This window comes from Schistocerca nitens, chromosome 7 (assembly GCF_023898315.1).
Source record: "Schistocerca nitens isolate TAMUIC-IGC-003100 chromosome 7, iqSchNite1.1, whole genome shotgun sequence".
In the NCBI taxonomy this organism is placed as follows: Eukaryota; Metazoa; Arthropoda; class Insecta; order Orthoptera; family Acrididae; genus Schistocerca; species Schistocerca nitens.
Window position 1 is genome coordinate 501816723 of NC_064620.1, and position 72089 is coordinate 501888811.

Genomic DNA, 72089 nt, shown 5'->3' on the forward strand with positions numbered 1-72089 from the left:
GCGGAGGACAGCTGGTCACGGGTAGCGAGCGGCGGCGCGTGACCCAGGGAGGCGCTAGGCGGCTGCAGCGAAGCGTCCACTGCGGGCGGCGCCGGCGGCGGCTGCGGCGGCTGCGGCGGCGGCGCGACGCCATGAGGCAAAATGGAAGGCATCGTCGGCAACACCTGGGGATGAGGCGAGCCAGTAGATGGGTCCCCAGGGCGCCGACCAGAGGGCACCGTCGCTGAAAGCAGACGGGGAGCGGCAGAACCCAGGCGACGACAGAGGCGCAGCTGATTGAGATGCCGACGCACCTCACCAGAGGCCCCCAAAACCAAATACATCGCGCGGCCGAGGCAGCGAAGAATGCGCCCTGCGAGCCAACACCGTGAACCTCGATAGTTGCGATAAAATACAACGTCGCCAGGAGCAAAAGCAGGAGTCTGCCGCTGCACAGGAACCTGATGCGGCGGATGCAGCAAAGACAGCAAGGTTCGATGAGGACGACCGTGGAGCAACTCAGCCGGCGAGCGACCATCGCGGGGCTGAGAGCGATACGAGGACAAAAAGAGCAATAACGCGTCCTCCCGTGAATGCGACTCTTTCAATTTCAACATCTGTGACTTGAAAGTCCGGACCAATCGTTCAGCTGCACCGTTTGACTGTGGCGAAAACGGCGCGGATGTCAGATGTTGAATACCATTGGCCTTGCAGAATGACTGAAATTCGGCAGACATGAATTGTGGGCCATTGTCGGAAACAATAGTCTGTGGAAGACCTTCAATGCAAAAAATAGCAGACAACGCTTGGATTGTGGCAGAAGACGTTGTGGAAGACATCCGGACAACAAATGGAAAATTACTGAAGGAATCGACCACAACCAACCATCGAGCATTCCAGAAGGGACCAGCAAAATCGATATGTAAGCGTTGCCAAGGGGAAGTGGCTTGTGGCCAGGCAAAGAATTTCCGCGGCGGTGCGGATAGTTGTTCGGCACACGCCATGCAAGAAGAGCACATATTCGTAATCGCAGCATCGATTCCGAACCAAGTACAGTGCTGGCGAGCAAGTTGTTTCGTACGCACTATACCCCAATGTCCTTGGTGAAGAAGCCGTAAGACAGAGGACTGTAACGAACGTGGGACCACGACCCTGGACTGATCATTATCAGAACGCAACAACAAAACACCACGTCGTACAAAACGTCTCTCCTTGTGAGCAAAAAATCGGCGAACCAACGGATCCTCGATCCGTGACTTCGACAAGGCCCATTGCGTAGCAACAAAACGCAAAACAGTAGCAAGGACAGGGTCAGCAGCTGTGGCCGCAGCTACACGACGAAAATCAATCGGAAACGATGCGGCCACGTTATCGGTTTCCGCATCAATGAACATGCAAGGAAGTTCGGAAGAATCGAAAGCTTTATCCTCAGCAACAGGCAAACGGGACAACGCATCGGCGTTGCCGTGCTTAGCAGTGGACTGATACAAGATATCGTAGCGGTTGGCGACCTCATCATGCAATGCGTGGGGAACATTGCGCGCTCTGAAAAATTTCGGTTGCGCGTTTACTTTCAGTTCCACATGTGCTGCATAGTTCTTAGCGCAACCAAGGCCCGGTGCAAAAATGTCTGCAAACTCGTCACACAGACGCGGAACACTGTCTGCAGGCACAGTCTCGTTCACTGATAGGACCTGATTTACTATAGACATGTTAAACAACTGAAATAAATCTAAACCAAACAAGTTCACTGCAGTAGAAGAACGAAGTACGTAAAAAGACACAAGTTTTGTTTGTCCCTTGTATGTGGCAAGAAGGCTGCACTGTCCTAACACAGGGACATTCTGTCCTGAATAACTCGTGAGCTGAACATTTGCGGCACAAAACGGAGGTGCGCCCAGTTGTTTGTACGTGGCGTGATTGAGCAATGAAACTGCAGCTCCGTTATCGAGCTGGAACGGTATCACTTGTCCAGCAAAGTCCAAATCTACAAAAAGTTTATTGTCCTGCTGACGACAAGATCGACTGTTTTGTGCAACGTGAACAGACACTGGTACAGAATCACGTGCGACGTGACGGGAGTTGCGTCGACGGCGACGCACACTTTTTGTGGGACGAACACAGTCACTGTTAGCGAGAGGAACACTGGGCGGAGTGGCACTAACTACATGAATGTCCATGGGCGAAGGTTCCCAAGCCTGTGTGTCCTTGATTCGATTCCGGCGCGAAGCAAAGGGCCTGGAATGGTTGTGATTGTCTGATCTGAGCTTTTTCTGGCAAACACTTTGAACATGCCCTTTCTTATTACAGAAAAAGCAAATAGCTTGGCGTGACGGGCAATTCTCACGCGAATGTCTAGTTGCACACCGCGGGCATGATTTCACTGCATTTGCTTGCTTTCGCGGGACACGTGGCGGTGCGGACGTGCGCGAAGGCTGTTTACAGGTCCGCGCAGCGCGCCCGGCAGGCCGGTTAATGCGACACACTGCTGGCAAAGTTTCAAATGATTCCTCAGCAAAGTCAAGTGTGTCTTGCCTATCTAAAATGTCTATCACTTGTTGAAGGGAGGGATTGACGAGTTTCAAAATCTGTTCCCATATGCGAACATCAGAAACGTTCTGTGCTATTGCATCACGCACCATAGTATCCGAATAAGGGAGTCCACAGTCACATTCAAAAGCACACTCCCTAGTAAGTCCTTGCAAAGTTGCAACCCACTCCCTATTAGTCTGACCGGCCGTACGTTTTGTACGAAAGAACGTATACCTTTTTGCAACTACATTAACTGTGTCTTTGAAATAGGCATCTAAAGCAGACAAAATTTTTTCGTATGACAGAGTTGTTACGTCGCGCCGGGGAAACAATTTCACTATCACACGGTAGGTGGACACACCTACACACGAAAGCAAAAACGGCTGCTGCTCATTACCTTGAATTCTGTAGGCGGCGAGATGAAATCCAAATTGTCGGGACCATTCCGGCCACGTCTCGTTGGCCGCCTCGTAGGGCCTAAATTGAGGTGCAACAGCATGGTGTGGCTGCGGTAGCGATGAAGCGGCGGCGGCCGCATCGTTTTGCAGCGCACGTTGACCCTGGACGAGCTGTCCAAGGGCATCCAATAACGCCTGCGTCTGCTGATTCTGCAAGCGATAAAATTCCGACAGTACATCTGGAGAATGTGGCGAAGCCATGACACAAGCAAATTAGTGCAATACGAACGCTAAAGTCCCTTTTGAGACTCGTCGCCAATGTAGTGGACTGACAAGGCAGCCAGTCCACAGAGACGGGTAGCCGAGAGGGCACACGTACACACACGCCGACTGGCACGAAGTCTGGAACAGGATACGTGATGAATGTGATAAAGAAAAGAACGTAGCTACTAGAATACTTAACTTTTATATCGTCCTTTGGTATACAGCATTCTTGATGATACAAGAGACTCTTTAGATTCATGAAGTAACTAATGGCGCCTTGTTAGGTCGTAGCCATGGACTTAGCTGAAGGCTATTCTAACTGTCTCTCGGCAAATGAGAGAAAGACTTCGTCAGTGTAGTCGCTAGCAACGTCGTCGTACAACTGGGCCGAATGCTAGTCAGTCTCTCGAGACCTGCCGTGTGGTGGCGCTCGATCTGATAGTGGCGACACGCGGGTCCGACATGTACTAATGGACCGCGGCCGATTTAAGCTACCACCTAGCAAGTGTGGTGTCTGGCGGTGACACCACAGCAGCCATCGGGAGAACGTGTGTGTAATGATTAGCTTTCGGAGCGAGGTAGACGTTAACAAAATGTACCCGCATGATCAAGTCAAGTGTTCGAAAGTTATGGAGACGAACTTGCGTGCGGATCACATTAAGTAGTCTGCGATACGTATCTGCTGCTATACGCTGCACGTTCCCATGGAGGGTCACTCCCAAACACTTCATCGCCGGAACTTTGGTAATGGGCACTGGCGTACTCATTTGCAATCCTCTGCCCACATGCATGTAGTACGACTTTCGCAGGCTGATACGGCTCCCGGCCACCTCTCCGTATTGCTGAAGCCACGCGATCGCCGTACATATGTCTTCTGTCGACCGCACCAAGAATACTACATCGTCCGCATAGGCACAACATTTAAAATGCACATCGTGGAGGCGAATTCCCTCCAAACGCTGTCGTAGACCGTGAAGTGCAGGCTCGAGGGCGACGGCGAAGAGAAAGGCTGACATGGGACATCCTTGTCGCACTGAGCGCTCTATAGTGAACGGTGGCGAGCGGTAGCCATTGACCAGAACTGTGGAAGGAGCTCCGGGGATGAGACGGAGAACCACACCTGCCGATATTGCGGACAGTCCCATATTCTCTAAGACAGCCTGCAAAAAATAGTGTTCAACTCGGTCAAATGCGTGGTCCAGGTCAATTTTCACGGGGGCGCCTTCTAAGCGGCATGCAAAAAAATGGCTCTGAGCACTATGGGACTCAACTGCTGAGGTCATTAGTCCCCTAGAACTTAGAACTAGTTAAACCTAACTAACCTAAGGACATCACAAACATCCATGCCCGAGGCAGGATTCGAACCTGCGACCGTAGCGGTCTTGCGGTTCCAGACTGCAGCGCCTTTAACCGCACGGCCACTTCGGCCGGCAAGCGGCATGCAGACATGAGCGCCACCACATCTCTATAATAGCTTAAAGCCGTGTGTATATTACTGCCACCTCCCAGACATGTTTGGTCGGCACGAATGGCATCTATGACAATAGCGAGGAGGCGAGCACGAAGAATGCGGGCGAACAGCTTGTAGTCCGAATTCAATAATGTCAACGGCCTGAGGCCTTGCGGTCTCCACCCCCCGCTTGGTTTTGGCACAGGTATGATCATGCCCTCCAAAAATTCTGGGGGGAAGCATAAGTCCGGATCCAGGAGTTCGCAGCAGATCTGCCGCCAAACTTCCCCCATCAAGTCAGAGAAGGTACTATAAAATTCAAGCGGAAGACCATCAGGTACAGGTTATTTGTTTCTCGCCCCCCTCCCCCCCCCCAAGCACGAGAGAGGGCCATGCGCATTTCTTCCCACGTGATGGCCTCCAAGAATGTGGCGTCGCCTTGCGCACTACCCGAAGTTGTCAGGTCGTACAGGACGTCCACAACGTCATTGCCACGCCGTTGATGTGCTAGATAGAGAGTGTGGCACGGGATATGGTGTTGTGTGTCCCTGCGCCTTGCCCCTCCGCAGAAATAACTGCCGTGATGAGTCGTCTCTTACAGTGTCTCCGTTCTCTGACGTTGTGATACAGAGAGGCACGTTCCGCTGGGATGGAATCTTGCAGTCTCGATCGAACCCGCGTGCCGTCCAATCTGTCAGCCTTGATCTGCAGAAGCCGTGCCTGCCTCCGGTGGACGGCCATTTGGCGCTCTGGCGAAGGTGGTTGTGACACTAGTTCCCGCAAGACCGTGTAGTAAAACTCAGAGGTGGATTGGAGTCAAAGCGCCCTGTCTCGTCCATATGCCATGAGCGTGCGGCGAAGAGCTGGTTGGGCGCAGTATGTCCACCATCGTGTCGTGGAATGATAGGTATGACGCCGTCGCTCACATTTGTGGCAGGTTTCAGTGAGGGCTACACGGCAAGCCTCTTCCCGGAGAATGTTAACGTTAAGAGTCCAGGGTCCTCTACTACGGGTCGTCTGTTGTCGTGGGAGAGTCATGGCGCAGATGAAGGCCTGATGGTCTGTGAATGCAGTGGGCCACAGCTCAGCACAGACAGTTACTGCCCGAAGACCTCCGGAGACATAAATCCTGTCCAACCTGCTGGCTGAGTGGCTGGTGAAGTGTGTATATCCGCGTCGGTTACCGTGGATTAGCTTCCATGTAACATGCTAAGCGAGATCTCTGACCATAGCATGTAGGGCTGGACATGGGACATGGTGAGGGATCTGATCCTCAGGACGTAAGACGCTGTTAAAGTCGCCGCCCACCACCATATGTTCTGTAGCGCCTTGAAACATTGGAGCTACCTTAGTGGAGTAATAGAAGTTCGCTCTCGACGCTTCGCAGTACCAGACGGGGCATACAGATTCACAAGACAGACTGCGCCGATGGTGAGCGCAATGCCTCTCGCTGATGGCAAAAACTGAATATCCGTTGGTTCGATGGCATCGCGTGGTACTATGGCCGTACCACCACCAACACCACCACTGTCGGAAGATGGGTTGACGTAAGACGCGTATCCATAAACATCCAGGCGCAGATCAGGCCGTACCTCTTGAAGAAACACGATATCAATGTCCGCCGCTCGAATCATGTCCTTTAACAACTGAGTTTTGATCTTGGAGCTAATGCCGTTGACACTGACTGTACCTGCCCGATACCCCTTGGTCGTCTGGTAGTACGATGACGTATCCTGCAGTCTTTTAAGCCAGTATGCGCCACATCGTCCGTCCGACCTTCCTTGTCACCCACACCGTATATATTATTGATCAGCTGAGACAAGATGTCCGTCCGACGATACGCCGGCCGCAGGCATCTGGTTGTCGCTAGAGTCTGATATCGTTCTTTCCACCTCCATCTCGGACGCCCCATCACCAAGCTGGAGATGTGGTACGTTAGGGGACGCATGACGTTCTTCCGATGTTTCAGCCACAAAATCGCCAAGGGGCTCGTCGGTGAGCTGAGCATCGTCAACTGGGCTTTGTCCTTGGGCGGACGTTGCCAGCAGCGAACCAGGAACCGTTGGTGTGAGGTCCACAGCCCTGGTTACAGGTGGACTTTCCTCATCCTCCTGCAACGTGTCTCCATTTTGAGAATCATTTCCTGTAGACAGCCTCCTCCTCTTTCGTCGCTTGGGCGATTTCTGCTTGCGGGAACGTGTGTCCGTGTCCTGTGGATCACAACAAACAGTAGGCACCTCCCGCATCTCCGTGTCCAAGCTCGAATCGATTTGCTGATGCTCCCCTTCTTCACACGGCTGGGGTGCAGACATGATCACTGCTGTCGAGCACGGCGAGGGTTCCGATGGAGGCTGCGTTGTCTCTGGCGCGGAAACCGCCCCCGCGGTTGTCGGTAACTGGTACGAAACAACGTACGGATGATGTTCAGATGTGTGTGAAATCTTACGGGACTTAACTGCTAACGTCATCAGTCCCAAAGCTTACACACTACGTAACCTAAATTATCCTAAGGACAAACACACACACCCATTCCCGAGGGAGGACTCGAACCTCCGCCGGGACCAGCCGCACATTCGATGACTGCAGCGCCTGAGACCACTCGGCTAATCCCGCGCGGCAACAACGTACGCATCCGACATGTTCCTACCTGCCTGAAAGTATTTAATAGGCAGCGTTGTCGGTTGCGATGTAGGCGTCGTGTGTGCACTTAGTATCTGGACGAGGCGTCGCTGCCGGCATTCAGAGCGCACATGCCCTTCCTGCCAGCACCCTGATCAAGCCCGCGGTTGACCGTCAAAAATGTCGATCGCTCGACAGCCACCTACGGTCACGTACAATGTGATGTGTTTACGCAGTTCGATTCGCACCTGACGCACTCCCTTCAGTACAGGATACGTCTCGAACGTATACCAGTTTTCTTCCACGTGACTTAGTACTTCCCCGTAAGGCCGCAGCGCCTTCAAGACAAGCGTGTCCGGAACTTCAAACGGCAGTTCGAAGATTCGTATGTTCCGAACACCGAGTCCAGCATGGTCGACACTCGCCACACCCACGTTGCCGTGGTGGAAGCGATATCCATCGGTGGAACGCCAAAGAAGTCGTTGGCAAGCTGCTTCATCGAGACGTTTCAGGTAAACTGTACTGGAGATAATCGAAAGATGTATACCGATGAGTTCCTGTGGATCGACGAGCATTACGTCACGCAGGAAACGCACTACTTCGACTGCCTCCGGTCGTGCATATTGGGCATCGAATATTACTGTAATTGTGGCCTTTCTAAGAGAAAGCGCCATCGTCGTTCGAGGTGATCTGTTTACACCGCAATACCACTACCCGCGCAAGTAAACAACGGCCAGTTTGCGGAGCGCCGCACAGAGCCCCGCGCGCGTCCGCTTCAGAACACGGCTGAGAGCCGACTGTGAACCCTGGACCACGGGTGCACCCTCTCCTGTACAATGTTGAATCCAGCTCGATGCGAAACGTCACCGTCGCAATTAGCTGCTGCATTCACCGTGTTCGTATGTTGTCTCTTCCGACGTATGCAAAGAAGGCTTCTTAGCCTGACACACGCGCCGCCATGTGTAAGCATCTTCTAATCTGCACTGATAATGCTTCACCTATGAAATGGGCAACCTTGTATCTAAGATGATTTGATATTATGTCTGCCGACTGTGATGCCATACTTAGTTCACCAGTAATATTAATTATAATGAATTACATCTAGCGCACCAGTCACGGCATAAAAGTAAAACACGATTTCTTCGTAGACAATCACTTTCAATCTAATTCCCAGTTAACGTTACTTCTTAATTCGCGATACTATGTGCCAAAACCGTGAACCGCCTTGCTACGCCACGGATAGCTCACCACTACTCTCCGGCCAGCTCGTAACTTACCTATAACTGCTCTTTGTTTGTTGCACGCTCCACTGGGCATTGTTGGCATCACCGGTGTTATACACCAACATGAAAGGGTACCGCTCCATTACACCCAAAACTGTCCGTGTGATGGTTCCGATTTCAGTTGTTCGCCGTTGTAGTTCCCAGCTGCATTGAACGGCCTTCACATTTCCATGGTTTATCATGTAACCGAAATTTAACGAATGCCTTATAGTTCTCATATACACTCCTGGAAATTGAAATAAGAACACCGTGAATTCATTGTCCCAGGAAGGGGAAACTTTATTGACACATTCCTGGGGTCAGATGCATCACATGATCACACTGACAGAACCACAGGCACATAGACACAGGCAACAGAGCATGCACAATGTCGGCACTAGTACAGTGTATATCCACCTTTCGCAGCAATGCAGGCTGCTCTTCTCCCATGGAGACGATCGTAGAGATGCTGGATGTAGACCTGTGGAACGGCTTGCCATGCCATTTCCACCTGGCGCCTCAGTTGGACCAGCGTTCGTGCTGGACGTGCAGACCGCGTGAGACGACGCTTCATCCAGTCCCAAACATGCTCAATGGGGGACAGATCCGGAGATCTTGCTGGCCAGGGTAGTTGACTTACACCTTCTAGAGCACGTTGGGTGGCACGGGATACATGCGGACATGCATTGTCCTGTTGGAACAGCAAGTTCCCTTGCCGGTCTAGGAATGGTAGAACGATGGGTTCGATGACGGTTTGGATGTACCGTGCACTATTCAGTGTCCCCTCGACGATCACCAGTGGTGTACGGCCAGTGTAGGAGATCGCTCCCCACACCGTGATGCCGGGTGTTGGCCCTGTGTGCCTCGGTCGTATGCAGTCCTGATTGTGGCGCTCACCTGCACGGCGCCAAACACGCATACGACCATCATTGGCACCAAGGCAGAAGCGACTCTCATCGCTGAAGACGACACGTCTCCATTCGTCCCTCCATTCACGCCTGTCGCGACACCACTGGAGGCGGGCTGCACGATGTTGGGGCGTGAGCGGAAGACGGCCTAACGGTGTGCGGGACCGTAGCCCAGCTTCATGGAGACGGTTGCGAATGGTCCTCGCCGATACCCCAGGAGCAACAGTGTCCCTAATTTGCTGGGAAGTGGCGGTGCGGTCCCCTACGGCACTGCGTAGGATCCTACGGTCTTGGCGTGCATCCGTGCGTCGCTGCGGTCCGGTCCCAGGTCGACGGGCACGTGCACCTTCCGCCGACCACTGGCGACAACATCGATGTACCGTGGAGACCTCACGCCCCACGTGTTGAGCAATTCGGCGGTACGTCCACCCGGCCTCCCGCATGCCCACTATACGCCCTCGCTCAAAGTCCGTCATCTGCACATACGGTTCACGTCCACGCTGTCGCGGCATGCTACCAGTGTTAAAGACTGCGATGGAGCTCCGTACGCCACGGCAAACTGGCTGACACTGACGGCGGCGGTGCACAAATGCTGCGCAGCTAGCGCCATTCGACGGCCAACACCGCGGTTCCTGGTGTGTCCGCTGTGCCGTGCGTGTGATCATTGCTTGTACAGCCCTCTCGCAGTGTCCGGAGCAAGTATGGTGGGTCTGACACACCGGTGTCAATGTGTTCTTTTTTCCATTTCCAGGAGTGTAGATGACCTCACACTATTTCTTATTCGTAGCCAGTTTCCCTTTTTCACATCACACTAATATCGTGTGTAAGTCATCTTGCATTCGGTTGCGATTTTCGGATGACTTTACTTCACGGTAAATGACAAAATCATCTGCAAACATGTTACACGGCTGCTCAGATTGCTTCCTAAATTGTTAACATGGATTAGGAACAAGAGAGGGCTTATAACCCTTCGGCTGGTCCTGGCGAAGGTTCGAGTCCCCCCTCGGGCATGGGTGTGTATGTTTGTCCTTAGGATAATTTATGTTAAGTAGTGAGTAAGCTTAGGGACTGATGACCTTAGCAGTTAAGTCCCATAAGATTTCACACACATTTTAACATTTTTATACCCTTCCTTTGGGAACTCCAGTTATCACTTCTGTTTAACTTTGAAGACTTTCCATCGATTAAAAAGTACTGTGTGTCCTTCTGACAGAAAATCGTGAATCCAGCTGCATAACTGCGACGGTACCCTGAAGTCACGCAATTTTATTAGGAAGGGTGTCAAAAGCCATCTGGAAATGTAGAAATATGGAATCAATCTGAGATCCCCTGTGGATAGTACTCAATGCTTCATGCAAATAAAGAGGAGTCGTGTTTCACAAGAACGATATTTTCTGAATCCGGGCTATATGTCAACAGATCGTTTCTTTCAAAGTACTTCATAATGTTCCAATATCCTACAGTAAATTCACATGAGTGATATTGGTCTGTAATTCATCGGCTTACTCCTTTTTCCTTTCTTGGGTACTGGTGTGATCCGTGCAACTTTCCAGCGTTTAGGAACGGGTCTTTGGTCAAGAGAGCGATTGTATATGATCGGCAAGTATGAGGCTATGGCGTCAACAAACTCTGAAACGAACCTAATTTGTGTACTATCTGGACCGGATGACTTGCCTTCACTGAGTGATTTAAGCTGCTTCAGTACACTGAGGATATCGACTCGTATGCTACTCCTGTTGACAGCTGTTCTTGATTCTAATTCCGATATCGTGCCTTGGAGGCACTGATTATGTCTTGCCGCTGATGTTATTTACATACGAACACAATCTTCCTGATCTTATGGCAGATTTCGAGACATATTTTCGGTGTTTTATTTGGATCTAATTTGAAATGACTCTCATTAAGTTATTAATGAAGATGTTGCCTGAATATTTTTGCATAGTCCTCAAATTGGTACCATTCACCTGCATACCATACTGTTGCTCGTCCGACTCTGGGACTCCTTTTCTCTAATAGTCCACGAACAACAATGTCATCTGCGATGGTGCAGTTCAGGAGATAGGGAACTCCTGTATATGTTTTTAATACATTGTTTCGTGAGATTTTAAGTGAGCTCCACGACTCCACAGCTCTCTCTACGGATGGGTCGAAACAGGGGGACACTGTTGTTACTCTGTTGCTTTCGCATATTGCGTCCTCAAAATTCAGTTGCACTCAGAGTTCACTATATTTTACGCCGAACTATCCGCGGACTTTGGAGCTCTGGAGCAGATGAGATGTGTCATGCCTTATCTGTTCCGACTCCCTGAGTGCCCTTCTGTCCCTGCAACGCTTTTATCAAGTTGATAAAGTAGTTCAGGCTGTCCAAGATGCCCTCCTCTGACTGCAAAGGCTGGGGAAGGTGATGTCCTTCTGCTGAATGCCAGGGCATATGGGTATTCCAAGGAAAGTAGGCAGGCAAGGAGGTGTGTCGTCATCCTCGGTTAGTTCCATGTGTCACTCTCCTGCATGCGGTCATCTCGATGTTGAGGTACAAAGTCACGCTTTGATGGGAAGATGAGTGGCTAAAACTGACATAATAAGCTGCGTCTAGTAAAGCCCAGTACACCGCTGTGGCGTATCTCCTTTCGGCCACTAAGACGGGATGTTCTTCGCATTGGTCACACTCCTATGAATCACCCTGAAGACGGGATGTCTAGCTTACTGTTCTTCGCGTAGGTCACAGTCCTATGATGCATGGCTGCTAGCTCTGGCGAGAGGACCCTCTAATGTGTGGTGCTTGTGGCGTACGAATGTTTGCCTCGTATTAGTGGACTTTATTTTATTTTCGGTTCAGAGGGCAGCCCTCTCATTTGAGTGATATTGAAACGAATGTGGCTAGAATTTTAAGATTTTTTGATGTGTCCAACTTGTCTCCAAACTTTTTACTGAGATGTTCTTACTGTGTTAACAGGATGCTGGCGCTCACCCATCTTTTTTGCAACTGGTTAACCAGTCACATTTTCCGTTTCTTTTTTTTTTACCTCTGCTGTGGTTTTACTTCTGTTTTAATCGCAGGCATAAAACCTTTTAGCCTTGTCCATTGTATTAAGGCCTGTTAGATAGTGACTGTGTGGGTCAAAGTCAGTTTGGTGGGAGTGCGTGAATGACTGTCATTTTATAGAATTCCTTTTCACCGTGTGATAAATTTTACACGTTTTATCCATACTCGTTTCTTTTAACACATGTAAGGGCGCTGATAACCGCGGCGTTGCGCGCCCGTGAGCTCCGAACACATACACACTCAAACTGGCACCACCGCACCTACCTACCTACATCACAGAAAATATTGGTACGGTAGTTAGATACTTAACGTAAACAATGTCTGCAAAGAGTGGAACCAAACGGCTGTGGGCCAGGAGTTCAACTCCATCAATGAAATAATCTTGTAATGTGTCATGAAAACTGGTAAGTTTCCAGATTCGGACTAGCATAGTAAATAGCTTTAGTGTGCTAAGACATTCCCTGAAGCAATTAGTTTATGTCAATAAAAACTGAAATTATATTTGGACCGTGGTCGGCTCATGTCAATGCAGTTTTTCCTTTTGGGCATTTTTGTCACCATCGAGTGGCGTCTTATTCCTCTCTCAGTTACTATCTGAATGAGTTGCTCACTTGCCTCCATCAGTGGCAGCAGCATCTTTTATTGATACTAGTAGCCGGCCGCTGTGGCCGTGCGGTTAAAGGCGCTTCAGTCTGGAACAACGTGACCGCTACGGTCGCAGGTTCGTATCCTGCCTCGGGCATGGATGTGTGTGATGTCCTTAGGTTAGTTAGGTTTAATTAGTTCTAAGTTCTAGGCGAGTGATGACCTCAGAAGTTAAGTCGCATAGTGCTCAGAGCCATTGATACTAGTACGGCTGTAACTTCTTTGGTGTGGCAGTTATATTTCCGTCTCATGGTGTGTGCGGGCAGTTGGTCAGTTGAGGCGGAGCAGCGAGGAAGTCTCTGCGGCGTGTGATCAGGCACGCGCGGTCGGAGTTCAAAAAAATGGCTCTGAGCACTATGGGACTCAACTGCTGTGGTCATCAGTCCCCTAGAACTTAGAACTACTTAAACCTAACTAACCTAAGGACATCACACACATCCATGCCCGAGGCAGGATTCGAACCTGCGACCGTAGCAGTCGCACGGTTCCGGACTGCGCGCCTAGAACCGCGAGTGGTCGGAGTTGTGAGGCACTAGCTGCGACAACTGCCAAGTTCGTCGCCCACCGCACCTGCATACTGGAGTTGAGTAATCAGTGAACCTGTCGTGAAAGCTCAACCGCGGTGACATCTCTTCGTTGACTGCTGGTTGTTGCATCCTGGGCTGTCCCCGCAAGCAGCAACGTGATGGCGTGTTGGAGTCGGCAAAATTTTGCAGCTGTCTGCCTATATGGTGTTTAACCTTTGAAATGATTAAAATATTTTTATTAGCGAAGTGCACCAACGGTATCTTCTGCCTTGTGGCCGTTAACATTCCAGTAACCTGCAATGGTCGTTAGCGTAGTTTTGTAGCAGTGTGTTTTCCTCACCTTGTTGATGCTGTCCATCACAGCGTGTAGTTCGACAGCTTGGTGTTGTTCTCTTTTTCTCCTTTGAGTGTTTATTGTGCCTTGAATGTGTTTATAGTCCAATTATTAAGACATAATCCTGCTGCGATCCTCATCTTCACTGATGATTTTGGTTGTCGTGCTGTTGGTAGGGTGGAAGGGAATTGATTTAGGCGGTTGGTTGGTTCGTCAGACGCCCGTACGTCGTGCTGCAACCAGATTGTTTAGTGTTACGTTTGGCAGTCTGTCATTCCTCAACTGTGGTTAGAATTTCTTCCTCAGGCCAACCATTGGAACACTTCTGAGCACCACTGTTTATTTCATTTGATTTTCATTTTATTTGGTCGCAGGTAATGTGTCAGGCCTTCAGCCATGTATTAATGTTGGCTGTTTTATGTTTAGTATACCTCCTTCAACTGAACTTCATAACAACTTTAAGATTAGGCCATCAGCCGTGTTTCATTTAAAAATCTTGTTGCTCTGTGTTTAGGCCTTCAGCCGCGTTTGTTTCAAAATCTGTGGCTTTAATATGTAAATCCTTGTCTATAAGCTTTCTCTTTAATTACTTTGAATCCTTGAAACGGCCTTTAGCCGTTTTGTAAACTTTTATCTTAATGTTGTTCAAAACAATGGTTCAAATGGCTCTGAGCACTATGGGACTTATCTGAGGTCATCAGTCCCCTACAACTTAGAACTACTTAAACCTAACTAACCTAAGGACATCACACACATCCATGCACAAGGCAGGATTCGAACCTGCGACCGTAGCGGTCACGCAGTTCTAGACTGAAGCGCCTAGAACCGCTCGGTCACTCCGACCGGCCTAATATTGTCTTTAATTATTCTTGAGTAATTGTTTTGGCCTTCACCTGACAAGTTTCCTTAAGATGTTTTTCTGTTGTACTGTGTAAAAGCTTATCTTTAAAGTCTCTTTTTTAATTGTAAAAAAAATTTTAACTGGGCTTTCAGCAGAAAAATTAACTTGAATTTTCGTTAATATGGCCTTTAGCCGGAATTTGTGAATGATTGGCTTTCAAAGGATGTTATTTCTGCCTTTAGCGGAGAAGATATTGTAATTTTACTTAAGTAAGGCCTTCAGCTTTTACTCTAAATCCTGGTGTTTTAAAAGCAATCATTTAAATTTATTCTGGAGAAGTTACTTGGGCCCCCAGCCATGAATTGATCTTTGTTGTTTTAAAGAGAAACCTTTGCTTTGGTCTGAGGAATAAAGTTGTATGTGTTCTTGTATAACTAACAGTAATTGACCTTGCCCCCTTTCCACAAACTGATCCGCTCTGTCCTGCGATTCCAGATTTCAATATTCGTTTATCTCTTATCCAAAGCTACTCAGTTTAAGATTATCTGTTTTCGATATAATAGCTTCCCTTAAAACGTGTTTGTAATTTAAGGCTGTCCATATGTCAATTATTGGTTTGTACACTTACCACTCCACCAGGCATGATCATACTAGATGTGTTGTTCCACTGCCTTCAAATGGTTCAAATGGCTCTGAGCACTATGGGACTTAACAGCTAAGGTCATCAGTCCCCTAGAACTTAGAACTACTTAAACCTAACTAACCTAAGGACATCACACACATCCATGCCCGAGGCAGGATTCTAACCTGCGACCGTAGCGGCCGCGCGGTTCCAGACTGAAGCGCCTAGAACCGCTTGGCCACACGGGCCGGCCCACTGCCTTCCTCACTCCTTTGAACTGATTTACTTTGTCCGAAATAATGAGGCCTACAGTCTAGCGTGGAATCCAAACCTCGTTGGAACTCTTCACTGTTCATACTAAAATATTTTTTTTTCTACAGGCTGTGGTATCGTACAGCGATAGTGTTACCAAACCAAAGTTGGCGACGCGAATGGGTACCACAGACATCAGCGAGAGCTCACTGAATCCACAACGAAGTGTGGGAAGCGCTCCACAACGGACCCCTCCTATCGCTCTGCAGCAACCTCAGGGTGAGGCCAGTAGATTGTCGAGCATGCCAGAGCTCACGCAGTCAGCATCATAGTACAGGACCAACGAATAGTTAAAGTTCCAGATGAATTGGTAGTGTTGTTAATATTGAACGTCGTACCTCAAGAGAACGGTTTGTTAATTAGTGCATAAAATGAAGCTTTGCTAGTCCACGACAGTTGTAAAATATGCAGTACTCCTGTGGCAAAGATGAGTGTGTCAAGGGTAAGTAATCTTTTATTCATTTACACGATAAAGTGGACTAATATCAGCCTTCTACGGCAGCTTTCAGAGAAGCTGCGGTCGGACGAAAGTAGTTTCACATGGTCTCAACAGAAACAAAACTGATTCGTAATGAAAAACAACTCGTAGGAACAGACGTAGACCTAAGCCAACTGATCAACTCCCTATTGAGCCGTCGAGATTTCCGTTTTTTGTGTGTTCCACCAGTCGTTTGAAGCGAACGCTGGAATGATTATTTTCGAACGACGTCCTTCCCAAGCCTTCCACAGGCCGAGGTTGTGCACCCTTTCTAATGACCTCATCGTCGAGGGAGGGCAAACCCTGATTTTTCTGCTTCCCCTCTTTGAACGTATTTTGATTTCAAAGTGAAACATAACACTAGCCAAAAAATTTTACTTTTTTCTATACCTGGTATGAGAACAGCTAATCTTTATGTTTTCGGATGTGCTGATAACGAAAATGTTAATGAAAACGCAAGATTATCTCTTGTTTTGAAGTTATGATAACTAAACGTTACTACCTGTATAAGGTTATGCATGTAGCTGTTTACCTTGGTGCTATCCCTCGGAGGAAGGTCGCTGAAGGCGCAACCGCTTCGCCTGGTGTTTTTGGTGATTCCCTGTTAGTGCCCAGCAGTAATCGGCTAACAGTGATGCACTCCACTTTCCCTGGAATCTCATTTCAATGTCCGAAATTCGCTGGTGGAAGCGTTCTACATGCTCTTCGGTTACAGCACCGCAGTTGTCAGGAAAGAAGTCCAAGTGGGAATCTCGGAAATGATGTAACTTTACGGACATGTTGCACCCCAGTCTACTGTAGGAGTGCAGAAGATTTGGCATAAGATCCTGAAAGTTGTAACCTCCCCGCAAGAAATGTAAATGTCAATGATTATAAAAAAAATGTGCCAAATGTTGACTCCCCACAAAAATGAATAATAAAAATGAGTCGAACGTAACCTCCTTGCAAAATTAAAGAATAATAATGGCCCAAATGTAAACTCCCCACAAAATTATCGTTAAGGAATGAAGATTGATCGTAAAACCACACAATATTATTAATTAAATAATGAACCATAAACTGAATGTAACATCTGAACAGCAATAATTAAACCTGACAAATTTTGTAAGGGCAGCAGCGCTGACCTTCGGCCCTGTGAAATAATTAAACCTGATAAATTCTTACCTCAGTAAAACTGCATCTATATCTGCTCTTATTTTAAAAAAATTCCGGCACAGCTCCGTGCAATGCTGGCCTATATTTAATTTTGATTCTTGGAGGAAATGCATAGGAAATATTCTTTAAATTGAAGTGAATCTTTTTCTTTAAATGAGTTACTTTATAAAAGGTTATTATTGGGGCATCATATTTTTGAACAAATTAATTACAATTAACATACGTTATTAGCTGAGCGCAATGCTGCTTCATTACCTTCAACAATAATACACATCGTCCACCACAATCCTGACCAGATTCGGAAGAACAGCACGCCGTCGACGCATGCCGACGCCCGCTCAGTACAACCGTCCACTCGCTACAACTACTGCCGACCGACTACTACTACTGCAGACAGAGTGCAACTACTGTTCGTGCCGACTCGCTACACGCAACTGCACCAGACTGCTACTACTATCCAACTGTCGACTCGCGCGGTCAAGCGCAGACTAGCAACGATAAAATAACTCTCTGGTCAGAGATTCTGTCATGCCTCGCCATCGCTGGTACTGAATACATATGAAACGTACGCGTTTCAAAGTTTTATGCCCTCTCATTTCCTAAAATGTGTGTCGACACCTGAATAGAGGTATCTCAAGCCAACTTTTCATCAGTTGTCAAGATAGTGTGGAAATGTTCATATTTGTACAGTCTGCGTATCTGGAAACCCACAAAATCCCCTCTTTCATTTTCGCCTTACAAAGACGTGGAAATTTCTAGTGCAAATAGAGAAATGCTTCCCCGATTTCGTCCATGGCCTTAACGAAGTTTTTCATTTGGTCCAATTTTGTATGAAGAGCGGGGAGAATTACGTTCCTTGATTCGACAAGTATGTCGTGCATTGCATTGTGAAATCCTGGTTCAAGTGATTGACATTTAGGCCATCTTTCCTCTTATAATGAAGAGCTTTGTCGCGGCCATCCCAGCGGCACAGGAAGCAACAGAATTTGGCGTAACAGTGTTGTAGGCCAAGTAATATGCCTTTGACTTTCAATTACCCGAAAATTTGTCATTTAGGCTTATCATAGTTCAGTTGCAATAACAATTGTTTTGCGTTAGAATATGTTTCTTTTATGGAAGGTGCATGCCATTCGGAATCGATGGTAACACGTTGCCGTTATGCAGCAGCACACATTGAGACTTACTTAGGAGTCGATGAACAACCTCCACTGACCATTGTCGTAATCAATATCCACAACTGCCATTAGTCCCTGTACACAAAAAATACCAAGTTATTTTCACAATCTTAAAACGGAATGAATGGCATTTGGCGGTCACGGAAAGCGGTCACATTTATCATCTTCTAAACACAATTCCACTGCTGTTGTCCTGACGCCAACAGTTCAGCTTTACCTCCCGCCAATTCCAGATCTCCCATAGCTCATTGCATTCACACTGCGTTATTTTGTGAATTTGTACACTCATCGTTACATACAAAATGAGGATGTTTCGAAGAACTAGGTTTTGAAGGCGATGATGCAGCACTAGTTTCACTACCGCCCTCGTCCATACCACAATCGCTGGGACGACAGTATGTTAGGATATGTCAAGGAAGATTTGTTCTTGTTGGAAATACCATTTATTAATGAAGCTTTCTTTCAAAAGAAACAATGGTTTCATGGTCCTCGCCAGATCGTGGGCACAGTTAAGCCCATGGAATGTATTTTACGTTTACGAAGACACGAGACACAAGAAATGCAGCACACATGAGGAGCCTAGGGCTTGTCATGGTCCCTGATTTCACAGCCAAAGTGCAGTCCTGACGCCTTCCTAATATATGGCTTATTGGCCTCGTTTTGCTATTTCATTGTAGGCTGTTTGCACGTGTAGCAAAAATTGTCATCACTCTTTACGCATTTGCGAGACACATTAAATCACAGGAATTACTATGACCACACGCACTACCTACACTTCAGTAACACATTCTTCCAGCCCACAAATAGAACAGCGTGTAACAGACTGTAACTACGCTTGAATGAAACATGGTTCGCCCCTCCCTTCCTCTTCACTTTCCTCTTGTTGCTACGACCGCGGGCTAAAAGTACATGTAAAACATACACACAGCTGTTGTTGCTTGAAACTTCGTCACTCTGTCTACTATCGGTGGGACTTCGAAGCCTGTATGGGAAAGGAACTGGTAAGAAATTCTAATAAAATATAATTATAATTAAAGGCACCCCCACCCACCCCACCCCTTTAGCTTGGAAAGGAAAGGTAATTCGAGTTTTTCACTGTCGTTTTCGTTAGGTCGATACAGTTAACAACCATTTACTTCATTCCAGTTACATTTCCGCCTTTGGCCAGTGTAATTCTCGAGACCCTAGGCCAGTCCCTATGTGTAGATACTACTATAAAACCCGGCATGTAGTTCTTCTATTATAATTGAATTATGTGATTGTTTCGCTATCGAATAGATGTTGTTGTTGTTGTGGTCCTCAGTCCTGAGACCGGGTTAATGCAGTTCTCCATGCTACTGTATCCTGTGCAAGCTTCTTCATCTCCCAGTACTTACTGCAAGCTACATCCTTCTGAATCTGCTTAGTGTATTCATGTCTTGGTCTCCCTCTACGGTTTTTACCCTCCGCGCTGCCCGCAAACGCTAAATTTGTGATCCCCTGATGCCTCAGAACATGTCCTACCAACCGGTCCCTTCTTCTTGTCAAGTTGTGCCACAAACTCCTCTTCTCCCCTATTCTATTCAATACCTCCTCATTAGTTATGTGATCTACCCATCTAATCTTCAGCATTCTTCTGTCGCACCACATTTAGAAAGCTTCTATTCTCTTCTTGTCAAAACTATTTATCGTCCACGTTTCACTTCCATACATGGCTACACTCCATACAAATACTTTCAGAAACGACTTCCTGGCACTTAAATCTATAATCGAATAGATACAATAAATTAAAAAAATGCATAAAGTGTTCCCATGTAACAAACTATACACGTCTCAAAGATAGTCGGAATTGGGAAAAATTTGATTGTTACGTGGGTTTTCAGGGGAATTAATACTAGTACGAATCTCGTGAATATTTTTCAGCGAAAATTGTAGCCTTGCCGTCTGAAACAGCTAACAACAGAGAAATACTGCGAGTACATCTCGCAGCTGGCCGCAGGGAAGTTTCTACGCGGGTCGCGGCCTTGGGTGATGACGTCAGCCGTTCCAGGTCCCGTCCCGTACCACTCGGGACGTTCTTCTCCCGTCCCGGCGCTGCGTCGCCATAGCGAGCTCATCTCGGCCCGGACGACAGCGCCGTCTCACTTAATTGGGCCGCCAGTTGGGGCTGACGTGGGCGGATGTCAGAGTGGCTTTCCTCCAACAGGAAGGACGTCGATAATAAGGCACAGCGGGCTGCCACACCACACCCGCGTCTCACTGCTTCCGCTGTCTCGGCTTGGGGTAACCTCACCCAATTTTCCCTAAGAAACGGCGATTCCCCGAAGAGACTTCTCATCTCACGTGGCGTGATGAAAAACAGCTCTCCTCTTCACATCTTGAGTATGGCACCCCACAACTTCTTTGGCGTGCTTCATAAATGACAATTTGACGAGAAAGTACCTTTAAACTCTACTTTAAGCCATCTTCCAACAGGTGTTAAGCAACTATCCCATCTTGACATTAACAACATCCAGGTTGGCAGTACTTACTCTGCTTGGTGAAGCTGTAAGTTTGTGCTTAAAATAAATAATACAAATTGGTTATCAGCATAAAGGGGAACCAGAATCTCATGACAACTTCTAGTAGAAGGCCAACTGAATCGAAACGTTAAGTTCCAAAGCTCCGAAGTGCATGTTGGTACAGTTCTCGCGATCAGCATCACCGTTCACGTTCCATCGCCGTACCATCGCCTGACGACAAAAACTTCTCCTGAAAACTACGCTGGAAACTTTAAGGACGAAAGTAACTTTCATGTGATGTGTTGCTGCTGACTAACATAACTCGATAAACTTTTGGCCATAGAAAGAACTGCTACAGTATAGTACAGCGCAGTAAGTGACTGAAATAAATATTCAATGAGACGAGCAGATTTGACACTTTTATTCAAAGACAATAGTTACACTGAAGTCATCGCGATTCGTGATGCTCCTCAGGACTCGTGATGCTCCTCAGGACATTACGAAAGATGGGACATGGTTCTTAATAGAGTATGTGATCACTGCAAATAGCAATGCACGATCTGAACGTCCTCCCATGCTGGCCACAAGGCTGGCAAGGGAAAAAAATGAAAGTCTTGCAGCCGTCCTTATCATCTTATATGATGTGTGGCTACCAGTTTCGGAGTTTCAGTGCGCGATCTTCAGACTGCAGTTGATGCTGAAGGGGTTATCACGATTCGTATATATCCTACATCAGTGGCCAACATAAATGGTTTACGCAGACTATCTGTAACTGTGATGTCAGCAATCACACCACAGCTACAGATATTCTGCGTAAAAAAGTTATGTTAGCCACTGATGTAGTGTATATAAGGATCGTAGGATCGTGATCCAGGATCAAATGCTGCCTGAAGATGGAGAATTGAGGCATCGAAACTGGTAGCCACATGACAAATAAGATCTGCAGGACGGCTGTAGGAGTTTCGTTTTTTTACAATGGTGATCGGCCGTAGTCCCCAAGACCTTCAGTCAAAAGGATTCACATAGAAAAGATTGGTAGTGAGTTTTTGTGGTAGGGCGTTCTATCAATTCAGCAGTACGACTGACAACTTCTGGATTGTCCTTGGTGCATGTGGACACGCTCCAATAAATATCCAAACCGCATCCCAGTGCGGTCGGTGGGATTTATGATGGGCGGACTGGGAAAGTCAGTCCATTCGAAGAACATCCTCCCCTCTACTTTTCTTTTCCAATAGGGGCGCCCACTGCCATCTATAAAAATGAAGGTTGGGCCAAATGCACACACGTGGACTGATGAGGGTATCGTGTTCAAATATTTGGATTCTAGTATGCTCATACAACGTTATGCCTCCCCACACCATAAAATCTGTACCACCAAAATGATCATGATCGACGATGTTCCCGGGTGTATTACGTGTTTTTGTCTCCAGCCACATGAAGGCACTGCCACAATCACTACTCACATTGAATATTCTCTGATCTGAGAATATCATGCAACCCCACTCCTCGATGATCCAGTCGCTATGCATTGGCACCATAACGAACGGTGCTGCTAATATGGAGGTGTAAACGGAACACAGTGTACTGTTGTTGTTGTTGTTGTTGTTGTTGTTGTGGTCTTCAGTCCAGAGACTGGTTTGATGCAGCTCTCCATGCTACTCTATCCTGTGCAAACTTCTTCATCTCCCAGTGCCGACTGAACTTACATCCTTCTGAATCTGTTTAGGGTATTCATCTATTGGTCTCCCTCTACGATTTTTACCCTCCACGCTGCCCTCCAATGCTAAATTTGTGATCCCCTGATGCCTCAGAACATGTCCAACCAACCGGTCCCTTCTTCTTGTCAAGTTGTGCCAAAAACTCCTCTTCTCCCCAATTCTATTCAATACCTCCTCATTAGTTACGTGATCTACCCATCTAATCTTCAGCATCCTTCTGTAGCACCACATTTCGAAAGCTTCTATTCTCTTTTTTGTCTAAACTATTTATCGTCCACATTTCACTTCCATACATGGCTAAACTCCATACAAATACTTTCTAATCATCAGTCAAAAGAGCATCCCCATGCCCTTGCCCCGCCACTGTGCAGCGTGAGATAGCGTGACTTACAGTGCTGTTAAATGTGGTTGCAACTACACCCGCTGTCTGAGTTGAGTTTCTTCTTATCTGTTCCACAATGCAGCGGTTATCTGCTGCTGTAGCTGACCATGGTCGACCACCTCCTCTCCTTAAGGCAGCAGTGCGCGAGGTTCAGAACGCTCCCCATGTACGTGAAATGCTGCTGAGAGGTATGTCAATTTTGTAGGTTACATTTGTCATACACCGTCCTTCTCTCAGTTTCCCGGCGATTCTTCCCAACGTGGAGTTCAGATTGTCTCCAAGTCAAACTGTAACGAAGAACATCACCCTAGACCGTAACTGCTCGCAGATTGACAGTGCCGTTTCCCATCCTTCAATTGCTCCGTGTTGCGGTGCCAGACCCATTTGTCATTTAGAGCTGCAGACGCGCTAATCTCACGTCACGTGACGTCCAACTTTGAGTACACGCCCGAGATACCGCTGGACATGTGTTCTCGCACTTTCATTCACTTGCACCAACCTGTTATGTTAATTATCCTATCTCGCCCTTAAACTTTGCAGATCAGTGTAATTATTGGAAGACGGTTGGTAGGAGTCGGGGGGGGGGGGGGGCAGGGACTAACAGTTCTGTCATAAATGTATAAAATGTACACTGTTCAAAAGTATCCATCTAATAATGCATAGAACATGAACTCACAGTAGAGTTCACAGAACACTCTTAAGCGACAGAACCATATGTGCGAACCCTCGAACATGTATATTAACGTACACTAGATAGAAATACTGCTTCAGCTGATAAAAAAAATTTAGCATTTTGCAATTATTTTCCGATCTATGCGACACCGTCTGTGTACATGCCTTGTTTTATATTTTATATTTTATTTTTAAAACACTTTCTACGATTCCTGGAGTAGTTTTATGACTCTGCTGTGTATTTTACTTCTCTGGACACCTGACACGAATTGTGAAGATGCTGTGCGCCCCGGCACTGACAACTCTATTATATAAGGGGAATAGATATTTTTGGACACAATAAAAGCATGACACATTCTACCTCCATTATTCATGAAACAAATTAAATACGTAAAGAAGTATTTTCTACAATATTGTTAACTTAATGACAACAGTAAATTTAAGCAAATAATGATCCACTTTCCAGTAACTCTTTTACAATCGCATATTTCGTCTCAAACGCTGCTGTATTTCGTAGTCTTTAGTAAAGTTTATAGGTATCTTTTAGAATGGTCAAAATTGGATATTATGTAATATGAAACCTATGTCACATATTCTTTCCTATATGAACTTACGAATAAATTACGTGAAGTACTGTATCATTGAAATTTCAGCAACTTCGATGTGCAGTTATTCGAGCACTTCTCGTTGCTAAGTAGAATGTAAATAATGTCCGTAAGGCATATCAGCCATTTAATTGCATTTCACTAATATTAATTTGCACACAATATATGCGTAAAATAGTGCAACCAAAACTTCGACAATCAAAGAAATTATAACGTAATTCAATAGTAAACATTTATATCAAGAGAACGATTTCCAGCCCACATCTTACCAATATACTAGTTTTATACTTATCTCCACGAATGTAGAAGTGAAGCTTGTTGCGATTCGAGCCGTTCGAACAACGACTGGTGTTGTCTCGTGTTGGCGATGGCACACTACAGATCCTCCAGACACATGCGAAATTTTTTTCTCGGTCTATCAACAGTGGAAGACACGTATTATGGCACTCTAGTTTTGAGGCAACCAGATATCATATCACGTACAGTAGCACTCTATGCTTCGCGCACTTCACAACCACAGAGACAGAACATTTACAAAGAGATATCTTCATCTGGCTTCCCACTGAGCTCAGAGTTTCATGTATTTATCTTCCAGTGAAATGGTGTTACAAGACTGTCAAAGTACCATTAAATAAGAGTACTAAATTGTAAAAATATTGGAAAGAGCCATGGTAATGATTTTTCCTTGAAAATAGCCAGGTAGTGCTGTAGTGCAAGCTGAGTACATATCAGGACATTGAAACATCTGAGATATGTTCATTAACAGATGTTCTCATGGAGTGTACTGAAAAAAGTAATAATTCCCGTTTCTGCTACAAGGTCAAAATATAGTGCTGTAAGCAATCAGAATGTGGTGTGGATGCACGAAAAGGGGGGAAAGGTCAACCACATTATAACATTCATTCTGGCACGTGATCAGTGTGGCTCCCAAACTCAGCCACGTGAGACATCGGTAACACAGCATGGTCCCCGCATGGTCCACAGTTGCTCGGAGCGTATGTTTAATCAGAGCGATACGTCATCACATGCTATCCTTCAGATCAGGAATAGTCTGGATGCATCCCTGATAGACATGATCTTTCAGGTATCCCCAGAACCACAAATCACATGGATTTAGGACAGAGGATCTGGATGGTCACACACTTGGCAAACAACATGTGGCGAGCACAAAAATAGTAGCATCTACACAGCTGCGTTCTGGTAAAACTGGAATCACCTGTTGCACAAGGAGGTCCTTATAACGTGCAGCTGTCACTGCACTTCTAACAGACCCGTGAGGTGTTGTCTCCTCCATTTCCACGTGTGCCAGAGAACGAAGGGTAAAGCCACGACGTTGTAGCCTATATTGGAGATTCATTTCGTGCATATTCTCAGTCTTGTAGGGTACCAGTGTAAAATGGGCCGCAAAATATTTTAAACAGTTGTCCTGTAAGATGTGTCCCAACTACTGGGTTTGGATGTGTTTTCGTCTCATTCACGCATCTGTTTCTGTGTAATCTCATAACGTGAAAATGAGTGTACTCAATATAAGGTTAATGGCATGTGGAATTAAGTGAGGCCATACTGACAGAAATAGGTTAGAAAATGAGATGCTAAGAGTAGTGGATTAATTACGGTATCTGGGCAACTGATGATGGCCGAAACATGTAAAAAATACAGATTGGCAATAGCAATATACGCATTTTTGAAAAGGACGAAACTACAAACTTCTAATACAAATTTAAGTCTTAGAATAGCGCAGGGACAGTACTTTTAGTTCCAGGGAATAGCAAGTTACGCGCTGTAGCTGTTGTGCAGGCTACGAAGCATTGTTTCCGTTGTGGCGACACTAATCACTTAGTGCGCAATTGCCCTGTTCCTAAGGGATCGCAGGCAAACATCTGACGCCATAGGAAGAGAGGGGCTAAGAATAGTAAGTAACCCTTCTGATGTGAACACATCTGTGCTCCCGGTAGGCCCCCCTCTCCCCTACGTTTGTACTCGCGTGGGAACAGAGCCCCTTTGTGGGCTGCTTGGTACCGGAAGTTCCGTGTCCTTGATTGACCATAAATGGTACTTGGAGTTTCGTCGGTTGAATAGGCTATCTGCTGTGAGGCCTACCTGGCAGAATGTTCGCGCTGCGAATGGGGAAGAATTGCCCGTAGTGGGGGAAGTGCAGGGTAAAGTATCAAATTGCGATTTTACGTGGCCAGTTACTTTGTTGGTAGTTAAGGGTTTAGATGTACCCTTACTCCTGGGCTGCGATTTTATTCTGCACACCAGAGGTATTAGACTACGCTAGTCGCACATTAAGCTTTAAGTTCGGACTGGAGGAAAAGATAGCAATGTGTGCGTGTGATAGTTCTAACTTGGTCAGTATGGTCGGCAGTAAAACCAACGGGTTTGAGGTTAGCCACCTTCCTGATGATATCGCGGCTCAGTTAATAGAATTGTTAAGTGAGTTCCATGACGTGCTTTCTGAGAAACTTGGAGTAACTGGCCTTATTGAATATCACATTCATTTGTATGACGGCCTACCGGTTCAGCAGGCGCCTTATAGACTTTCCCCTCCTAAAATGAGAATCCTAAAGGAAAAAATGGACAATATGTTGCGGTATCGCGTTATCAGACCGTCAATCTCGTCTTACGCTTCACCAATATTTCTTGTTCCTTAAGCCGGCGGTAGGGATTATAGAACTGTAGTTGATTATCGGTTACTGAACAAGAAGATCATGTTGGAATCCGTTCCCTTACCCAATATTCATAACTGTTTTACGTGGTTTTCAGGGGCGAGATGGTCCACTGTTCTTGATCTTAATCAAGCTTATCAGCAGATTCCCCTTACTGAGGAATCAAAACATGGCGCCGCGTTCTGCACCGACTGGAATCTCTTTGAATTTAACTGAGTACCCTTTGGTTTGGCTACCGGCGCCGCAGTATTGTCCCGTTTGTTGGACCGTGTTTTGGTACATTTAAAACTTAAGTGTGTGAACAACTATCAGGATGATGTTGTGGTGTATAGTCGAACTTCCGAAGAACACCTTTCCCATCTCGAGCAAGTCTTGCGTATATTTCGTTCGGCTGGATTGACCGTTAAGCCGGCCAAGATTACTCCTGCTAGACACCAAGTTTCGTTTTTAGGCCATCTTGTCCCAGGCGACGGGGTTAGAATTGATCAAGAGCGGACAATTGGGATTAAGAAATTTCCGCCCCCAACGACAAAGAAACAGGTCGCGCGTTTTATTGGTATGGCGAATTATTTTCGCAGGTTCGTGCCTAGTTTCGCACAGTTGGCTGCCCCTCTCAATGACATGCGAAAGAAAGGCTAAGAGCTTACCTGGAGCGACAGCCAACAAAGTGCTTTCGAGGCGATTAAGACCGCAATTGCGTACCCTCCGGTTTTGGCTGTTCCCGATTTCCAGAAACGTTTTGTGGTCCAAACCGATGCTTCCAATGCCGGGATAGCAGCCGTCCTTCTTCAAGAGGATCAGGGCGTGAAGCGCCCCCGCGCCTTTGCTTCAAGGAAGCTCACACCTACAGAGTTATGTTCATGAGTGTGAGGCTCTCGCAGCGCTCTTCGCCTTGGAGAAATTTCGATTTTATTTAGGACATAGGGAGTTTGACCTTGCAACTGACAAGCAAGCATTGAGTTGGGTCCTAGCTCGACCTCGAAAAACCGGTGGGCGGGCCGTATTTCCGCCTTTCCTTTTAAGGTGCGTCATATTAAAGTCTCCGACAATCAGGTAGGTGACGCTCTTAGCAGGATGTTTAGTGAAGAACTCGAAGCACAGCCAGGGGGAGAGTGAGAGTCGGCTAGTCGAGTGGTGAATAGTGTCCTCACAGCGATCCCTCAATTATTCATTGACCTTGAAACCAAGCAGAACGAGGCCCCGTGTTCGGGTCTGATCAAGCGGAAGGTTACTGCTGGCGAAGGCCTGCCCGGTTACTCTTTAAGGAATAGGATACTCTGTAAAGAGGTTGGTAAGCCCGGGAATGTTAGGATTTGTTTACCACTTGATTAGTTTCACCTCTCTTTCACTATTTCCATAACTCTGTATTAGGAGGGTAGCTCGGCCTCTATAAAACTTTGGCCAAGGTGCGGGCCCATGTGACGTGGCCTTCTATGTACCGCGATGTGCGGCGGCTCGACAGTCAGTGCGACGATTGTAGAAGGAGCAAGGCCAGTTCGCACGCCTCTTTGGGTCTACTTCAATCTCAAAGAGAGGAACGACCGATGGATAAGATGTTTATCGACTGTGTAGGACCTATGCCTAGGACTAAGGGAGGGTACCGTTACATCTTCGTCGCCGCGGAAGACTTTTCGCATTTTGTATGGTTACTGACCAGTACCGGGGTCACTGCGAGTAAACCATATGTCGTCTTACCCGTATTTTTTCATGGTTTGGCCTCCCCGAGACAACTCATTAGCGATAACGCGCTTGCCATTGTGTCAAGATAATTTAAACAGTTTTGTTTCCGTAGTGGAATCAGGCATATTACGACCACCACTTACTTCCCGCGAGCGTCCTTGGCAGAAAGGGTTAACCGTAACCTAAAGGCAGCGGTTATAATTTACCACGTCAAATCCCCCAGTAGGTGGGATACTACACTCCCGTGGATAAATTCCGCGTTCAACACGGCCCAGTATGAAACTTCTAGGGCAGTTCCGGCTGAGTTAATGTTGGCATACCGGTCAATTCGCCTCTCTCCAAACTTTGGCAGATCAATAACGTGTTGCCGTTTACCATTACTCCGGATGCCCTTAGGAAAAATTGGTAGCGTGCTCGAAACAACATGCAATTAGCCCATCGTCGGCAAGCCGAACGTTATAACCAAGGCAGAAGCGTTTTGCAGGCTAATCCCGGAGATAAGGTGTTTATTAAGAACATCGCTGGTCGGAACGCCCGTGATATGGGAACGCGTAATTTTATGCAGCGTTACTTGGGACCGTGTGTCGTCACCAGAGGCTTGAGTCCTGTTAATTTGTTAGTTAAAGAGATGGCAACGGGCAAGAGGTTCAGAGTGCACCTTAGTCAAATTAAGCCTGTTAGATAAGTCTCTCTCCCTTCCTTCTGTGGTCGTAAGACAAAAGGGGAGGGGGCTGGTCAGGTTTGAGTGGGGGTGGTTGAGTCGTGGTGCGCCTTTTCTGGCACACCAGCTCTTTGGCAGTACTATCGACAACCCGGCTGTACTACTGTCTTTGTCCCTGTTGTGATCTGGCGGCGGGTATTTGCGGTAGGGGAGTTGGTCGCCGGACTCTCTACGAGGCGCTAGGACGTGCTTGAGGGGACGACGGAGCAAACACGCGGGCTCAGGAGGCGGTGGCGCGGCCGGTGAACCTTGCAAGGCGGTCGCGAGTTTGTGGTGGACCTGCCTGATGTCAACATTGGGCGCTGCTCGTCGCATTGCTTTGGCGCCTGCTTTCTCGGGAGACCCATACCTCAAGACCATCTCGAACAACGCTCCATCGTACGTGTAAGTCGTTTTGGTGCCTTCGTTTCGTCAAACGATTTGCGTTGCAGCGAGTGAACTTGTTGGTCGGTTGGCAGCCGGCAGAGTGTGTGACTGTATGCAGACCAGCAGTTACTATTTGCTTTAAAATCCGCTGGCTGGGTGACTATTAAAGGGGCTCCGGAAAGGCTCAAAATCATGAAAAGTTCAATTTTTACTTTTTTGCGTTTTCTGAATCTGCACACTATTACCTTTTAATAGATGTATAATTTATTCAATTCCGAAGACTACAACTATTTTTAAATTTTTTTTGAAATGTGTTCTACATGGGCGTGACCCACTGTGGCGCTGTTAAACTGCTGTCAAATGGTGTTATTATTAACGTCCGTGTTCATCAGGTACATTTTAGTGATGTGAGATAAAGTATGTGTTGTGGCTAACCTGTGATGGTTCAATATATATCGCTGGTGTGATTGTCGATTGTTTCATGTTTATTTACTCTGTCGTTATCTCGAAAATATTCGTAATTAATTCTGTTTCTTGAGTCTCTGTTTTGTTGAAGTATAATAATGAGTAAAAGTAAAGTTATTAGAAATCCTCTGAAGGCTTTTAAGAAAAGGAGAAATGTTGGAAAGCCAAAGGTATGTGTTATTACTGTAAACAATAAAGACGATGAAAATCCCCAACATAGCTTGTGTCCCAAAGAATAAGACAGTTAGTGTAAATATAAGAAAGGATTGCTAACTGGTGAAGTGTACACTCATAAGCGTAGTCTGCCTCATGCAATAATGGAGGTGATAAAACCTATTTTCAGAGACTTAGCAGCACCTGAACTGTTGAAAAAGTGTATTCACGAAAAAACTCAAAACCCCAATGAAAGTGTAAATAGTGTTATATGGTCGAGAATCCCCAAGACTGTATTTGTTGGAATAGAAACACTTCACTTTGGTGTGTATGATGTTGTTGCGACTTCCAATGATGGCAACATTGTAAGGTGCAAGGTAATTAGAAATATGGGAATGAAGATAGGTTCTAACATGGTACGAGCGATGCTTGCTTTAGACAAGGAACGCCTTCGGGCTGCAGACAGGGCTGTAAAGAGTCTAGAAATACAAGCAAGAGTAAACAGGAGGAGGAACAAGAGGAAGCTGGAGGAGGAGTTTGCAGAGGATGAAGATAATCCATCCTATGGACCTGGAATGCACTAAAAAGTTAATCCAATGTTTGTCGCTCGATTCCCAAAACTTTTATTTTCTCATACTAATTACATGTTTTCTAAGGATCTTCCAAACATATTTGTTTCAAACTTTCAGTAAATGTTACACAGTACCTTCTGCATAATTTAACACAGCCTTTTTCCAAAAAACTGTATACTTTTGAATATATAAATAAAAAATTGCAAAAAAATGCTGTGAATTTTCATTGCAATTGAAAAAAATCATCTTTAATAACTGAACTAAAATTTTGTAAAATCCCTGTGTTAAGTTGTAGCCCATATTCCAATAAATAATCTGTAAAAAGTTCAACTTCCTACCTCAAATACTTTGTGAGGAAAGATGTAATTTATAAGCGTTATTTGAACATTGCAAGTATAGGGCGTTCCGGAGCCCCTTAAAAGGCAGATTAGCACGAAGGCTTCCGTGTGATTTTGGGCTTATTGCCATCAAGCGACGTCCCTGGTATATTGGTGTAAAAGAAAAAAAATTTTGCAACCAGTTATTCTGTTATTAGTAAAACTTGTATGTCTGTTTGTGTTCCAGTTTCTGCGAGTTCGGCTGCGTGTGTGCGGCGCCACGTCCCGCTTCGGTGCACAGAAGGTGTGACGTGCCGTCTAATGGGAAGTGACTCCCGGTTGGGCCCCGAAGTTTAGGTGTTGTTTGGACCGCTGGTCGGCTGCTTCCGGCATTTAAGTAAAGTCACCCTTGCCCAGGGCAGCCTGGGGTCACTGACCGTTTAATGAATATAGCGTATTTCATGTATTGTTTGCTTTTTCTTTAAAAAAAGGGGATTTAAATTCGTTGAATATGAATTTTTATTATAGTTAAGTATTATGCTGGTTGGGTTTTTGGGGGTTCTAAGCGAACTGATGCTTTTGGTAAATTACCTTCATACTGTGATTTTTTTAAAAAAATTTTGTTCCATTTTTTTTAATCGGCTTCAAACTGTAATTTATTTGAAATCTCTATGGGTCATTTCTTCAAGTCTGTTGGTAATTATCTGCTGTATTGCTTGAGAAGCTAGATATCTGTAATATTTTATAAAAAGACGCCCACGTTGATTGTCTCTTACCTGTTTTGAATAAACTATGAATTTGGTAGTTGTTGTTTAAGGAGTGACATTACAGGGGCCTTGACCTTCCATCCTAAGTGGACCCCTCATCCCCACTTCCTAAGAAATACATGGGAAGCCATCATGCGCTTACATTTCAGCAAGATAATGTCCGTTCACACACTGTTTGACTTCGTACTTGTCAAACCCTACCCTGGCCAAGGTCGCCGGATCTCTGCCGAGTTCAGAACGGTTGGAGTGTGACGGGCTGGTCCTATAACCGGCCCGGGATTTTGACGAGCCTACACGCCAGTTGGACTGAATTAGGTGCGATATCCCTCAGGATGACACCCAACAACTCTGTCGATCAATGTACAGCAGAATAGCTGCCTGCATAAGGGCCAGAGGTGGTCCAACGTGTTATTGACTCGCTCAGTTAGTGAAGCTCTTTCGCTTGAATAAATCATCCAGTTTTTCTGAAATTCTAATTATCTGTTTTTCTGTACATCGACATCGTATCTATCAGTTTCCACCCGATTCGTGTAATTCCTTCGTGGTGCGTAGATTTTCTTATTTTTATCTTAGACTATATTACATGTTTTGTCACGCAGAAACAGTTACATTAATTAAATATAGAATAATAAAATTTGATGTGGAGATACATTTAACAACAGATGTGTTACGCAGAATCGGAGAGGAAAGGAATATGTGGAAAACACTGATAAGGAGAAGGGGCAGGATGATAGGACATCTGCTAAGACATGAGGGAATGACTTCCATGGTACTAGAGGGAGCTGTAGAGGGCAAAAACTGTAGTGGAAGACAGAGATTGGAATACGTCAAGCAAATAATTGAGGACGTAGGTTGCAAGAGCTACTCTGAGATGAAGAGGTTAGCACGGGAAAGGAATTCATGGCGGGCCGCATCAAACCAGTCAGTAGACTGATGACAAAAAAAAAAAAAAGTGTTTTAAAATAAAGATACAAAGCATTGTTTACCAGGGAGCGTGGGGGTGAGGGTGAGACGAATATGAGTTTGGTCGTTTAATACTAAACTGTCATTTACTAAGCTGACATTCTCTTTTTTTATTTTAAGTATATCATGTACGGTCGTCTTTCTGCTATTCTAAACAGTTGTAAAACTTAACATTTTACAGCATATGAACGGTTTTCTTTCAAGAGATGATCGGAAAATATTGAATCTTGCTTTCTTCATCTACAACTACTCTTATGTTGAGATAACGCAGTTGCCATAGCCCCCAATGCAGTATTTTCTGCAGTGCTTTCGCGTGATTTCACACACCACTCTGTTCGAAGGGTTGACGTATGTTTTGACTTTGTGCTTGTCAAACGCTACCCTGGCCAAGGTCGCCGGATCTCTGCCGAGTTCAGAGTTTGAAATGCTGTATTATAAAATGCTGATCTGTAGTTACGAGCCGGCCGATGTGGCCGAGCGGTTCTTGGCGCTTCAGTCCGGAACCGCGCTGCTGCTACGATCGCAGGTTCGAATCCTGCCTCGGACATGGATGTGTGTAATGTCCTTAGGTTAGTTAGGTTTAAGAAGTTCTAAATCTAGGGGACTGATGGCCTCAGATGTTAAGTCCCATAGTGCTTAGAGCCATTTCTTTGCAGTTACGAGACTTTAATTACTTTGTGAGTTATCCATAATTTTGCTAATGTATGCGATGATGCACCAGTTTTTGTAGGTACTGACTGATTCTTGTTGATCAGCGTGCAGAAGTGGTGTACTTATGCGCATTTTCCTTTTTTTATGGTCTATAGTTACGTCAATAGCTGTATCTTTAATGTTGCTTGAAAAGCAGATTCATAGAATGGATAAGGTATGACGCTACGCACCATCGAATGGGAGGTTGCCCGTTTGTGGATTTGTGGGTGCTGTGACGTTGCAGGCACTACTCTCTCTTTAATTATGGTTTTACTGTAAATGCAAAGAAATACAATTTTGCAGAACATTGAGAAACGTTCCTGTTTTATATATAATTTCAGTTGATAAATATATTTACAAAGATAGCAATGATGTTTACATTTTGGAATTTTGACGGGACTTAATTTTTACTGCCCTAATTGCGTGACGGTGAGGTTCTCCACTCGCAAAAATTGCGCATGTAAAAATATATGTGGAAGACAAAAAACTGTGATCAGTGGTAGTTAGCGTGGAATATACAGAGTGTCTATAATTGAAGCTGCATTTTCAAAGGGCTGTAGTAAGAAAAAACTGGCACCTAACGAAAATTTGGCCGATAGATGCCAATGTAAGCGTCAGAATATGCGCACCAGCAGATGCGTTGCACACGACTGTTCATCTCCTCAGTTTGCGTCCAAGAGGTCCAACATGACTGTCTCATCAAGGATCGTTCACAGGTGGTGAGCCAATAGCCCTGCAGAAATTCCGGATACTTTAAGGTATGAAACAAGCCAGTGGTCTATCTACTACACTCTGGAGATAATGATAACAAAGTTCGAGACGGCAGATTCTTTTGTAGTTCATTTTGGTAAACACTTGATCCGACGACTGTCGAAGGCGTGGCGACAGCACAGCAGGAGGGGTCGAACGGCGATATACAAACATGCAGTGCACGGATAACTGCCCGAACACTGGACATATCTGCGACCTCAGTGCATAAAATCCTTGAAACATGCTGCATTGCTACCCATACATGTTTAGGAGTTCCTTCCTGCTGACCTGCCAGCAAGACGATTGTTCGCCTTGGAATTTCTTGTTCACATGGAACTGGACAATGAATGGCGACGGAACATTCTATGGACAGACTAAGTGTATTTACATCTCCAAGGGCATGTCAACACACACACTTGCAGTATATGGGCAACGGAAAATATCGCATACATATCAAACGTTACTACCTCATTCTGAAACGGTGACTTGTTGGTGTTGGTATTGTCGTGTCCGGCCTGCTCGTCTAATATAAGGTCCCTAGGAAGCTATTTTCTCGGATAGCTAGACAACGATTCAAGCAAATTATATTAATGGAGTTCATTACAGTAAATTGAATTGACAGTACTTAGCTTAGCGGAATTACAATGAAATGTCACAAGCAAGTGGCGACATGCAAATCTATCTACATCTACATCTATACTCCGCGAGCCACCTTACGGTGTGTGGCGGAGGGTACTTATTGTACCACTATCTGATCGCCCCTTCCCTGTTCCATTCACGAATTGTGCGTGGGAAGAACGACTGCTTGTAAGTCTCCGTATTTGCTCTAATTTCTCGGATCTTTTCGTTGTGATCATTACGCGAGATATATGTGGGCGGTAGTAATATGTTGCCCATCTCTTCCCGGAATGTGCTCTCTCGTAATTTCGATAATAAACCTCTCCGTATTGCGTAACGCCTTTCTTGAAGTGTCCGCCACTGGAGCTTGTTCAGCATCTCCGTAACGCTCTCGCGCTGACTAAATGTCCCCATGACGAATCGCGCTGCTTTTCGCTGGATCATGTCTATCTCTTCTATTAATCCAACCTGGTAAGGGTCCCATACTGATGAGCAATACTCAAATAATCAATGTCCTTCGATATATACGATTTCCGTGCAAGCAAATAATACTGTTCACGGCTGGTACGTTTCAGGCCGACGTGGCAGCGCGTGATGTTGCGCTGGAACATTCCTTCCCCCCACCGAACGACGGAACGTCGTCATGTAGGGAACGTGACAACGAAGGATGAGACCGGAGGGTGGACGCGGCGATGGACCGGAAGCCATGCCTGCAGCGGACGTCAAGCTTCCGGTAGTACCCTGCCATCCTGTCGACGCTCTGATAGAATCGTCGCCGGAAAACGACCAGAAGGACACGCATCCACTTCCGAAGGCCAATAACCAGACGAGGAAGGTGTCGGCGGTGGCGGTGTGGCCGGGCCCAGCTCCATCGGTAGTACGAGAGGAGGCGGTGGAGGCAAAGGATCCGTCTCCATGCGGTCGTCTCACGGTGTCGTGATGAATCCCTCTGGCGGCTGCTGCGACCGTGCTGTAATCTGGGTCCGTGAAACTGGGGGAAGAGACACTGAGGGATCACTATGCACGTGACAACGTGACAGTGGCGAAGTTGATTGTGATGTCGGCGCTGCATGCCGTCTGCACCTGAAGTAAGATACATGCAAGCGCCTAGCCGACGGACGATATCACCTCGCAACCACCGTCTACTGCCGTTAAAAACCCTGTAAAATGATATATATATATATATATATATATATATATATATATATATATATATATATATATATATATATATATACACATATATATATATATACGAGGTGCGGCTAGAAAAAAACCGGACTGATGCTGGAAAAAACATTTATTTACAATTATTTACAATTTCATGTTATCTCCTTCAATGTACTCTCCTCCTCGGTCTCTACACCGCTCCATACGAATTTTCCACTGTTCATAGCAATGCTGCAGATCATTTTCGGTAAGTCCATACATTACTTCCGTCGCTTTTTCTTTTACTGCTTCAAGAGTCTCAAATCTAGTTCCTTTCAAAGCTGACTTGACTTTAGGGAAAAGAAAAAAGTCACAGGGGGCCAAATCAGGTGAGTAGGGTGGATGATCTAAGATGGGAATGTTGTGTTTTGCCAAAAACGTCTTCACTGACAACGCACTGTGAGCTGGGGCATTGTCTTGGTGAAGGATCCATGACTTTTTTCTCAACAAATCGTTCCGTTTTCTCCGTACTCGCTCACGTAGGGTAGCCAGGACGCTAATGTAGTAATGCTGATTCACTGTTTGTCCCTCTGGTACGGAATCAATGTGCACAATCCCTTTGATGTCAAAAAAAAAAAAACAATCATCATTGCCTTGAATTTCGATTTTGACATTCGTGCTTTTTTTTGTCGTGGAGAACCAGGAGTTTTCCAATGCATCGATTGGCGTTTAGTTTCGGGATCGTAAGTAAAAAACCACGATTCATCGCAAGTAATAACATTTTGTAAGAAGGTGGGATCACTTTCAATGTTTTCCAGGATGTCAGAACAAATCATTCTTCGGCGTTCCTTCTGTTCAATTGTGAGACACTTTGGAACCATTTTTGAACACACTTTGTTCATGTTGAAACTTTCATGAAGAATCTGCCTAACACTTTCCTTGTCAACTCCTGTTAACTCAGACACTGCTCTGATTGTTAAACGGCGATCTTGTCGAACAAGTTTACCGATTTTTTCAATGTTTGCATCAGTTTTTGCTGACAATGATCTGCCAGTGCGAGTGTCATCACTGGTGTCTTCGCGGCCATCTTTAAATCGTTTAAACCACTCAAACACTTGTGTTCGCGATAAACAATCATCGCCGTACACTTGTTGTAACATTACAAACGTTTCACTTGCAGATTTTCCTAGTTTGAAACAAAATTTGATGTTAACACGCCGTTCTTTCTGTACACTCAACATTTTCCGACGCACAGACAAAACGTCAACTACTTAAAACAGACGCCACGGGCAGACTGAGTGCAGGAGGCAGATGAAACTCGAGCAGTAGGCGGAGCGAGAGTCACGTGACAGGCCACGCGACTTTCAGCCTTATTGCATTCGTTTTATTTTTTCACCAGTACTAGTCCGGTTTTTTTCTAGCCACACCTCGTATATATATATATATATATATATATATATATATATATATATATATATATATATATATATATCATGCGGCACGAAGCGATACTTGCGGCCTTCCTTCGGCGCCGGATGCTGAGGAGGGTGGAGCAGGCGGAGCAGTGTGCGATGGCGGCGGCAGTGAAACAGTTCCGCCGGCGATGGTCCAACTCTTGGGTGAGAACGTTAGGAGGCGAGAAGAGAAACAGTTGCAATGCTTGATCCCTGGTGTGTGCGGAGAGAAGTTTGGCCATCTGCTGCTTGAAGGTTGTGACAAAATGTTTCACTTCACCGTTTGACTGTGGATGGGACGGCGCACTGGTTAGATGCTGTATGCCATTGCGTTCACAGAATGCTTCGGATTCATTTGTCGTGAACTGTGGGCCGGTGTCTGACACTATTACTTCAGATAAACCTTCGAACCAGAAAGTAGAAGACAACACTTGTATTGTGATACGTGACGTTTCGGGTTCATTGGCAGAGCAAAAGGAAGCTTGCTATACGAGTCAACCACAATTATGATGTATCATGCAGCGTATCTTGCTGTGACAGTGCGAGAGAGAGAGAGAGAGAGACAAAGATATTCTTTATTAGTCTGTGGCGGTCAGCGCTCACATAATTACTCTAAGGTATAGAGCTTTTGTTCTTGTTAAGAGTAATTTTACAAGAGGAGAGCCATTCTTGTGATGTAAAAATCGACGCCATTGCAAGATTTTGATTCACATTGTAAAATATATGTGTATATGGAAGGAAATCAGTTAATAGGACAATAAAATATTTTTCATTTCAAGAAGGTACGTGTTATTCTACAACCAGCGTATACTTCTATTGTGATTTAATAATAAATACCAGCTTGAGAACAGTTCCGACGGGAGCGTTTCAGTTCTAGTGAAATAGTTCGATGCTTTCTTCGGAAAAGAAGTCACTTCATGGATCATTCAAATCCACAATTGTACCTGGTCATTGCTCAGAACTGAAAGCAATCTGATTGCTATACAACAGAGCCCCGAAGAACATTTCTCCGTACTTTGGCTAGCACTTTCAGCTCAACACGGTATCTGCAGCACTGGAGCAGATTTCTACAACAGCGGAAGCATGTAATCGCTGTCAGTTTCACACATCGCCCTGTGTACGCTGTATGTATTGACCCACAACAGTGAACATACATTTACTCACACACACAGAAAGACAATACAAGGTGGTGTGGGAAACATTTCAGTATAAAGTTCCTGTAAAGCTAAACAGTCATTAGCCTAGTGCTAGTAGTAGTAGTAGTAGTAAACAAATTTAATTTTTTCCAAAGGAGCCTTTATACAATCAACCAACTAGTGTTGTAAAAAGGTCACGCAAAGTCTATGTGCACGTTGCCACGGTTATTGCGACTTAGGCCCAACAGAGAATTTTTGTGGCGGACTATTTGGGAGTCCATACCCTGACAAGTACAGTGTCGACGCGCTGTTTCGTATGAACAATCCCCCAGTGTCCTTGGTGAAATAACTTCGGCACTCTTTTTTGCAAAGCTTTAGGGATCAACACACGTGACTGTCCACTGTCGTTTTGAATAAGAAACGCTCCGTTCTGTGTAGCAAGGCTATGCCGACGTCCAAAGTATCGGTGTACTACAGCGTTTTCTATGCTATGCAAGGAACGAGGCCAAGATGTCGAACATACGTTAGCCAAAAGCTCAAATCTGAATCAGCTTCCGTGGCCTGTGCAATTTTCCTACAGATCAGCAGAGAAGATTGAAGCAAATCAAAATCGTCAGCATCGATGTGACAACAAGATGCAGCAGAAGCGCCAGAGTCTGTATCAGGGACAATCGGAAGACGTGGAAGAGCATCCGCAATACTATGTCGAGCTGTCGGACGATACAGTCGCCGGCCGGGGTGGCCGAGCGGTTCTAGGCGCTACAGTCTAGACCGCGCGACCGCTACGGTCGCAGGTTCGAATCCTACCTCAGGCATGAATGTGTGTGATGTCCTTAGGTTAGTTAGGTTTAAGTAGTTCTAAGTTCTAGGGGACTGATGACCTTAGAAGTTCCATAGTGCTCAGAGCCATTTGAACCATTTTTTGATACACAGTCTCGTTTTGGTATTGGGATAACAACAAAGCCCATCTTTGCAATTTTTTTGGCAGTTCGTACAGGAATCTGTTTCCTCGGGTGAAACAAGGACTGCAAAAGGCTCGTGATCCGCTACTAAGAAGAATTGTCTGCCATAAAAATAGTGGTGGAGTTATGTGACACCATACACAATTGCTAAAGCCTCTTTCGCAATTTGTGAACAGTTACACTGAGCTTTGGACAACACTTTCGATGCGAAAGCAATAGGCTTTCTTCATCGCAAATTCTGCGCGAAAGGACTGCACTGTTTCCGTAAGAGGAAGCGTCAACTTGCAAGACAACTGTTTTGACAGGATCAAAGTGAACTAAGCATCGATCAATGAACAATGTATCTTTAAGGTTTTGAAAAACTGCTTGGCACTCCTCAGTCCAAAAAAAGGGGACTTTCTTGCGACGCAAGCGATGCAATGGTGCTAATATTTCTGCCGCATTCGGTATGAACCGAATATAATAGTTCATTTTCCGGAAGACTGACTGCAATTCTGTGACATTGCGAGGAACTGGCAAATCTCGTATGGCTAACAAATGCTACTGAAGAGGATATACACCTTGACTATTTATGACATGACCTAGATACTGCAATTCATGTTTAAAAAATCACATTTGTCCAGTCTACACTTTAGTCCTGCATCAGATAACACACGAACAAAAGCACGTAAATTTGCAATATGTTCTTCCGGTGTACGAACTGGTATGACAATATCGTTCAGATAGTTTGGACAGTTTGGCACCTAAGCGGTCAGCTGCTCCAGATACCGTCGGAAAAAGGCGGGCGCGGGAGCACTGCCAAAAGGGTAACGCTATTGTTTAAATAAGCGTAAATGAGTTTTTATTACATACACTTTTTGAGATTCTTCATCTAGTGGTATCTGAAGATACACGTCGCACAGTCAATTTTTGAAAAGTAGCGACCAGCGCCTAATCTGTCCATGAGGACCTCTGGGCATGGCAATGGATAAGTATCATTCACAGTTTGTGGATTGACTGAAGACTTAAAGAACAGAGAGGCGAATGTGACCTGAAGGTTTGGGGAGCAAAATTAATAGACTTGACCACTGACTAGCTTGTTTTGGGCGCAATAGCTCCACTATCTTGCAGTTTAGCAGAAATTTTGTCCTGTAATGCAATGGAACGGTTCTGGCCCGGCAAAATTTCGGATGAACATTGTCTTTCAGAGTAATATGGGCAACAAAATTGTTAGCCTTGCCTAAACCTACAGTAAAGAGTTCCTGGACTCCTTTTAGCAAGCTAGCTCCACTATCTTAAACATGGATTGCAGACACTGACAACACATTGTCCTGAATGTTAAAGCCAAACAAATCAAATGAATTAACACCAAATATGTTCTCACAATCGCTTGATTTCAGCACCGTAAAAGTCACTGTTCATGTGTGTGAACGATACATGAAAGGCAAAGTACTTTTTCGGAGAATGGAAATGTCTTTTCCATTATAACCCATCAGTTGTGTACTAATTTTAGATAGGCGCCGGCCGAAGTGGCCGTGCGGTTCTAGGCGCTGCAGTCTGGAACCGCGAGACCGCTACGGTCGCAGGTTCGAATCCTGCCTCGGGCATGGATGTGTGTGATGTCCTTAGGTTAGTTAGGTTAACTAGTTCTAAGTTCTAGGGGACTAATGACTTCAGAAGTTGGGTCCCATAGTGCTCAGAGCCATTTGAACCATTTAGATAGGCGTGGGGACCCTAACAGTTCATATGTGCTACGTTGGCACCCATGTCCAACAGAAATTTCACATGTTTTCCACAAAGAAGCAATTGAACAAAAAAATTTGTTGGACTGGCATATCACTGAAGAAACTGCACGCTTGCTAGTTTTTCCAATGCCTGTTGCAGACTTGGAATATACTACATTACTGACATGGGCCTTGTGGCTAGATTTTTGTAGACCGATGACCTCGCTGTATGGTCTCTTCCCCCCAAAACCCAACTAGATTTTTGTGACAGGGCCATATTCTTATGTTTCTTCTGTTGCAAACATACGGATCGTACATGTCCTTATCTGCCACAAGTATAACACCGAGTTTGTTGCGAGCGGCACTCTTGGCGTTTGTGCCGTGAATAACACCAGGGGCAAGACTTAATTCTCTTCGCCTGTGTAGCCGCCTGTTTAGCGAGCTGCTTACGCGGCGTGGAGAGGTGTTTATGTAGTGTCGCGAGCACATGCCGCCACTGAAGGGCTGGTCGCAAGCAAGGGACTCGACCCAACAAATAGCTGGCTGCTCAGGTTTATCAGCCGACAGGGCACCTGAATCGTACTGACCTGTATTTGGACTACCTGATGAAATGATGGATCGGACTGTTTCAGAATCTGTTCTCTGAGTTTGACATCAGGTACAATGTATACGATCGCATCACGCAACATAACATCTGAATATAAAGCACCATAAGCGCTTTTTAATTTGCATTTCCTCGTCATTCCCTGTGAATGCGTTACCCAATCGCGATGAGTTTGTTCTGACTGTTTTTTACATTTAAAAAATTGATACCTCGCTGCTACCACATTCACTTGTTGGTAAAAATAGTTAGCGAATCTACAACTTGTTCATACGGAAGTTCACTCGAAGTGGCGTTAGGGAACAGTGTGTTTCCGAGCCTGAACATTGCACTTCCTACCGTTGAGAGAAAGTAATGGCTTTTTCACAGTACCTGGTACGTTGTGAACAAGTACAGGGACTTCAGACTGTTGCTACCACTCGAGCCTTTCCTCATCTTGTTCACGGAACGGGTGAAAAGGCGGTATAGCACTAGGTGTTGCTGTAGGTGGTTATTGTTCCGTCGGGCGCGCAGCGTTGTATAGTAGCTGCTGCACCGTGTTGAGCAGTGTAGATATTTGCTGAGTCTGGAACTGAAACATCTGCATTAGCTGCATTGCATTTAACGCTGGAAGCTGTGGCGCCTGAGCAGAGAGTGGGATAGGTGGGGTTGGAAGAGACAGCTGCAAGAAACAGACAAGGAAAGCAAGAAAATTAGTACTAAAGCAAAGAAAATTTCTGCAACGCCCAACTGAAAACACTGATTAGCAGAAGAGACTGTTAAAACAAGTAAATGCCCTGGTAAAGTAAAGAGAAGAGAGAATTAAGCCACCAGAAAACCACAAAAGAAAATTCCATGGCTGCGAGGTGTGAATCCTCGTCATCAAAATTTCGTGTCCGGCCCGATCGTTTAATGTAGGGTGACTAGGAAGATGTTTTCTCAGATAGCTAGACAACAATTCAAGCAAATCATATTAACTGAGTTTAGTACAATAAATTGATTTGACAATACTTAACTTAGCGGAATTACAATGCGATGTAGCAAGCAAATGACGACATGCAAATAATCAATGTCCTCCGATATAAAATATTTCCATGAAAGCAAATAATTATGCTCAGAAGTCATGGCTCATCTTCTGGTGCGGCTTTTCTAGTGTGGCCAGCTCTTATATTCTCTTCGTATAGGGGTCACTCCTGTCGTGGTGCAGTCCTAGTCAGCGTGCTATTGGCTGACGTCGTCTCACAGCCTTCTCGGCTGTTACGTTCCATGCCGAAGTGCCGGCACTTGATGCTACGCCGGAACAGGTATGGTGTGGGTTTACCGTAGGGCCGTATATTTTGGATGAGGTGTGGAGGATGTGAGTGCCACAGGTCCTGTTACTTGTACCATCAGTGGTAAACGCTATGAGAGACTTTTGCGCACCGACTCCATTCTATCGCTTCAACAGCATAGTTGTGTGGGTAGGGTCATTTAAATTGTACATCCCGTAAAGCGGCTTCTGTGGAGTCATTTCGGAAATTCTAGAATTGCCAGCCGTTATTTCACTACAGCCTCTCTGACCATATCACATCTTCTTACTCCGTTTGACTTCTGGCTGTGGGGTTATATGAAAGATGTTGTGTTCCATGCTCCAGTTCGAACGTAGCTGAATTGAAGTCACACACTGAACAGCGCTTTCTGAACGTGAACCATGCGACACTTCGATCAGTTGTGGGTATGTATCTAGATTTCAGGTTGTTCCAGGAAACGGTGAACAGCATATGGAAAATGTGTTTCTCCAGTCTCACGAAAATTTGAAACCGATGTTATTTCGCATTTTTTGCGGTTTTTGGCCCCAAGACAGTCAATAGCCGATGTCATTTCTCTTTTCGTACGGTTTTTGGCCACAGGACGATTGAAACCGATGTAATTTCGTTTTCATCCGCTTTTTTCGCCCGAGGACACTAAAAAATCGCTTTTCCCATCCGATGTGGTACGACTTTGCTGTAGGTGGATGGGCTTACTTAACCAAAAGTGCCACAAGTATTGTGACGAGCCAGTTTCTCGGCCACCATTGACCAGACGTTTTCAGTTGGTGAGAGATGTGGAGAATGTGCTGTCCAGGGCAGCAGTCGAACTACACTCCTGGAAATGGAAAAAAGAACACATTGACACCGGTGTGTCAGACCCACCATACTTGCTCCGGACACTGCGAGAGGGCTGTACAAGCAATGATCACACGCACGGCACAGCGGACACACCAGGACCCGCGGTGTTGGCCGTCGAATGGCGCTAGCTGCGCAGCATTTGTGCACCGCCGCCGTCAGTGTCAGCCAGTTTGCCGTGGCATACGGAGCTCCATCGCAGTCTTTAACACTGGTAGCATGCCGCGACAGCGTGGACGTGAACCGTATGTGCAGTTGACGGACTTTGAGCGAGGGCGTATAGTGGGCATGCGGGAGGCCGGGTGGACGTACCGCCGAATTGCTCAACACGTGGGGCGTGAGGTCTCCACAGTACATCGATGTTGTCGCCAGTGGTCGGCGGAAGGTGCACGTGCCCGTCGACCTGGGACCGGACCGCAGCGACGCACGGATGCACGCCAAGACCGTAGGATCCTACGCAGTGCCGTAGGGGACCGCACCGCCACTTCCCAGCAAATTAGGGACACTGTTGCTCCTGGGGTATCGGCGAGGACCATTCGCAACCGTCTCCATGAAGCTGGGCTACGGTCCCGCACACCGTTAGGCCGTCTTCCGCTCACGCCCCAACATCGTGCAGCCCGCCTCCAGTGGTGTCGCGACAGGCGTGAATGGAGGGACGAATGGAGACGTGTCGTCTCCAGCGATGAGAGTCGCTTCTGCCTTGGTGCCAATGATGGTCGTATGCGTGTTTGGCGCCGTGCAGGTGAGCGCCACAATCAGGACTGCATACGACCGAGGCACACAGGGCCAACACCCAGCATCATGGTGTGGGGAGCGATCTCCTACACTGGCCGTACACCACTGGTGATCGTCGAGGGGACACTGAATAGTGCACGGTACATCCAAACCGTCATCGAACCCATCGTTCTACCATTCCTAGACCGGCAAGGGAACTTGCTGTTCCAACAGGACAATGCACGTCCGCATGTATCCCGTGCCACCCAACGTGCTCTAGAAGGTGTAAGTCAACTACCCTGGCCAGCAAGATCTCCGGATCTGTCCCCCATTGAGCATGTGTTGGGACTGGATGAAGCGTCGTCTCACGCGGTCTGCACGTCCAGCACGAACGCTGGTCCAACTGAGGCGCCAGGTGATAATGGCATGGCAAGCCGTTCCACAGGACTACATCCAGCATCTCTACGATCGTCTCCATGGGAGAATAGCAGCCTGCATTGCTGCGAAAGGTGGATATACACTGTACTACTGCCGACATTGTGCATGCTCTGTTGCCTGTGTCTATGTGCCTGTAGTTCTGTCAGTGTGATCATGTGATGTATCTGACCCCAGGAATGTGTCAATAAAGTTTCCCCTTCCTGGGACAATGAATTCACGGTGTTCTTATTTCAATTTCCAGGAGTGTATTTCTGTATCCAGAGAGGACCTGCAACATGCGGTCGTGCATTATCCTGCTGAAATGTAGCGTTTCGCAGGGATCTAATGAAGGGTAGAGCCACGGGTCGTACCACATCTGAAATGTAATGTTCACTGTTCAAAGTGCCGTCAATGCGAACAAGAGGTGACCGAGACGTGTAAGCAATGGCACCCCATACCATCACGCCGTGTGATACGCCAGTATGGCGATGACGAATACACGCTTCAAATGTGCGTTCACCGCGATGTCGCCAAACACGGATGCGACTGTCATGATGCAGTAAACAGAACCTGGATTCATGCGAAAAAATGACGTTTTGCCATTACTGCACCCAGGTTCGTCGTTGAGTACACCATATCAGGCGCTCCTGTCTGTGATGCAGCCTCAAGGTTAACCGCAGCCATGGTCTCCTAGCTGATAGTCCTAGCTGCTGAAAACGTCATCGAACTGTTCGTGCAGATGGTTGTTGTCTTGCAAACGTCCCAATCTGTTGACTCAGGGATCGAGACGTGGCTGCACGATCCGTTACAGCTATGAGGATAAGATGCCTATCATCTCGACTACTAGTGATACGAGGCCGTTGGGAACCAGCACGGCGTTCCTTATTACCGTCCTGAACCCACCGATTCCATATTGTGCTAACAGTCATTGTTTCTCGACCAACGCGAGCAGATACGACAAACGGCAATCGCGACAGGCTACAATCCTACCTTTATCCAAGTGCCGGCCGGTGTGGCCGAGCGGTTCTAGGCGCTTGAGACTGGAACCGCGCAACCGCTACGGTCGCAGGTTCGAATCCTGTCTCGGGCATGGATGTGTGTGATGTTCTTAGGTTAGTTAGGTTTAACTAGTTCTAAGTTCTAGCTGACTGATGACTTCACATGTTAAGTTCCAGTGCCATTTGAACCATTTTTGAACCATTTTATCAAAGTCGGAAACGTCCAGGTCGCATTTCTCCTCCTTACACGAGCCATTTCAACAACATTTCACCAGGCAACGCCGATCAACTGCTGTTTGTGTATGAGAAATCGCTTGTAAACTTTCCTCATGTCAGCACGTTGTACGTGTCGCCACCGGCGCCAGTCTTGTGTGAATGCTCCGAAAAGCTAATCATTTGCATATCACAGCATCCTCTTCCTGTCGGTTAAATTTCGCGTCTGTAGCATGTCATCTTCGTGGTGTAGCAATTTTAATGGCCAGTAGTGTATATGTTCTATAACGTTTCCCCCGGAGTCAATAATATGCTGCTCAAATATAACGCCCTTCTGAGAATGGTTTTCTCCCAACAGCGTTTTGAAACTGGAACTTCGTGGACACCCAGTATATATTAATTTAGCAATCCTGCGTTACGCATTTATAGACATTACATGAAAGTGGTAAGAATACTGTATGCACAGTTCGCTACCACGTGTCAAAGGCACTATGCGCGTATTTTCCGGATGTTTACGCTGCGACCAACAGCAATGTAACCTGTTATTGTACGAGGGTTGGAAATTAAATAGTGGCAACTATTTATTCACAAATGTTACAAAAGAGTTATATGTTTTCTCCTGTTACTGTCCTTCAGAGTAATCTCCAGTGTTATGTAGAAACCGATGTGGAAGGCGTAGTATACCGTTAGCATAGCCTTTTCTGTTGATGGTGCGAATGGAGCAGTCTGCTGCCTGTCGAATATTTGGAGCAGTTCTGAAGCTAATGCCTCTTGCTTCATCTGCGGAGTCAAATCAAAGTCACAAGGACTTAAGTCCGGGGAGTATGGTGGATGGTACAGTACTTCCCAGTTCCATCGACCGAGCAGAGCAGCCACAGCTTGCGCTGTATGTGCCGACGCAATGTCGTGCAAAATGAGGGGTAGGCTGCGCAGAAAGTGTCGCCACTTCTTTCGCAAAGCTGGTATCACTTGATGCTCCAAAAACGAACAGTAATACTGTGCATTGACGCTCTGCCGTGGAGGAACGTAATGCGTTAGGATAACACTATCACAATCGTACACGAGAATAACCATAACTTTAGACCGCTCCATTCGCACCATCAATAGAACAGGCTCTGCTAACGCTATACTACGCCTTCGACCTCGCTGGGAATGGGTTCTACAAAACGGCGGTGACTACTCTGAAGGACAGTAACAGGTGAAAACATGTAACGCTTTTGTATCGGCCACTATTTAAGTTCCAACCCTCGTATTTGTTAGACGTCTGAGGAGAATCCTCTTGTGCAAAACATCATCGCCAGTACACCGTTTCAGTGTTTTCTTATGATCTCCAGTTCAAAAGAAGGGATCACATTTAACTTAAGCAGCACGGTTTCCTCAGAGCGGGCAAAGGTACAGGAGTTCTGTTAGGGAACCAAACGCACGCCCATCACCAGCGTGGCGCTATCGCCCACAACCACCGGCCAGTGCCCGTCTGAAAAATGAATCCTCTCTGCGCATCGTCCTAACCACTCTCAAGTTTCCGGGTCACAAAAGATGGATGCGTGCGGCCAGCGCTGCAACGCAGCTGACCTGGAAGGCGAGTAGAGCGTGCTGTCTCCGTCACGGGCCAGCACTTCGCCTCAAGGCCTCTCCTTGTGGCTGACTCAGATTTCGGCTGGCGCTGCTATCGACACCACGCCTTCAGTAACTTCACTTTACAAACAGAAAAGAGAACACTGAGTAGATTAATGCAAGTCAGTTTCTTTAGTAGCAGTGTTTTCATAGTGCTTGTATTACTCTCTGTTTGCAGATGATGTGTTGTCAGAACCGAAGTTTCCTTAGGGATACGAAATTTAAAAAAAAAAAAAAAGTGGCAAGTTTTCCATTTACATCTATACCCTGCAAATCGCTGTCCGCCGCGTAATGGAGGCTACATTTATTCTACCATGTAATCAGATTTCTTCCCGACACTTCACGAATTGCAGCTTGCATCTACTGCTTACACCTGTCTGTGGAAATAGTCATTTGCGTTACTATCACTGCTCGACTGCGGGATACGTACTGAGTTGGGATGCAGGTGTTGAAACTTTCTATCCTGACTGCCGCCTGACTTATGAAGTCATTCTTCGAGTGTCTGCCAGGTAAGATTTTTTAACATTTCTGTTACACTATCACTGTTAACAAGCCTTCGACCACTCGCTTGATGTCCGCTGTTAAAATGGTCCCAATGTTAGTCCTATCCACCTGACCAGAATTCAAGTATGGATCGGACAGGATTTTTACTCAACTTTTTATGTAGATGAACTACAGTTTCTTCGAGAGTTCATTTAGTGAATAGTAGCCTTCAATTAGTTTTACTTTCAACTCCGCCATTGTGATCATTCCACATCATATCTCCACATACTGACTTTAGCTGTGTATCGTCAAGCTGATAGTGCAAAGTTATCATGCTTGTACGTTTTTTACTGCACGACTTCTCGTACCTCTACAATAAGAGCAAGTTGGCAGGCATTTCACCAGGCTGATGTTTTGGCGTGATATATTCACTAAAGCGCCAAAGAAAATGGTATAGGCCTCAGTATTCAAATACAGAGATATGTAAATAGGCAGAATACGACACTGCCGTCGGCAACGCCTATATAAGACAACAAGTGTCTGGCGAGTTGTTAGATGGGTTACTGCGAGGCAGCGATGAAGTGGAGATTTTCCCATACGACCGTTTCACGAGTGTACCGCGATTATCACGAATCCGGTAAAACATCAAATCCAAATCTCCTACATCGCTGCAGCCGCAAAAAGATCTTGCAAGATTGGGACCAACGACGACTGAAAAGATTTGTTCAACGCAACAGAAAAGCAACCCTTCCGCAAAGTTCTGCAGATTTCAATGTTGGGACATCCAACAAGTGTCAGCGTGCGAACCATTCAGCGAAACATCGTCGATATGGGCTTTCGCAGCCGAAGGCCCACTCTTGTGCTCTTGATGACTGCACGTCACAAAGGGTTATGCCTCGCCTGGACCCGTCGACACTGACATTGGACAGTTGAAAGGAAACATGTTGCCTGGTCGGGCGAGTCTCGTTTGAAATTGTATCTGGCGGAAGGACGTGTACACTTATGGAGGCAACCTCATGAATTCATAGACCCTGCACATCAGCAGGTGACTCTTCAAGCTGGCGGAGCCTCTGAAATGGTGTAGGGCGTGTGCAGTTTGATTGATATGGGACCACTAGATACTACTATGACAGGTGACACGTACGTAGCCATCCCATCTGATCACTGCATCCGTTCATGCCCATTGTATTTTCTGACATTTGGCTTATGTTCTTATTGTGTAGTTAGATATTTTATTGTACTTAAGTATTTCTGATTTGCATACGGTGCATTACGGAGATAGTGAATACCGCAAATAATAATGACTTTGTCACACTTCGATGGTAAGAGTAGATGAACATCCGAGATGTAAGTGCCCTAACCGATATCATTACAGGATACAATGCAGTGCGTGTGTTAAATACCAATTGCCCCAATTGATAATATTATATGATATAATGAAGAGCATGTGTTAAATACCGACCGCTGCGGTCGCAGGTTCTAATCCTGCCTCGGGCATGGATGTGTGTGATGTACTTAGGTTAGTTAGGTTTAAGTACTTCTAAGTTCTAGGGGACTGATGACTTCAGCAGTTAAGTCCCATAGTGCTCAGAGCCATTTGAATCATTTTTTTGTTAAATACCAACTGCGGCGAAACTCTTCATTTTTCCTTGACTTATGAGTAATGAATAATTTTTTCCGACTTGAAGAAACGTAGAATAACCTGGGCTGAACGAGGGCAGCGGTCAGTAGTACATAATTTTACAGAAGTGAGAGTATCCAGGAAGGTTGAACTGAATGCAAATTATTATTTGTTAAAGGCAGTAATAGAGGTTAAAGGATGATGGATGAAGCACAAGGCATTTGAAGACCACGAGAATAAGAAATGGAGAATGTATTTGCTAAAAGGAAATTTCATAAGCAATTTTTGTGGAGAGAGAACGAATAAGCTGTGTGGTATAATAAAAGGAAGACAATATCTAGAAAAGGAATGGAAAAATATTAAAACTGTAATAGTAAAGACAGCTGCAGAGTCTCTAGAACATCGAAGTCAAATAAGTAACAATAAATGACTGAACTACTGGAACGCAGATATAGATAGATTGACGAAGAGGTAAAGAGAGGCATATTTGAAATGATTACCCATCAGCCGCCGGCTGCTGTTGACGAGCGGTTCTAGGAGCGTCAGTCCGGAACGAAGTGGCTGCTACAGTCGCAGGTTCTATTCCTGCCTCGGACATGGATGTGTGGGATGTCCTTAGGTTAGTTAAGTCCCATAGTACTTAGAGGCATTTGAACCATTTGAACCCAACAGTCCAGTTGAAAATTGAGAGGAGTATTAAACAGTGTCTAAAGGTGCTACAGAAGAATGACGGAAAATTAACAAGAGAGATGGGATAGATTTATTTCAGAATTGAAAATTGAATCCACGGTAGGCAGTAATTAGCTTATTAAAAATGAAGAACGTAAGTAAAAATATAAAAGTTAATGCAAGAATAGAAATGACAAGCAAGAGACAACAGCTGGACTACTGTACTAAACCTTGGACAATAGGAGCCTATGTGAACAGAAATTAGGACGGAAATGATATGCAGAAAGTAGAAGAAGAGCCAACTACAGATAAAGTACTAATGATGGAAAGGGACGACCTAGTCTGCTAAATGAAAAATAGTAAAACACCAGGCAGTGATGAAATCAAAACAGAACTGATTAAATATGCAAATCCTAGACTGAAATCTAAATGTATCAACTACATCAACAGATGTTGAACGCATAAGATTGACAATAATAATAACTCTTCACAAGAAATACCTATTTACAAAAAAAGAAAGACACAAGTAACTGCGCAAACTAAAGGGGCATATCTCCGCTAAAGAGGGGATACAAAATATATTGATAAACAGTAACACAGAAACTAGCAGTAATTATTGAGCAAATTCTTTTAGAACAGAAATGGGGCTTTAAGGAAAGTCATGTTGCACAGACAATATGTTTCCTATTAGACAAATCATTTAGAGACTCGTGGGTTTCAGTAGAGAGACAATATGAAAGCTTTCGATATAGTAAATATGGAATAGCTATGGGATATAGTGAAGAAAAGAGCAACATCTCTGCCGGTAATACAGGTAGGACAAAGCATGACAAAGAATTAGAGACAGGTATTGCTAGAAATGAAAAATCTAAGACCAGGATAAGTTTAGGAGTAAAACGAGGATGCAGTTTGTCTCCGATTCTTTATAGTGACTGTACTGAAAACATGCTGAGACAACGCATAAGGAAATTAGCTTTTGTGCTTATGACTTTAACAAAATGAAATTGCACAATTTGAGATACTTTGTTGTTCTCAAACAAAAATTCAAAAACACGAACTATTGCATGACATTACTCATAGCTGGTGACCAAGTCGTGATTGCTGATAGTGAAAAAACACTTTAAAAAGTTGCTCATATTTACTAGCGAAACCAGCTGTGCTTCGCAATTGTTAAATATATTTGGTAATTGGATATACAGGGTGTTACAAAAAGGTACGGCCAAACTTTCAGGAAACAGTCCTCACACACAAATAAAGAAAAGATGTTATGTGGACATGTGTCCGGAAACGCTTAATTTCCATGTAGGAGCTCATTTTAGTTTCTTCCACCTACGCTCAATGGAGCACGTTATCATGATTTCATACGGGATACTCTACCTGTGCTGCTAGAACATGTGCCTTTACAAGTACGACACAACATGTGGTTCATGCACGATGGAGCTCCTGCACATTTCAGTCGATGTGTTCGTACGCTTCTCAACAGCAGATTCGGTGACCGATGGATTGGTAGAGGCGGACCAATTCCATGGCCTCCACACTCTCCTGACCTCAACCCTCTTGACTTTCATTTATGGGGGCATTTGAAAGCTCAAGTCTACGCAACCCCGGTACCAAATGTAAAGACTCTTCGTGCTCGTATTGTGGACGGCTGTGATACAATACACCATTCTCCAGGGCTGCATCAGCGCATCAGGGATTCCATGCGACGGAGGTGGATGCATGTATCCTCGCTAACGGAGGACAAAGTGAAGTCACGCTAGTACGTTCTGTTGCTGTGTGTTTCCATTCCATGATTAATGTGATTTGAAGAGAAGTAATAAAATGAGATCTAACATGGAAAGTGAGCGTTTCCGGACACATGCCCACATAACATATTTTCTTTCTTTGTGTGTGAGGAATGTTTCCTGAAAGTTTGGCCGTACCTTTTTGTAACACCCTGTATGTCCTGATCTGCTCCCTCTCTGTCCAATATCATCTCCCATCTATCTCTGTCCATTTCCTTCTCCATTTCTCTTTGTCCATCTACTTCATCTCCTTCTCTGTTTCCCGGTCCCATTCTGTCCACCTCGTTGCCCCCTCGCACCCCCCCCCCTCCGCTGTCTGGCAATGAGGCTTGTTTATTGTTACTGAAAACGAAACCTTCATTGGGAGTTGAAGTCGCTTAAAATGGACAGGGAAACGGTTAGTATCGTTAATGTATGGAATATGAGAGAGATCTATCCATCTGCTGCATCTGTGACGACAGTGGTTTCAACGACAGTATTTTGCACAGTTTTTGATACATTTTCAGTTTCTCAGACTTAAATAACACTCACAAATGTAAAATTTTTAGTTGATTTTATTACATTGGAAAGATAACTGAAACAACTGGGCAACAAAAACGACAACAAGCATGCTTTTAAATCTTTGAAGTTACTTAACTCAAGTCATAGATACAATCATTAAATTACAATCTGAACACTGCCCCTCAATTTAACGATTTTACGTTTAACATTAACAAAAATTAAGACAAACCCTAACAAGCTTCTCAGAGCGATGAGTTCAGGATCTGGCAAGCCTTTGGTCCTCCGAAGTACATGCTCGGCGGTGATGATTCTGCGACGGTGAAGTTGGAGTGGAATTCGAATATCGTCTAAGAAGTATTTTAATCTGAGTGTTCCTTGTTCTTAATGAATTTGCTGCCCCTCGTTCGACATGTATTCACGACACTGTCAAAGCGCTATCTGCTGATCTTCAAACTGAAATGAGGTGTAGCCATGGTGTGAAACATCTTCATATAGCCAGTTACCTCCGACTTCGATTCCAATGCGTTGTCCGCTTTGAAATGTGTAAAGTCGTCGACAAATGTGAGCACATACTTCTTTTCGTCGAACGATTCCGGTGACACTGGCCCACACAGGGCACTGTGAATCAACTCAAGAGGTCTGGTGGCATGTTTTTAGAGCGATTGTATGTCGCCTGTGACTGTTTCCTTCGACATAATCTGATCGTCGTTCCATGGGGATTGTTGAAGTGCCCAGTTTCATATCATCTACTTGTGACTGCAGGCGTTTCATGCTATCAGTAACTCAAATGGCCTAATCTGCTCTTGTACAGTGTCGCATTAGTTTCCGTTGAAGCAGTTGTAAAGGCTTCACGTTACAAGAAATTTAAAACATTTGGCTGACATTCATTCCTGTTTGCAATGGCAATAGTTTCTTTTGCTTTTTTAATTAAACTTTGAGCTTTTTCAAACGTGATGCTAAAACTGTTAGTTTACAATTTTCGAACTGACAGTAAATTATAACTAAGATTAGGCACTGATAAAACATCTTTAATCGTTATCTGAATATCCTTTCCTTTTACATTACTAGTGACTTTAAGTACTTCTCTTACCTTAGCCTCATGAAAAATGCCTCAATTAGTCACTTTAAAATTAACTGGTTGTTGCAGTTTCTTGGAGCTAGCGAGAGGTGACTTACTGTTAGTCAAGTGGTCCGTTACTCCAGAGTCCAAGAAGCAGTTTAAGTTGATCGCTGGCTGATCTTCACTTGACGATGCAAAACAAAAACTGTCTTCCTCGTTGATGTTAGTCACAATGACAGAGCTGTTGGCTCCTCAGATCTTGTTTGGCAACATAACTCCTTTGCGACCAGTCTTTCCACAAAGATGACAAAAGTTGAATTAGTTACCCAAAGTTCCTTGCTGATTTCTTGTTCTACTGGCATCTGACGAACCTTTTTCGTTTATTTTTCTTTTTTTTTAAAAAGTACCGTTGAGTCTGAAAAACTGTAGGAGGCGGTGTATCATTATTTTTGTTTTTCTCGACGACTCCATTCCTCTTTGACACTTCATCCAGGTGCCTATTTTTTACGATCAGCGTCAAGTCTTTCAGTGCGTACGTTTCGACTGCAGTGATTACTACACCGTATTCTGCAGGCGCCGTTAAAAGAAGATGGCACACGATGTCGATTTCTTCGAAACTAGTTTGAATCAGTTTATCAAACTTACAAAATTAATTAACTAGCACGTTATTGGTTGCGTCAAATTTCTTAGTTAGCAATTGTTTCCTTAACAAAAGTTGACCCGCAATTCCTTTCCTCTCAAACATATTGCACAAACACCCCCATAAATCAAAAGAGGTTACCTTACCTTTCGCGTACTCCACGTCCCTGTCGCCAGTGTGTTGAATAAAATGAGATTCACATTTCAGATCTTGTTTAGCCAATTCAGCTGATTTTGTTTCGTTTGCGACACACTGCGTGTCCCCCACTCCGTCCACAAATGATAAAAATTCCAGCTCCTCGAGTAGCGTTTCCATCTTGAATTTCCAGTTGTTGAAATCCGTTCCACTTGTCATCTTAAAAACCTTTTTGATGAGAGTCCACTCATAGCCAGGTATTTTATTACAAATTATGTTCTAAAACAAATTTGGACCCATAACATGATAAATTTTCAGTTTTTCACACTTAAATAACACTCACAAAACGTTAAAACTACTAGTTGAATTTATTGAACTGAAGGAATAACAGCTTAAACAACTGAGCAACGAAGAACGGCAATCGAGCTTTTATATCTCTGAAGTCACTTGATGTAAGTCAAAGGTAATAATCATTACATTGCAGTCTCAACAGTTTTAATCTGCGAACAGGTAGGATTACTATGTTTCAGATGATTCACATTCCCCAATAGTACAGTGGTGATAGGCCAATAAGTCAATACCATCATATTATAGAGAAACCATCTGAGTAATGGATTAAACGCCCTACTGTCATTATTAAAACTGACTGAACAAATTTAAAGAAACCGCACATTATCACAGCACAGCACCACAAAACACAGCATTTTCTTTTTGGCAGTCGATTTTGACCAAAAACGGCCGTTTATTTATTATAAAATATATATCTCATGTTAGAATGAACTATTATTTGAAAATTGCGTAAAAATTTGAAGTCAATTGGACAAGCACTTTTGAAGATTTTTTCTAGCAATGAATCCCTAACGTAAGGGTGTTTATTGGAGTGTCGTGTAAGATTTTGAAGATCATTTCGAGATACTAGCTAACAATCTTTCCTCTTTAGATATTAAATATTTTGATCGATTTTGCACGCTCTCGTAGACATATACCAACAAAGGCTCGCACGCACGCAACCTCTCTCTCTCTCTCTCTCACACACACACACACACACACATTACAGTAGTCTTTAATGTGGTTCAAACTAGCAGTTTTTGTTATGAACGTTTTCACTTTACGTATATTACGTATTACCAGAAGGTACATAACGCTAAATCAAAGAAATTCTAATATTTATTAATGTACCTAGAATGTTTACCCTCACAACACATATTTTCGAATAATAAATGCTGAAAAAGTCCAATATGTGCTGCAACATATGCCTCAATATGTTTCTTCATGTTAGCTGCTACATTTTGGATTATCACTTCTCTTACGGTACGTGTTTCAACTCCACCATTGTGCTTTAATTGGTCAGTTGTGTGAAGATTGTTCTTGTGGACGATATTCTTCAGATGTCCGTAAAGAAAAAAGTAGGGGGAAGATAAACCTGGGGATCTAGGTAGCCACAGGACACATAATATGACCTGTGCCCCAAAAGAACGCAAGCAGCACTATTCCCGGTTTACGCTGTTTTATTATCTTTCTGAAGCCAGAAACATGCCTCATCAGCTTCAAATAATACTAAGAATTATATGATGATGTCCTGGTAACGTTCGGCTGCTACAGTTTCCGAGAAAAAGTTTGAGCCTACAATTTTTTGCGCGAAATTTCACGCCAAACTCCAACCTTCTGTGAATGTAATGGGTTCTGGAAAACGTGACGGTTTTCGGATCACAAAAATGTGTCTTTCTGGCTGTTTACATAGCGACTTAGACGAAACCATCCTTCATCGCAGTAGAAAAAGTAATGCACCACCCGAACACTGTTGCGAATGAAAAGTAAACACCATTGAGAGTCATGCAGTCTTTTGCCCCTGTGATGTTCTCGAAGCTCATACAAAACGTCAATGCGATATGGGCTGAGTTTCGGCTTCTTTGTGGCCCTGCGTACACTTCCATAAGCCATTCCAGTTTGCTGACACAGTTTTCGTATCTGCTTTCTTTGTGAACGTAGCTAGGATAAGCGGATTTTTTCCAGCGAGGCATCAGTCAACACCGAAGGTCGGACTGAACGTTCGCATTCATTCACACTACCAGTCCTCCAGAAACGAGCGATTGTGCGTGAACTCGTTGATTTGTCAGGAAATCTTGTTTCCGGAATAGCTTTCCTAAAGAGTTACTGAGTTTTTTAGTATTTTTTTAATGTTTTAAGAAAAACTGGATTAGAAGTACCTTCCAAGAATGAACACACGTTCAAACTGGGAATCACGCATGTTTGTTCGCCACAGCTAACTCAAAACTAACGTCAAAAGGGCCGACAACTGCTTGCTCATCAAGTGCTATGCGTCTCCCACAAAGTCGTCTGTTGCCCACACAAACATTCTCGAAGGTAAGAAAATCACCTTCCTACCACACTATTATTTTGAATTTAGGGTTGAGTAACTTCAGGCTCATTCTGTTTACATACATTATGTATATTAAAATGTATATACCCCTTGATCAACAAAATTTGTAAACTGCTACTGTTTAAAGTTTGAATATAAATCATCAGCAATGGGCACGAAAACTTCGGGCTTGAGAATCACCGTCATTCTGCCAACGACCTTGTCAGGAGGGCGAAGGAACGGTGTGAAGTTCAAGTCACTCGCTTGCAGAAACAAACTGCCCCTAAAAGGCGGAAAAATCAGCAACGTTCAACGACGTGAGGATGCAGACGTCAATGGAAACCACTTCGTTAAAGACACGTAACCTGCATTAACAGGATTTGTGGCCTGTGTGTGTCATGATGATCCTTCCATTGACAAGAGATTCCCGACTAGTCCCCCGTCTGGATCCTCGGGACGGGGGGCGACCGTGAGAAAAAGATCAGAAAACCAATGAAAGACTTGGAGCGTTGGCTGTTAGTAGTTTGAAATGTTAGGGAAGTTAGAAAATCTGAATTTCTGGTCAAATGAGTATAGGGTAATATTAGTAGGAGCAGAAAATTGTATAAGGGGGGTAGGATTCGTTATGAATAGAAGGAAGGGCATAGATTTAGTTACTATGGACAGCTCGGTGGTAGGTTTGTTCTCATCAGAGTAGACAGCAAACCAACACCGATAACAATAGTTTAGGTATACACGCCAACGTCGGCAGCTGGGAATGAAGAGATAGAACGTGTAATTCAGAACGTAAGGTAAGATGAAGATCTAATAGTCATGAAGGTTGGAATGCGGTTGTAGAGGAAGGAGCAGAAAGAAAGGTTACGGGAGAATATGGGGTTGGTAGTAGGAGGACAGAGATTAAATGATTTATGCAACAAATATCAGCAAGGGACAGCGAATACGAGTTTTCTGTTCGAATCACAAGAGGAGGTGTTCATGGAAAAGGGGTGGGATGTACGGATGGTTTTCGGTTCGATTACAACATTTTCTGGCAGTGATTCCGAAATCAGATATAGAATTGTAAGGCGTACTCAGGAGGAGATATAGTCTCAGATCACAATTTAGTAATGAAGAAGAGTCAGTTGAAGTTTAAGACACTAATCTGGGAGAAACAATGTGCAAATAAATGGAATACGGAAATCCTAAGAGACACGGTTGAACTTCTTGTAGGTTGTAGATGATGCGATAGTGAACAGTTGAAGAGAAATGGAAATCTCTAAAAAGGGCAATCATAGAAGGTGGAAGCAAAAACATAGGTACAAGAAAGGTAACTGCGAGAAAACCTTGGGTAACAAAAGAAGTGCTTCATCTGGTCGACGAAAGAGGGAAGTACAAAAATTTTCAGAGAAATTCAGTAATACAGAATACTTAGAAATGAAATGAATAGAAAGTGCACGGAAGTTGAGGTGTAACAGCTGCGTGAATAGTGTAAAGAAATCCAAAAATAAATAATGGTCGGATGGACGTACTCAGCACACTGAGAACTCAAAACAAGCTCTGATGAAATTAAAAGCAAGGGCAGTAACATCAAGACCGCAATGGGAAAATGTTAAGCGCAGTGGAGAGAGCTAGTATGTGGAAAGCGTACGTTGGGTTGTTTTGGGGGAAGAGACCAAACAGCGAAGTCATCGGTCTCATCGGATTAGGGAAGGATGGGGAAGGAAGTCGGCCGTGCCCTTTCAAAGGAACCATCCCAGCATTTGCCTGGAGTGAGAAAGCGTACGCTGAAGGCCTATATCAGAGGGAAGACTCGTCTGATGTGATAGAAGAAGAAACAAAAGTCGATAGGGGAGAGATAGAGGATCCAGTTAGATTCAGAATTTAAAGGGACTTCGGAAGAGTTAAGATAAAAAAAGGCAGAAGGGCTAGACATCATTCCATACGAATATCTAAAATCATTGAGGGAAGTGGCAACAAAACGACTATTCACGTCGTTGTGTAGAATGTATGAGACGGGCGATATACCGACAGACTTTCGGTAAAACATAGATAACACAGTTCCGAAGTTTATCACACATCCAGGTCAACAGTTCATATACCCAAGATGCTGATAAGAATGACATACAGAAGATTGGAAAAGAAAATTGAAGTTGACAATTGGTTTGGGTTAGATGACAAGTGGCTTGGCTATAGGAAACGTAAAGGCGCCAGAAAAGCAGTTCTGACTTTGCGATTGATAACGGAAGCGAGACTGAAGAAAAATCAAGACACGTTCACAGAATGCGTCGGCCTTGAAAAAGAGTTCTGCAATGTAAAATGGTGCTGGAAGATGTTCCAAATTTTGAGAAAATATTATAGGGATAGACCAGCGATACACAGCATGTACAAGAACCAAGAGGTAACGATAAGAGTGGAAGACAATGGACGAAGTGCTATGATTAAAAATTGTGGATGTAGTCTTTCACCTCGACTTGTTAACCCACACTTCGAGTAAGTAACGATGGAAATGAAGGAAATGTCAAGAGTTGCATTAAAATCCAAGGTGAAAGGACGCCTGTGATAAGATTCTCTGATTAAATTGCTATCCACAGTGAAATAGAAGAAGAATTACAGGATATGTTGAATGGAATAATCAGTATAGTAGGCACGGGATATGGACAGAAAGTAAATCTAGGAAAGACGAAAGTAATGAGAAGTAGCAGAAATGAGAACAGGCAAAAACTTAACATCAAAATTGTTGATCACGAAGCAGGAATTCTGCTATGTAGGCTGCAAAATAACCCGCGGCGGGGAAACCAAGGAGGACAAAATAACCAGACAGTCCTGGACAAGATAAATCTAAGAGTAACAAATATGAGTCTTAAAGGGAAAGTAATTTCTGCGGAGATACATTTCGTGTCCGCCGCGCGTGCTCTCGCGATAGCGTTTCGCTTCCCGAGCACGGGGTTCCGGGTTCGATTCCCGGCGGAGTCAGGAATTTTCACCTGCTCCGAGATGACTGGGATCATCATTCATCACCATTACGGTCGGAGGAAGGCAACGAAAAACCACCTCCATTAAGACCTTCCATGGTACGGCGGTGCGGGTCTCCCGCATCGTTCCCCTACGCGCTGTCAAGAAGCAAGGGACTTGATTTCCATTTCCATACATTTGGTGCACAGAATTGTATGGTAGTGCAACATAGGCTGTGGGAAAACTCCAACAGAACAGAAACTAAGTATTTGAGATGTGGTGCTAAAGAAGAATATTGAAAATTAGGCAGACTGATAGGACATGGGATGATGATGTGCGGCGGGGTAAGGTATATAAGGAAAACACGTACAAGAAGAAGGGACAGGACCACAGGACATCCGGGAATAATTTTCATGGTACTAGAGGGGGCTGTATATGGTATAGACTGATGAGAGAGACAGGGATTGGAATACATACAGCAAATAACACAGGCTAACGAATTTTTTTTGAAAAACATTTTTTACTTTGATAAATGATCTTCATATATTTTTATGAGCTGAATGCAAATCTACCTTCAGTTTTTTTTGTATCATCCATAGTTTTCGAGCAATATGCTTTTTACTATATACGAGTGGGAGTTGGAAAATAAGTTGCCCCTGTCGACTATGGTCAGAGATGTGCGTAAGGAAAGAAAAAGAGAAAGAGACATTAAAGATAAGACATATCCTTATTTTTCTACATAATTTTCAAATACATTGAGACATTTGTCATACCGCTTTATAAGCTCCAAATAGCCTTCCAGGAAAAACTCAGGGCGTTGCATACGGAAGAAGCGTTGAAAGGCTTGTTTGACGTCAGCATTGGTGCCAAAGGGACTTCCGCCGAGAGTCGTCTTCAAAGCAGGAAACAGATGGAAGTCACTTGGTGCGAGATCCGGACTGTAAGGCTGATGGCGTAGGAGCTCCCAACCAGAAGCTGCAATATGGTTTTGCGTTGCCGTCGCCATATGTGGTCTCGCATTGTCATCCAACAACAGAACGCCAGATCTGAGAAGGCCAGGCCGCTTTTTCCGAATCACCTCTTTCAATTTCGACAGAGTGGCACAGTACCGCGCAGCATTGATTGTTACATCCTCCAGAAAGTCCAGCAGCAAAGCTCCTTTGACGTCCCGGAAAACGGTGAGTAGCACTTTACCTCCAGGCGCAATGCTTTTGAACGTCTTTCGGACACGTGATGACGGATGTTTCCACCCCATGGATGCGGCCTTCGATTCGGGACTGTAATGGTGGACCCACTTTTCATCACCAGTCACAATCCGAAACAGAAGGTCATTGGCAGATCCATGGTAACGCCTGAGCTATTCCAGACTGAACGCCATGTATTGTTCCATGTGTGTCGGGCTCAGTTGGCGGGGTACCCATCGTGCTAACTGTGATGTCACCACCAGACACCACACTCGCTGGGTGGTAGCCTTTAAATCGGCCGCGGTCCGTTAGTATACGTCGGACTCGCGTGTCGCCACTATCAGTGATTGCAGACTGAGCGCCGCCACACTGCAGGTCTAGAGAGACTTCCTAGCACTCGCCCCAGTTGTACAGCCGACTTTGCTAGCGATGGTTCACTGACAAATTACGGTCTCATTTGCCGAGGCGATAGTTAGCATAGCCTTCAGCTACGTCATTTGCTACGACCTAGCAAGGCGCCATTACCAGTTACCATTGATGCTGTAAAACCTATACCGTCAAGAGCGATGTTCACCAATTATGGATTAAAGTTAAGTATTCCAGCAGCTACGTAAGTTTTTGGCTATTCTCATTTCCGTGTCCTGTTCAGACCTCACGCCAGCCTGCGTGAGCTTAAACGCGTGCCTTTCGGCTTCCTCCTAGTGGATTGGCGGTCTTGCCAGTCCACAACACTAACACGTTCCTGTATCGAAGAATGTCGTGAATGATCTTGTGAGCTCGCCCTTGTCCGATTCCAAGTTCTGACGCTGCTCGATCGATAGTGATACGCCGTTTCGCTGTAATCATGTCATCAACCTTCCTGACATTTGCAATTGTAGTGGCCGTGCGCGTCCTACCAGGTCTCGGTACGTCCTGCACTTGCTGACGTCCATCACTGAATTGCTGGCACCACCTCCGCACCATTTGCCACGACATCACACCTGACCCATACACCTCAACAAGGTGGTTATGAATTTCTGTGCCTGATACTCCACGTGCCCATTCGTAGCGGATAACAGCTCTCACTTCCGCCTGTGATCACGACTCAAAAACGCACCTTCTCTCCATAGCTCCAGGAAAAGATTGAGCGGCTGTCCTCCACTTTGCGCAAGCACTCCGACAGCGCCATCTGCTTGATCACGGTTGACCTCTACCCAATGGTGTACCGGTGTCTTGCACGTGCGCGTTCACCTGCCGTGTCGTCTTTTGCCCATATCACACAACTCTGCCCACAGTCGACAGGGGAAAATTATTTTCCAACTTCCCCTCGTAGTATAAAAATCCTATGCTATACGGTAACGGGCAAATTAATGAAACGCTTTGTCACAACGTAAGCATGGTTTGTATTTACAGTAAGCTACTTAAAACAATGATATGTGTTAACAGAGATTTCACTTGTCAGCTAGAACTGGTTTGCATTTTCTTTCTCTTTTTTCTTTGAAGCTTCTTGTGTAGCTTTTTCTACAATGAGTCACTTGCTAAACTTCTCGGTGAAGTGACCAACAGTAGTCCCCCAACATGTTGGTGTTCCAGCGGCCTTGGTACAGTTTTCCATCACTTTAATGTTCTGGTGAAAACGCTCTCCTTGCTCCTCACTAACATCTCCCATATTGTCCGGTAAGTAATCAAGGTACTGTTCAAAAAGTGAACTTTAAGGGCTCATTAAACTCCCTAAAGTTTTAAACATATTTAACTTTGTAGCTATGATAGAAACATTCTGGGTCTTTTTCATGTCCTAAGCACTTTGTAACGACTTGCTTGAATGATACCCATGCTTTTTTCTCATTTAAGGTCATCGTGGATTCAAAGATAACATCAAACATTAATTTTTTTATGTTGGGTCCGACAAAGACGCCATTTTTTAGTTTATCTTATGAAAGGTGCAGAAACTTTTGGCAGAGATACTTAAAACATGGTCCATCTCAAGGTAAATACCTTTACAAACTGTTTCATTAGGCCTAACTTTCCACGTAGAGGTGGTGAGAGTACGGCTTTTGGATCTACAAGGTTCTTCCGCAGAATGTTCTTCTCACCAGGTTTTAAAGACTCCCCCACAGGCCAGTTCTTCCTGCACCAGTGTTGACTCCTAGCCCTACTGTCCCATTGACACAAGAAACATGGCAATTTGGTAAAGCCACCTTGCTAACCAAGGAACATGTATGTTACTTTTAGATTGCCACATATCATCCAACCATGGGCAGAATAGCCTATTGTATTTAGCAGTATTTCTATGTTTTCCTAGCTTTCTTTCATACGTACAGAATGTCCAACAGGTACAGATGCATACATGTTACCATTGTCTAATAAAACAGCCTTTCAACTAGTTTTGGATGAATCAATAAACAGCCTCCAGTCTTCCTTTTTGTATTTAATTCCAAACTCACTCATCAGGCCGGGAAGGTCTGAGCAGTACACTAAATCACCTTCTTGTTGAAAAAAACTTGGGAAATTGCTGCTCTTTCTTTCTATACATGTATATGCTGGTTCCAAGTGCCAACAAGTTCTTTTCTTTTAATCTAGAGCCCATCAATTCAGCTATTTCTTTCGTTAAGCCCAGATCCCTAACCAACTCGTTAATCTCGGTTTGAGTAAACAATTTGGGCTCTAGACTTTCGGTATTAAAATGGAATTCATCACCATCTGGTTCATCTAAATCACATTGTACACCAGAAAATAGCATTTCAATCATCTGGTGGCTCAGAAACCGGCAAATCTACACCATGCCCTACTGGTCGGATGGCGAACAGAAGGTTAGGGTAGATTATTACTTTCTTATTTTTTGAATTGTGACCAGTAATATCAACACTGAAAAAGTAGCAATCTTCGGAATGATTTCTTGGATCCCTCTATATCATAGGAAGAGCAAATCTAAAGGCTTTTCTCTCCCTTTTGGACCACTTTCTCACATCTTCAACACACATATAACATATCGCATGCAGCGCCCATGATTTATCTTGATCAAGTTTAGATCCAAACTATGATAGATAAACCTTTTTCACAAAGTCTGTAATGTTTCTTTGGTGGTTTTTAATCACAAATTCACCACAGATATAACAAAAACTGTCAGCAGAGTTTTTACAGCCACAATTACATATTGAACTGAGCACATGTACAGCAAACTGGAAAGTGAGGTTACGTTGACAGTAAAAAAAAAACACCATCTGTTAACACAAAAATAGAATCGACCCTTTTTTGCCAGAAAATGTTTTTAGCAGAGCTAGAAACGTCATCTACTTTCATTACACCTCTTTTATAAATTATCTTAACGCCATAAAAACTGTTAAATTATTTTAAAGTCGTTTAATTTTATAAATGTAACTCCAAAATACGAAGAAGTGGTGGGTGATACAGTTTTTAAGTATCATGTTTGGATTTCCACCCCTAAAAAAACACAAGAATAAGGTATTTTGTGCAAAAAAGTTTTTCCATTGTTAGCCTGTGTAATTGAACAGCTATGTTGCAAATGCTGTTCCCATATGAGGAGGTTGGCACAGGGAGGAATACTTGGTGGGCCTTATCAAACTAGTCAGAGTACCGGTAACACAAAAAGAAATTGGATATACACTGAAAGACCAAAGAACCTGATATAGTTGTAAGTATTCAGTTACGGAGGTATGTAAACAGGTAGAATACGGCGCTGCGGTCGGCAACGACTATATACGTGTCTGCCGCAGTTGTTTGACAATGGCAAGTTATCAAGATTTAAGAAGGTCGAACGAGGTGTTACAGTCGGCGCACGAGCGATGGAACACAGCATTTCCGAGACAGCGATGACGTGGGGATATTCCCGTACGACCATTTCACCAGTGTACTTTGAATATCAAAAATCCGGTAAAACATGAAATCTCTGACATCGCTGGTGCCGGGAAAAGATCCTGCACGAACGGGACCAACGACGATGGGAAGAGAATCAACGTGGCAGAAGTGTAGCCGTTCCGCAAATTGCTGCAGATTTCAGTGCTGGGCCATCAACAAGTGTCAGCGTGCGAACCATTCAACGAAACATAATCGATGTGGGCTTTCGGAGACGATTCAACGAAACATAATCGATATGGGCTTTCGGAGACGAAGGCCCACTCGTGTACCCTTGATGACTGCACAGCACAAAGGTTTACGCCTCGTCTGGGCCCGTGTACTGTTGATGACTGTAAACATGTTGCCTAGTCGGACGAGTTTCGTTTCAAATAGTATCGACCGGATGGACGTGTATGGGTAGGGTGAAAACATTATGAATCCACGCACCTGTATGTCAGTAGGGGTCTGTTCAACTGGTGGAGGCTCTGTAACGGTGTGGGGCGTGTGTAGTAGGAGCGATATGGGACCGCTGATACGCCTAGAGTCCAAAAGGTGACACGTACGCAAGCATCCTGTCTGATTACCGGCATCCATCCAGGTCCATTGTGCATTCTGGCGGACTTGGGCAATTCCAGCATGGCAATGCGATACCCCACATGCCCAGAGTTGCTACAGAGTAGCATCAGGAACACTCTTCTGAGTTTAAACACTTCCGCTGGCCTCCAAACTCCCCAGACATGAACATTAGTGAGCATATCTTGGATATCTTGCAACACTCTGTTCAGAAGAGATCTCCATCTTCTCATACTCTTACGGATTTATGGACAGCCGTGCAGGGTTCATTGTGTCAATTCGCTCCAGCACTACCTCAGACATTAATCGAGTCTGTGACACGTCCTGTTGCGGCACTTCTGTGTGTTCCTGGGGGCCCTACATGGTATTAGGTAGATTTACCAGTTATTTGGCTCTTCAATGAATAATAAAATAATATGTAGATTATGTCCATCCAAATACTTATTACAGTATCGTGTAAATAACTGAAGTACATGGGTCACGAAGTTTTCGGAATGTTCTGAATAGAATTTCCTCTTTGTACAGTCTACGTATGTGTTTATAATTATATATAAATTAAAAATTTGTATTCTAAGTCCGTCCAAACGCTTGCTGGACAGCCATGACTCGCCCTATCGTTTCCAACACACATGACTTGAGTGGGGACGACCTTGGTTGGTCGCTCGGTCGGTCGTCTCATCGGACGACGTGATTTTGGTCGCCGACCGCTTCTGGGTTCTCCGTGTGTGTCGACTTGTGATTCGTCCTTTTTGTTTCATAGTCATTGTTCGAGGTTTTTGTGGAAGTGTTTTCGTGGAAACGTGTGTAGCTTGTGTGGTTTTGAGTGAGCAGCTGTTTTAATACTGTCTGCGTGCTGCATGTAGTCAGTCGGTTGGGACAGAGCAGCGAGGAACTCTCCGTGGCCCGAGGCCAGGCTGGACACCTGGCGGCGTGCATGCACTGTCACATCGTGAGGCTCTAGCTGCGAGAGCAACAATGTTCAGTGCCCACCGAACCTGCGAGCTGAGGTTGAGTGATCAGTTAACCTGTTATGAAGCCTCAACTGTTGTGACATCTCTTCATTCGTTTGCGGGTTGTTGCCCCCTGGGCCGTTCAGGCTAGCAGCAATGTATGATGTGTTGGGGTCGGCAAAATCTTGCAGCCGTCTTCCTATATTGTGATTAATTATTACATTTACTGTTACTTACCAGTGAAGGGCACTAGCGGTAGTATCTGCCCTGTGGCCGTTAACGCTCCAGTTACCTGCCCTGGTCGTTAGCGTACTTTTCCGGCAGTGTGCCTTTCCTCGTCATGTAGATGCTGTCCGGCACGGCGTGTAGTTCGACAGCCTTTTACATAGTTTGGTTCATATTTGCTTAGAGTGGTCATTGTTCCCTTGTCTGTTTTTAAACGCCAGTTTCTGAAGACATAGTGCTGTTCGTATCCTCGTCGTCGGCCGATATTTTCCATCGTTGTGCCATTGGTCGAATGGAAGGTAATTGGTCAAATTGTTGGTCGGTTCTTGGACCGTCCCTAGATTGGGTTGCCACCCGATTATTTAACTTCAACTCTTGGCTGCCTGTCTCACTGCACCTTACGTTTGAGCTACCTTCTCCGGCCGACCCTTGGAACACTTCTGAGCACCATTTGTTTTGTTTGTTTTAGACTGTGATTTTCATTTTAGTTTGAAGTACTGTGCGAGGCCTTCGGCTGTGTATTAATTCAGTTGTTTTAAATTTTACATAAAGGCTTTCAGCCATGTTAAATTAAAATTTTGAATATTGATTTTATTTTAAAAAATCCTTAAAACTGATTCTATCTGAAATTGTTTGTAATCCAGGACCTAAGCCGTTAGTTGTTCGATGTGTTACGTCTGGCCTTCAGCCGAGGATTTACATGGACCCATTTTTTAATAAGGCCTTCACCCGTGTGTATTCTTTAAAGGAAAATTTTCTTTGTAAGGAGGAAGGGCTTTATTTAAAATTAATTGTCTGACTTGTTGTTCAGGTCTTCAGCCGTTGTTTCAAATTCGTTTGTGGCCTTCAGCAGTGCAATAAGTTAATATTTCTTTAATTAGGCTTTCGGCCAATCTCTTGGAAGTTTAAAAGGAAATTTCTTGGTTAGTAAAACTGTTTATTAATGTGTTAATTATAGTTGTCCTTCAGACGTGCAGTGTAGGCCTTCAGCAGCTAATTGTTTAATTTGAATGTTTCTTTTTAATTTTTTTTTTACCTGGTGTTTTAATTGCCTATGATTTCTAAGCTAGGCCTTCAGCCGTTCTTGTTTTCGGTGTGGTTTTGGGCTTTCATCCCAGAAAGAATCTCAAGTTCCTTAACTAGGTCTTCAGCCATATTGTTTGGTTGTGATCTTTCAAAGTAATTTGTAAATGAGTGGTTCTAGGAAAAATACAGTTGTGTGTTTGATTGTGCAACTCACAGTAACTATTTACGGCCCCATCCACAATCATAACCCTACCCTGCGCGCTTTCTGAGTACCTACCAACCCGGTATCACATATATATATATATATATATATATATATATATATATATATATATATATATATATATATATATATGTGTGTGTGTGTGTGTGTGTGTGTGCGTGTTGCTTGTGTCTGTACAAAAGTTTATTACAGCAGCATGTAAGGATCTGAAGTATATTAGTCAACAACTTTTTGGTGACAACGTGAGACAACGACGTGTCTTTATGCATGGTGAGTCACTAAATTTGCCACCAACAATAACTCCGGAAGTATGATATCAGTTGAAAAGTTTGTGGGACAAAAGTTGCATGGGACAACGGGGGCCATAACATGACGTTAATTTTTGTCGCTAGGTGGGGTCGCTTCTGAGATGTCAAGGTCAACTTTGTTTTTTTAAATGGGGTTCTATAGTTTGGTAGCTATTTTCTGATGGCGGGTATCGAGACGAATCCAATGATGTGTAACAGCAAGGTCTTTGAAGGTCAACGAACGTCACAAAGGTGGCATGAACGTCCATTGACAGAAGGTGTTCCGAGTGGTATTCCTTATCACATCAGCACTTATCGAAACACATGCTCTGACAATTCTCTCTCGCACATCTTCAGGTGTAGTTGGAACGTCTTTACAAAAAATGACTCTTACCAATACCCACAAGAAAAAATTCAGAGGCGTCAAGTATGGCGAACGAGCTGGCCGCGACACATCTCTTCGGCGTCCAATCCAACGATTTGGGAATTGTCTCTACAACTCATTTTTAGCCGTGAGCGAAACATTTGCAGGAAACTCATCTTGTTGATACCATATTCTGTTCCTTGTTTCTAAAGGTATTTCTTCCAATAACAGACCTAATGATTCTTGCAGGAATGTGGTGTATTTCCTACTATTAGGATTTCCTTCTATGAAATAGGGGGCTATAACTCTGTCCTCCAAAATCCCACACCATACATTCGCCGACCACAGCTTTTGGTGTGCAACTTGCCGCAGCCAAAATGGATTTTCAGTTGCCCAAAAATGCATGTTATGCAGTTTAACATTTCCATAGTTCGTGAATGTAACCGCGTCAGTAAATAAAATCAAATTAACAAATGCATCATCCCTTTGAATATCAAGTTGACCCATCGGCAGAATTCAGTGTGACGCATACAATCTCTACCAGTTAATTCTTGGTGGAGAATGATGTGGTAAGAATGATATTTATGGCGATGGAAAACACGAACAACACTACTCTGGATCATGCCAGATTCCCTTACGATTTGACGCCAACTGACACAAGGATCTCGAACCACAGTGGCAAGAGTACCAATTTCCGTTCTCCTAATTAGCAACTTTCCTATGCCGGATATGTTTCCGGTCCCTTAAATATCCAGTTTTTCTCAATTTATCATACGCATATTTAAATGTCGGACGTGCAGGATGAGTGCGTTGAAGATATCTTTCAGCGTAAAGTCTCTAGCTCTCATTGAATTACGTTGGCATTCTCCATAAATGAGAAGCATATCGAATCGTTCTTCGAATGAATACATCATTCACATTTGCTTGATTCGACAATACATGTCTTACCATTCCTCTTAGTGTTGCATTGCGAAACCGTCGAATAGTGTTTACATGTCAATGGCACGTTAGGTGGATAGGCCGTATTCGGAGAATATTTACTATTTGCACGATATACGAGAGGGAATTGTCAGAGCACGTCCTTCGATAAGTGCCGATGTGATAAGGAATACCACTCAGTCCATGATAAAAAGGTTGCAACCCAGCACTGATGCCAATGGGCATCACTTTGGACACCTTCTGTAAATGGACATTCAAGCACCTTTTTGACCTTCGTTGACCTTCAAAGACCTTACTGTTCCACATCATCGGATTCGTGTCGATAGCCGCTATCAGAAAACAAGTACCAAACTATAGCACCCTATTTAAAAAAAAAACAAAGCTGACCTTCATCTCTCTGAAGTGACCACACCTAGCAACAAAAAACCAGCGTCATATTATGGCCCCCGTTGTCCCATACAACTTTTGTCCCACAACCTTTTCAGCTACTATGATACTTTCGGAGTTATCCTAGGTGGCAATAGTTAGTGACTCACCCTGTATAGTAGTACAGATTAGTTCCTTCAAAGAAAACGAAAGCTATGACTTTCACAGGCCAGGAGCGAAATTCCAGCAAAATAATAATAAATAATCAGAAAACAGGAAGAGTAAATCCGGTCATTTTTTTAGGAAATACTATCTTATTCATGACTGCAACGAACTTACAGAAAAAAGTAGAAAGATTTAATTACATTAATGGAACAGTATTCTCGCAACACAGTTCAGAAAGGGAACTCTACTTAAGTTTTACAAATCGTTATCCAACCATAACAAATGAATATGACTAATGGACTCTAAAAAATGGGATGAACAAGCAATAAAGGCTAATACAGGCATCGTATGTCCAGTTCCTAAGAAGAGAAACTAGTTACACACTATCGGCTAGGGTGAGGAATGCTCAAATGAGAGCAGACTGGGAGCGAAATACGTAAATAAACAGGTTAAGGAATAAGAAAAAAAGTGGAAGTAGCTTGTCACAATAATTGAAAACGACAGAACACCAAATTTGCTTTAGAATTACTCCCCTGTGTACAGAATATCTTTACGAAGACAGAAAATTGTGGCATAATCAATTGTTTCAACCAGGAAAGAATAACAGCTAAATGTATATGACATGCAAAAAGAAAAAGATGAAGATGTATTAGCGGCAGATCGTGAAAACTCGAACATCTTTAATATTTAATTCATTATGACCTGAGATTTTTGCCGCTTGCAAGCCTCAGTTTACATGAAAGCAGGATAACATTTTTTTAAATGTGTCATACGAAATTTGTGAGGAACCGCCATGTGAAATTATAATCTCCTATATACTAAATTCATTTCTTTTCACGTTACGTGTCTCATGTGGTCTTAATTCCTTGACTGTTTCACCACGATGTCCCCATTTTCTCACGTAGTACATTGTGAAGCACGCCATAGCCGGAACTTTGGCTTTGTTACAGGAAAGACTATGAGAACATCAGGCTCTCAAGGTTTTATGACGTTTCGAAACAATTGGTCTGCTTACGGTACTCAGAATCACTTCTGGTGGATCACAACGTCCATTTCTTCATTTTTGTATCATCGAGCTACTACAGTTACTGAATTCGAAAATTTGCAACATTCTACAAAACAATATCGGTTTTCTGGCCCCATTCACAAGTACTTACCAATTTAGCATGAATTTGCGCCTCGGGTGCATTTGTAGTTTCTAACTGTTAGTATGCTTTACTAACTGTGTGGATTATTCTGGCGTATCGACCCCTCCCCTCCTGTGTTGTAGCGTTGCACAGACCGACAGACCGGCTATTTCTGTACGCGAAACCATAGAGGCCATCAGTCACAGGCGGCAGAGTGAGACCTCTGGCCTCTCTCATCGGCCGTCTAATGACCCGCTATCAACTAGACTGATGACCGACATAAATCAATATGTCCTTTCATAGGATAGTTCACATCGCCGCTGACACTGGAGTGTCGATTATGCACACGTTACACGGCCACGGTGATTCTCATACAGATGGTCATTAACGCGACATAAAGGGCCCGATTTTCGAACAGATTCTCAAA